Source organism: Triticum dicoccoides, chromosome 3A (genome assembly GCF_002162155.2).
Source record: "Triticum dicoccoides isolate Atlit2015 ecotype Zavitan chromosome 3A, WEW_v2.0, whole genome shotgun sequence".
NCBI classification, from domain to species: domain Eukaryota; kingdom Viridiplantae; phylum Streptophyta; class Magnoliopsida; order Poales; family Poaceae; genus Triticum; species Triticum dicoccoides.
Window position 1 is genome coordinate 406996066 of NC_041384.1, and position 59760 is coordinate 407055825.

The 59760-nt window shown below is 45.7% G+C and overlaps 3 protein-coding genes across 11 annotated transcripts; all 3 read right to left on the bottom strand.

Annotated features, from left to right (window-relative positions):
- Nucleotides 1-5695: 5695 nt before the first annotated feature.
- Nucleotides 5696-9269, bottom strand: LOC119268342. 2 transcript variants are annotated; one of them, XM_037549945.1, is made up of 4 exons: nt 8585-9269; nt 8445-8501; nt 7330-7365; nt 5696-6316 (listed from the first exon to the last, which is right to left on the bottom strand). In XM_037549945.1, the coding sequence occupies exons 1-4, from the start codon at nt 8722-8724 to the stop codon at nt 6295-6297; spliced, it is 255 nt and encodes an 84-aa protein (XP_037405842.1). In that variant the 5' UTR covers nt 8725-9269; the 3' UTR covers nt 5696-6294. The 2 variants fall into 2 exon arrangements, with proteins under 2 accessions (XP_037405842.1, XP_037405841.1); XM_037549944.1 differs by having other exon boundaries at nt 5696-7365.
- Nucleotides 9270-9391: 122 nt separating this feature from the next.
- On the bottom strand, nt 9392-10561 carry LOC119268341. Its single transcript, XM_037549943.1, has one exon. It carries the CDS (start codon nt 10373-10375, stop codon nt 9482-9484), a length of 894 nt encoding a protein of 297 aa, XP_037405840.1. The 5' UTR covers nt 10376-10561; the 3' UTR covers nt 9392-9481.
- An 845-nt stretch (nt 10562-11406) lies between these two features.
- LOC119268344 (transcriptional corepressor LEUNIG-like) lies at nt 11407-26543 on the bottom strand. 8 transcript variants are annotated; one of them, XM_037549954.1, is made up of 18 exons: nt 26219-26543; nt 25104-25201; nt 24881-24990; nt 23133-23522; nt 22914-22999; nt 20622-20709; nt 20446-20521; nt 20244-20293; nt 18793-19092; nt 17962-18132; nt 16913-17143; nt 16730-16844; nt 14528-14637; nt 14301-14450; nt 13994-14158; nt 13776-13895; nt 12147-12353; nt 11407-11798 (listed from the first exon to the last, which is right to left on the bottom strand). In XM_037549954.1, the coding sequence occupies exons 1-18, from the start codon at nt 26248-26250 to the stop codon at nt 11652-11654; spliced, it is 2646 nt and encodes an 881-aa protein (XP_037405851.1). In that variant the 5' UTR covers nt 26251-26543; the 3' UTR covers nt 11407-11651. The 8 variants fall into 8 exon arrangements, with proteins under 8 accessions (XP_037405851.1, XP_037405849.1, XP_037405845.1 ...); XM_037549952.1 differs by having other exon boundaries at nt 17962-18165; XM_037549948.1 differs by having other exon boundaries at nt 17962-18165; nt 20446-20524; nt 22914-23005.
- Between the last annotated feature and the right edge of the window lie 33217 nt (nt 26544-59760).

A 59760-nucleotide genomic window follows, 5' to 3' on the forward strand; every position in this document is an offset into this window, starting at 1 on the left:
CATCGCCGTTTCCATCGCCGGCCGCCGAGGATCTTCACCGTCAATTCGCCACCATCGTCGCTTCCCCGAGCTCGCTGACCCTCCCTGCACGATCCCCGTGAGTCCCTGCTTCGTTTCCCCCTAACCCCAAGCCCGATTACGAGCTCTAGCCGCCCCCTCTACCGGAGCCGAGACGCTCCGCCGCACGGACTCGTCGCCGGCGAAGCCCCGGTGACCAAATGGCCCCGCGCGTGCGTCCGTTGCACTCGCAACGACCCGTGGAGCAACGCTAGCGTGGCAGCTAGCTTGTTTGCAAGCTGCAGCGCTAACCCCGCACCCACCCGAGCTCCGGCCGCCGCCTCGGGCTCCATTCCGGCGAACCCTGGCCACCCCCGCACCTCCCGTTGGCCCCCCTAGATGCGCACGGGCACGGGCTACCTTCTGGTGCCCTTCGCACGTCCAGCCGCCGCCCGTAGCGCAACCCCGGTGAACTTCCGCCGCGTTTCGGGTCGCCGCCGGCCGAACTCCGGTGGCCAGTGATGTGGCGCTGTCATTAGCCACTAATGATGCGCTAACCAACCCCCTAGGCCACTGACAGCGGGCCCCACCCCTGGTCAAACCCCAGTCAGCGCTGGGTTTGACCGGGATTAGCTCCTGTGTCACTGACGTGTGGCCCCCACACGTCAGGTTTGACCGAGCCAGCCCAGTTGACCCTGCTGACGTCACTGTGACATGGGGCTGACGCAATAAGTATTTTCTGGATTTAATATTATTCAGGAAATTTCAGAAAATAGCTAAAACTTCAATAAATCATAGAAAATTAACCGTAACTCCAAATTAAATAATTTATATATGAAAAATTATCAGAAAAATTCAAGGAATCCATCTGTACCATTTTCATGCATGTTAGAACAACTTATAGCTGTTTTTTTGGCACAAATCATATAAAGGGCATTTAAATATCCACATATGGAGTTTGAATTTGAATCTTGGATTCAAACCAACTCCATTTAATCTGGTTTTAGTTGCATTAGCCCAACACACATTCATTTTGCCATGTCATGATCATGCATCATATTGTGCATTGCATTGATTGTGTTCCCTTCTGTGTTGCCGGTATTTGTCCCCTCTCGATAGACGTGATACCGATGATGTGATCGTTGACACTGATGAAGACTCAATGTTATCTTCAGAAGTGCCAGGCAAGCAAAACCCCTTTGTTCATTCCGATACAATCCTACTCTCTCGCTCCTGCTCTCTTTTAATGCATTAGGACAACACCGATTCATCTGTTACTTGCTGCGGTAGCTGAACCCCCTTTATCCTTTGCATGACCTGTCATTGCCACAGTAAATAGATGAAACCCACTAGCATGAGTAGGAGTTGTTTGAGCCCTGATGTGCCTACTCATTCATGTTTGTTTGTCATGCCTGCTACTGCTTAGAGTTGAGTCAGGTCTGATTCATCGGGGATGAATCAGAGGTGTGTGAACATGTCCTACTGTGTGTGAGCTAAGTGTGTGAACACGATTTGGTAAAAGGTGTCGGTGAGAGGCCATGTAGGAGTACATGGTGGGTTGTCTCATTGAAGCCGTCCTCAGGAACTGAGTTCTGTGTTTGTGATCCATGATTCAGCTACTACCATACATTGGGCCCTGAAATATGACCCCGCTCGACTTCTTATTCACCCTTGTCCTCTGTCCAGGAGTTGCAAGTAGTTTCTGGTGTTTGTAGTATGCTGGAGGCCGTGGACAGCGCTGACCGTAGGGGTGGGCTGTGATGCGGTAGGCACGTGGCTGGGTATACCGGGCGCCCGTTTGGTGTCACGGAACCCTGTTCACATCGTTTGGGGCTGTGAGCGAAACTCCGGCCGGATCTCCTCATGGATGGAACCCGAATAGGCGATAAACCTGGACTAGAGACTTGAGTGTTTAGGTAGGTCATGGTCTACACCCACGTCGGCTTTCGCTTGAAGTCTGCCGAGCACATGTCGTGTGCAGACGCTAAGTGGTGGAAACATGTATGAAGAAGTACACCCCTGCAGGGTTAACATCATCTATTCGAATAGCCGTGTCCGCGGTAAAGGACTTCTGGGTTGCTTATATCAGTTCATAGACAAGTGAAAGTGGATACCCTAAAATACGCAAGATAAGCGTGAGTGCTATGGATGGCGTTCTCGTAGGGAGACGGGAGCGGATCCATAGTGGTGTATTGATATGGTGATATGTGGACTCGTGTGCGCCACCTCAAAAGAGTTACTTGCAGTCGTAGTTCAGGATAGCCACCGAGTCAAAGCTGGCTTGCTGCAGTTAAACCCCACCATCCCTTTGTTGATAATGATGCATATGTAGATAGTTCTGATGTAAGTCTTGCTGGGTACATTTGTACTCACGTTTGCCTATTTTATGTTTTGCAGAGAGACTTGAGTCTCACTAGTAGTTCCGCTTGGACTTCGACGTTTAGCTTGTTACCTCAGCTACGATCTTGTGCCTCGGCAGGATTTGGTAGATAGTGAGGCTTCTCAGCCTTTTTCATTTATAGCTGTCTGTACTCAGACATGATAGCTTCCGCTTGTGCTTGATTTGTATGCTCTGAATGTTGGGTCATGAGACCCATGTTTGTAATATCTCGCTCCTCGGAGCCTATTGAATAGATTACTTGAGTCATAGAGTCATGTTGTGATGCCATGTTGTATTTGCACATATCGAGCATATTGTGTGTATGTTATTGAAATGCTTGGTATGTGTGGGATCTGACCATCTAGTTGTTTATCTTTAGTAGCCTCTCTTACGGGGAAATGTCTCCTAGTGTTTCCACCGAGCCATGGTAGCTTGCTACTGCTCCGGAACACTTAGGCTGGCCGGCATGTGTCCTTCTTCGTTCCTGTGTCTGTCCCTTCGGGGAAATGTCACGCGATGAATACCGGAGTCCTGTTAGCCCGCTACAGCCCGGTTCACCGGAGTCCTGCTAGCCCAGTGCTACAGCCTGGATTCACTCGCTGATGACCGACACGTTCGATGCTGGGTCATGGATGCCTGTCCCTGTAAGTCTGTGCCGCTTTGGGTTTACGACTAGCCATGTCAGCCCAGGCTCCTTATCATATGGATGCTAGCGACACTGTCATATACGTGTGCCAAAAGGCGCAAACGGTCCCGGGCAAAGGTAAGGCGACACCCGTAGGAATACCGTGCGTGAGGCCGCAAAGTGATATGAGGTGTTACATGCTAGATCGATGTGGCATCGAGTCGGGGTCCTGACAGTTAGCCAACTCTTTATCCCTTTCTTATTTAGTACATGGGATTGTGTGAAGATTACCCCTCTTGCAACAAAACTATCATGCGGTTATGCCTCTAAGTCGTGCCTCGACATGTGGAAGATATAGCCGCATCGTGGGTGTTACATCAGGTCACTCACTTTTGATAGCAAATGTCTCCCCCTAGGGATCACAATCTTCCTAGTGACACAATTTGGGATCCAAGCATCTTCCCAGATATTGTGTGTGATTGTATGCTTATCATACATGTTCTATAATAGTGAACCGTTCATGATGGGCCGCGCATCATAAACGTAGCACCACAGAATACCGACTGCAATGGCAATGCGAGCACAAACAAGTAGGAGTACTTTATATGCATCTTGGCTCCCTATCCCCGATGGTTTCTGGGTCGTGTGGGAAGGACCCCCCTATCGCTCGCACTCACTTGACGATGGTTTAAAATGCCGTCGTGGAAAGGGGTTAAAAACCATTTGTATAGCACTGACGCGTACCAGTGATGCATTCAGTCTGGAGCCAAAGTCACCTTTGGCACCGGTGGTGGCACCTGCTGGCCCGTCTGTCAGTGTCGCCGGAGGCGACAGGCCCCGGGTTGGGGAAATGGCACGGGTCCTTCGACCGGTACGTGACTTCGGTGGTTCCCATGTGTGTGGCATGCCTACACCTCATGCAGACCCTTCTGGTTGCTGGCACTTCGTCATGAGGCCCTGCCCACCACCTTCCATGTTCCTCCGTTGTCATGCTTTCATCGCGCGGCCTACTCCCCCAAGGTGGTTGCAGGATCGTTTGCTTCTGATGCTTCTTTATAGGGCATCGCGCCCGGGAGTGTAGGGACACAATCTGGTGGACGAGTTGCCTTCAATTCGGGCATATCGCTCATTTCTGTCATGTAGAGCCCTACGACGACTAGACTATGGCACCTTGGGGAGCTACTCCACCTCCTACCCCCACCACATGCATCCACCGATGATGCTACATTGAATGACGTGCCTTTGCAGCATGTGTGCATGGTGAGGGCCGAGTTGCTTCGCATTGAGCTTCGCGACTGCCTTACCCGTGCTAGGAGTGTTTTTGTGAGAGCGGAGGCCGCTCTTGGCAAGCTCTAGGTTGTGCTCGTTGTGCCTTTGCTTCAGGTTGTTTTTGTTTCTACGGATGAAGGGGAAGTATTCCACTATGGAGGTTTCTCCCCACGTGCTAGATCTTACTCGTTGTCGTTGCCTGTGGTGACTTCTGTTTATGAGAGTGCAGTCATCGTGAAGGTCGTAGCTCAAGTGCTACGGATTATGCCTGAGCTGCGGGTGCTATGTGAGAAGCCTACTTGCCTCTATTAATGGTGATTCCTAAGGAGATGGGCTCGCTAAGGGCCCTCACAGTGCCCACGATGCACCCACCATCGTCGTTGGATCCTAGCCAGCTATCGGTGTCTGCGAATGATGGGGCAATTGAGGCATGTGTGTTGGCACCTAATTCTGATGCTCTCTTTACGAAAGAGCTTTGTGATTTGCTCGAGCAAAAGCAAGAAGAATGATGCCAAGAAGGTGTTGGCGGAGCAAAAGGAAGAAAAATGATGCCAAGAAGGTGTTAATGGATGCTTCTTAGTCTTCTAGATTTTCTTCCTGGTTTGGCTTGACTTTCTCTATGTGTTTGTTGGTGTTTGTTGTCTTCAATCAATCAGATGTATTTGATGGTGTTCGTGAGATGTTTTTGTTGAGCATGGGAGTTTGTGAGAGTGTGATCATTGCGTGTTGGGAATAGTTGCTAGTCGGCCGTGTCGGCGTGTAGTTTGCATGTGGGATGTTCACATTGGTTTTCACATGGCTCTTTAATTGGCAATTATTTTCTTCTCAATTAATCAATGAGACAAATCTTTTACTTTCATTTCAAAAACTATTTGAACAGATGCGACTATGGAAAAAAATGACAATAAAATGAACATTTATTTTTGCCTTTGTTTAAGAAAAAAAAGTTAAGTTAGATACGTCTTTTGAGGAAATGAGATCATGCTCTTTTAGGCTGGTCATAATGGGGAGTAACATATACTAGTATCATGCATATGATAATAATGTATGATACTACATCCATAGTATATAGTATCATAAAGTAGTATCATAGATGGTCTCATTTATTGCCATGCATGACACATAGTAGCATAACATTTATTATGTTACGGTATCTACCTATATTACTATGACCTTCTCTCTTCTTTAATTTCCTGCCACATAAGCATGTTTGCGAATCCCAAGTATATGATACTTTCTCCGTCCGGAAAAAGTTGTCCAGCGCTTAGTTCATTTTCAAATTTACAAAAAAAAACCTTTCATCTTCAAATCTCTTGCTAATCAGCCCCCGGTTGCTTCTTCCTCCTTTCTCCGTCCGCCGCCCAAGCCACCGTCGGCACCTGTCGTAGGGTTGAGCGTGTGACGACGGCCACGACCTGCGTCGCCGCTGTGAACCACCGCTGCCCGTGCCCACCTACGCCACCCGAGGCGAGCCGCACCACCGCTGTGAACCAACGCCGCCCGCGCCCACCTGCGCCGCCCGAGGCGAGCTGCGCCGTCCACCTGCTCCTCCGCGGCGACCACCTTGACGGGCGGCGGCTCCACGGCTTAATGGCGCTGCACCGCCGCCATCCTCTCCCGCCGTCACCCCTTCCGCCGCCCAGGGCTGCGCCGCTATCCCCTCCCGCCAGCCAGGGCCTGCGCCGCCGCCAGGACCTGCGCGCGCCTGGGTCTCGAGCGCCTAGACCTAGAGCTCCCGGCGGGCCTGGAATGGAAGCTCATCCTCAACCTCGAGGCCCCTGTCGTCTCCCCCACTCCTCTCCTCGACCTGCTGCTCGTCTGCAAGTTGCTGCTGCTCCCAGGCGGCCCTGCTCGTGCTGCTGCCCGGAGCTACCCTACTTGTGCTGCTGCCGCTGAGAAGAAGCTCCAATTTCTGATCCTTGCATTTGTTCATTAATTTCAAACACAATTGATCATGCTGCCGGTGAGAAGAAGCTCCATTTTCTGATCCCTGCACTTGTTCATTAATTTCAAACACAATTGATCATGCTGCCGGTGAGAGTACTCTGCAGAAATGTTGCAAAAAAGATTCAGTTAACACAGAAGTTAACTGAATGTGTCCCTCAATGTCCAAAGTTCATCAGTTAACTGAATGTTAACAAAAGTTAACTGAATCTTTGGATAATTTCTGAACCTCACCTAGAGTAGAAGCAATTTCTGATCTACTGTTGCTGTCAATTTCCTCAAGATAAAAGAACATTATTCAGGAATTTAATATGTCATCACTTTTTTTTTGAGCTGTCAGAGCACCCACAGGAGGAAAAGCTTTCAAAATGGTGGGCATTCACTTGTAGTTTTTCTTCATGCAGATAGGCCTTCCAACTTTCCAAGATTCTTACTCTGGGTTAATTAATTACACAACATACAGAAGTAGAGTCATGTTGCTGGTCTATTGAGCATAAAAATAAACTATGTATAAAAGCAGGGTTGTTAAGCCTATTCTCTACAAGATTACCTTCGTAGAACTATTACACACGATCGAATGTGAGCACATAAAGTGAACTTTCCAAGATTAAGTTAACTTGTGAGAGATACTACTAGCATCTTCTCTGCATCTTCAGTAAATTGTCATTTGGCAGTTTAAAAAAACTCATAAAGTGGAGTAGGAGCATAAAAAATTCAGGGGAGTATATGTTCAGTACTGTCATGGTCACTACTGTTATGGTCTCTACTGCCATGGTCTCTACTGCCATATTGTACAAAGAAATAAAATAAAATAACAATGCTTGCAAATTTTGCAAGCACTAGTTTGGAAAATGAAAACATACACTCATGTTTCAGTTGACAGTGACAAATTTTGCAAGCACTAACTTGGAAAATCCTACTGCAGTTTACTAAAATTTCCTTGATGTTCATGGAATGTGCTTCCATCAACTAAATTTCCTTGTTTCTAAATTGTAGCATTAAAATGATCATGGTCTAAAATGAGAGAAGGAAAACATCTCTGAAAACATTCCCAAATCCTTCCTGACAGAAAGACAGAGAAAAGACAGCACAATAAGATTACAAAGTGGCTTACATGATGAGCGCAGGGTGAAGGTCTTCACATGCAAACCTGCATCACATAGCTTTTGTTTTCAGTTAACCAAAATAACAAAATGTGGATGTCTTAACAGTTTGCTGTCAATTTTCGACTGAGTTTACTGAACTTGTTAATTTTACTGAGCAAAATCCATCACTAGTGACTGAATTTTTATTTTATTGAATTTATTTGGAATAATGTCAACAGGGATACTACAAGGACTAACAAGAAGTTGCTCCTGTAGAATAAAGATCAGGAGCAAATCTGCTCCTACAGAGAGGAAAACAAAAATAAGCATCAATAATTGGCATGTTCTGGTATTGATCTTAGCTTATTTGAATTAGTTAACATTACGAATTGCATATACTAAAGCAAACTTGTGACTAAATTTTTGTATAGTCACTTTTGACTAACTTTATTTGAGTTTATTTGGAATTATTCTTCTTCTACTCTTACTACTACTGTCAACATTCAATTTTGACCTGGAAACAGGGGGACTAGGTGAAAAAAAATTCTACTGAATTAAATTGATTAAGTTGGAATCTCTCTTTTCTATAGGAGTTAACTGAATTTTGTACTGAACCCAATCTACAGGAGTTGATTGAAATAGTGAATGCATCCATGGATGATGCTACCTAAAACATGTAAGCAGAGATCTACTCCAATTCATGAACAGTAAACTGTCCCAGTGATGCACACAATTGAGCACACAGTAAACTGAATTCATAGACTGAATTTTACTGAACTTGGTAATTTTACTAAGCACACAATTGAAGTGCTTGTGCATTTAATCTCCACTTCTTTTCTTTTGATAGTGAAATTCAATCTGAATTTTGTAAGCAGAGAAGCAATGTAGTGACTGTACTCCAAGTTAAATTCAGGCAATGTGTACACAAAGTAGTGACTTTGTCACCAACTGAACTCAATTATCACCAATACTGTTTATACTGAATTTATACTGTATGTTTATCTACTGTATGTTCACCAATACTGGAAGCATGCAAAGTGCAAGGCTAACTGAATCTATACTGTATGTTCATCTACTGTACTCCATCTCCATGGCTAACTGAAATTTGTCAGTACTGTACTCGTACTCCATATACATGGCTCACCTGCACCAAAAGAAGCAGCATCCATTCCTCTGCAATACTCCATTCCTCCTCCAATCTCTGCACAAACCAATCGCTGCAAAAAATCAGCTCACCTGCTTGCTTCAACAGACAGACATCACCTGTAAATTCAGAAGACAGACTTGCGCTGTGGGCGAGCGGGGAGCAGAAGCAGAAGCGGCAGCGGCGGCGCTGGTGGAGCCAAGAGTGCAGGTCCTCCATCATCAGCCCACCAGCTCGAGGAGCAAGATGAGCTGCTGGAGCAAGTCTTCGTCTTCCCCATGCCCTGGTCGTCTTTCCCATGCCACCGCCGCCGGAGCTCGAGGTCTGGAGGAGGTGCTCGAGGACGAGGAGCGGGCCATCGAGCGCCGCCGCCGGAGCTCGAGGTCTGGAGGGGGTGCTCGAGAACGAGGAGCGGGTCATCGAGCGCCGCCGACGCAGCCGGCAAGGCACGAGCTTTACAGAAAAGGAGATCCTTCCCTCTTGATCTCCTAGTGCGGACGCAGAGAAGCAGCGAGACGAGGGGGAGAAGGCGGCCGACATGCGGCGAGGCGACGGAGCAGGCGGCCAGGCGACGGAGCAGGCGGCCGGCGCGTGGCGAGGCGACGGAGCAGAGAAGCAGACGGAGGGAGGGCTGCGTAGTTTGTCGGGAGAAAGAGGAGGTGATTTTCGCAAAATGTCGTCAGGGACAACTTTTCCCGAACGGAGGGAGTACTAGTTATGTTACCCCACTATGGCCAGCCTTATATAGCTTTGCTACGAGGATCCTGGGCCGACATGTCAGTGGACCAATGGCACCTAGAGTACGTCAAGGGATCTGTGTCCATATGAGTCCTCGGACCCTACCATTGTTAGAAAGAAATCTTTTGCACTTGCATCTCTACCCCTCTTCTTAAACTACTCTACAGTTCAGTTCATAATAAGAGTATACCAAATCCGGTAATGAGTCATGACCGCTAAATCAATACCATAATCATAGCGCAGACTAACACATGATTTTGATTGGTTCATACGTCTCCGTACATGGAATGCGTACGCAGTCAAATGAAGCCGCCGAGGGAGAGGCTGAGGGTGGCCTGAAGGTCGAGCCGCCAGAGGTAGCCACCAGCGTCTAGCCGCCACACGTCGCACGGGGCCACGAGGGAACCTCGGCGAGGGCATGCGTACGGGACGCGCACCCGACAGGTGAAACCGGCACAGGAGCCCCACGCCGGCACGGGGGCGCCATCCTTGGCGGCGAGCACCACCCGCACCTCGGAAGCGGCCGCCGACGGGGCCATGGCTGCGTCTACGTCCTCCCTACCGGACACTGCCCGGTTGAAAGCCACGTTTGTCCACGTGACGCGGCCGCACTGGTCGGACACGAACGTTGGGGCCTCGTCGCCGCCGCAGGCCGCAGCGTACGGCGCCTCGCCGTCGCGCCAGATGCCTGTGACGTCCTCAACCGTCACCCAGGACACCGCTTGCCGCAGCGCCTGCGGCGGCAGGACCAGTCCGGCAACGTGGGCAGGCGCCAGATTCGCCACCGGCGCCGCCCCACCGAACCCCTCCTCTGCCGGCAGCACAGGCATGAGCGGCAGGGGTGGAGGAGGCGACGAGTCGACGGACGTCATCCCCGACGAGGAGGAGGACGGCGAGGACAAAGGCTTGTCCTGCACGTAGTCCAACTTTTGCGTCGTCGGTGCAGCCACCGTGGCCTGCTTCTTGGGCTTCCGTCCCCTCCTCCCGGTACCCCCTGGCCCTGCAACCGCCTTCCGTCTCCCCTTCCCCTTCCCAGCGGGCACGGCCGGCATCGGCGCAGGCGCCATCACCGCCGGCTTTGGCGCGATGGGCCTAAACTTCAGCATGGCCCTTCCCATGTGCCACCCCTGGCCTGCCTGGGCCCCGGCTGCGTACCTCGGCGCCAAGCAGCACCCTCCCTTCCTCTCCATCATACACCAGACGCCTCGGCGGAAGCAGAAGAGAACGGCAGCGACTAGTCTCAGTTACGCTGAGTGCTACTTTCTCGGCGCGGTGCGAGTAGACCACGGCGGCAAGCAGGTTGGTTTTATACAAGGACGCGCAAGGGACACGCGTCAGGGAGCACAGGTGTCGCGAGTGGGAGCGGGATATGATTGGTCTCGCGACACCACCTGGCCCCCGACGGGCAGCGGCAGCACGTGAAAGGCCGCGACCCCATTGGGCGCGCTCGCCATGGCTGCCGTGGCACGCAAACGGATTAAATATCTGCTAGGAGTACCAGACTAGCCAGTAAGAGAAGAGATTTGTACTAGCGCTAGCGCGACGTGTCCCTTGCTTGCTGCCCCATCCGTAGAACGCAAGAGAGCGCAAAAGGCGTGATTCGCTTCGGCCACAAGTACAAGCACGCGCACCTCACTGAGACGTGGGCCCGACCGAGCTATGAGGTCCACATGTCTGTAGGACGAAGTTTGAGGTTTTGCGTGTGTTGTTGCTGCGGGTAAAGGTGGCGGTGGTCGGGTGGGTAGAGTGGGGGTGAGGATTTTGGACCAATGGGAGTGCGTCCAGTGTGCAGCGCTTTATTGGTGGGGAGGGAACACGTAGAGCGGTCAGAGGGACCGTCTGGAAGATCGATGGCTCGTGGCCCCATCGATGCTGCTTTTTCTTAGGGAAAGGCATGGGGCACCAAAACTACTAGCCCCACACAACATGGTCCAAGTCTCTAGACTAGTGAAAGTGAAGTTGTTGTACCGTGCGTGCGTTAGGCATACTCTCCAGTTGATGCATCGGCCTACCCTAGGTCGGCGCAAGCATTGCGACTTCCTACTTGTCAGCAAAATCAAAGCTACCTTGCTCTCGACCCATACGTTGCGGCCTATCACGCAACACTTCGACAGCCTGGCCTATCACGCAACACTTCGACAGCCTTAATTTTTACTCGGTTTTTCTTAATCGATACAGGGCTTCAGGACGGTGACTTCCAAAAGGGCATACATGAGACGGCAAGGGTAGTTCTGTAACTTTTAATCAGCACAAAGTCCTCAATGTAACAGCAGGCAAACAGCCCATTCTATAACGAGTTACAAACATGAGAAGCAGCATACAAGATACAACTAAGACAACCACAAATCGCAAACCTGCCTTTTGTTAGATAGTACCTCCTTGTCATGTGGTTATCTGAACCATCCTGTTCTCTATAAAATCTAGCAACAGAATGTAAAAGTCGACAAACAACAGTCACTATTTTACAAGTCATTTCCAGAGCTTGACAAGCCTGTCATGACTAACTGAGGCAACCTTGCCTGTTGCGCTCGATGCTGCTAGGGCTGCAATTAAACCGTCATGAGCATTGTTCAAGGTCATGGCATTCTTCTCCCTGATGTCCCAAAGTTCCAAGGACTGCACCGCAGAGTATAGCAACACACACTATCAGCATGCTCACAAAATGGAATTTCTTCACTTAAGCTCAAATGCACCCTCATGAACAGTCAAGTTGAAAAAGCATTTCTACTGCGCTAGGTGAAAAAAACAAAATTGATGCTCCAAAAGGACTATTTTTTAAAGCATTTTAGAGTGCTATTTTGTTATTTTTGCCCAGACCTCCACGAATGTGACTTCATCACCAAAATGTGCATGAAGGAAGAAGACTAAGATCAAGCCCAAATTCAATTAATTTTCTATTTATTTTTTTCCTGTTCATAGAGGGGCATTTGGGCTCAGGATTCAAAGGGCACTTTCGAAACTTACCTCATAACAACCAATGACTAGCAAAGAAGGGTGAGCTGGATGGAAAACACATGTTTGAAACTTGTTCCCACTGCAGTTCAACTCATTCACAAATTCACCATCCTGCCCAGAAGTAAATGACCATATTCTGACAGCATCTTCACTAACAGAAGCAAGATAGTCACCCGCAGAGTCCCAACAAACTGACTGAATGTCCTTTGTATGACCCTGCATACATGAACAGAACTTCCCACTCAAAAATCCACCACCACTGGACCACAAGATACTTGCAACTTCTTTTTTGAGATGGAAGAAACATACGACTTAACATAATTAAGGTTCATAAAATCCCTAGAAGAAATACCATTTGAATCATAATCTTTGATGCCTTTGATATATACTCCCTCCGTTCGGACTTGTCGCGGAAATGGATGTATCTAGACGTATTTTAATCCTAGATACATCCATATTCGAGACAAGTAATTCCGAACGGAGGGAGTATAGGAGATGATTATTAGCAAAGAGGAACTTATTCTGGGTGCACTGGTCTGATCATGCAGTGTCTACCTAATGGACACTACCATGCTCCGTTTGTTACCTAGCAGGTCAAATGGAAACTCTTGGACCAAGGAACACAATTCTACAGAAAGGTGTAAACATATTTCGGTTTCGCCAAATCTACTGATTAAAGCCTCCTAGTGCCAAGAGCATATAGTGAACCTTCTTTGTCCACTGCTATCTTAGACAATTGGTATGCTTTTACTACTGCAGAAACTAAAGACATGGCACAGCATAACTTGCACAGTAATGAGTTCTACAACAGCTGATGAAAAACAGCCAGTGCCCAAACAACTGCCGTTTGGGGCACTTTGGGCCAAAGAACCAGCTCCAGCAGATGATGTATCTCTATTTGATGATGCAAAAAATTGTGGGCAGCCCAAAACTTCAGCCCCAAGTGCTGCCCGAAAACCTCTACCGGCTGTCCAATACCAAAACACTGCAGCGGGAACCTAACTGCCACGCTGAAACTTCCCCGTCGCCTGACCATCGCCCGGTTCCGACATATTCTCGCCGCCAGTCCCGCAACGGAGTCCCAGCCCCAGAGCCACCCCACCGCTCATTCTCGTCGGCCAAGATAACCGCCACGACCCCAGCCGCTGCCACCGATTCTGACCATTCCTCCCGCCACCTCCACCACCGGAGATTGTCACCGTCGCTCCACCATTGGCCGCCGAGGTCGATTAGCAGCCGGGCGACCTCCAATCAAGCGGCCAGACCACCGCCAAGCTGCCAGACCCTTTCGAAGCTTTCGGCGCGCCAACGCCGGAGTTGGCCGCTCCCCCCGGCTCCTGGTGCCTCCCGTCTCCTGTCCTAGGCGGCCCGGCGACCATCTCGGCCCCGGCAACCTCCGCCGGTCGAAGTCAAGCTCGGCTCCCGGCAGCCGTCAGCTCCGCCTCCCCACCATTGGATCTCATGTTTCATTTGCTTTCCAATTTTTTGTCATCTGGAAAAGCAACAACAGCCACGATGCCCAAAAACCTTCTCTCTCCTACCCTATAATCGTTTTTTGGAGATGCTCTTATGAGACAGATGTAAATGCGTTCTTAAATGCTCTCAGCAAATTTTGTAGCTGATCTTTTGGTAACAAACCTGTAAAGGGCTTCTACAAGCATGCTGTGTCTCCCCATCAAGTATGTAGATAGCCTTCTCTGATGCAGCTGCTAGATATTTTCCTTTGCGGGGTTGAAATCTCATCTGAGTGGCACCTCCCTGCGAAGATAACAATATGAGAGAAAACCATCAAAAAAATAATTGTTTGAGCAGAAAATTGTGCGGTATGTGAAAATCAGAACTGAATAGACAAATACCTTAAAAACCTTGACACAGGTCAGGCAGCTACCATTGTTAATGCTCCAACTGCGGACTTCCCCATCACTATCACAGGAGCAAATAATATCTTCTTTATTGGGGTGAAAATCAAGTGACATCACAGATGCTGAATGACCCGTGAAAGTACGGAGCGAATAGTCAGTCTGCACAGTCAAATCAGTTAGTCACAACAAACTAAGATTGCAGCAGTTTCTAATGCAATATCTTCATACGACAAATACATTGAAAGGAGGAAACAAATGCTAAGGAGTATACAAAGGAGGAAACAGATGCTAAGGAGTATACATTGTCAGCATCCCAAACCCGTACGGTTTTGTCAAAGGAAGATGTAGCAAGGCGGGACATGCTTGGGCTAAATCGAACATCGGTTATCAAAAATGAATGCTCTTCTAACGAGGATTTAGGCTTCAGGGGATCTGTACACCATAAAAGAACCTGCAGAGGAGCAGGTGTGTGATTGAAGGTTTTCTGACAACGGTAGAATATAGCTACTTCTGCATCAACAGCCACACCTTTTTATCATGACCACCAGTAGCAAGCAATTTGCCATCGGATGAGAAGTGGCAACAAACAACTTTACTTGCACTTGCACGTGCTTTTGCAACCTCAGCAAAGCCAAACCCTGCAACAAACAGATCTTGAGAAGATTGCAGCAGTTGGACGCCTTAAGAATTTATGATACTTCTACTTTTGACACCTTTTTTCCTACTTTTAAACTAATATTGATGAAGCCACGTGGCAAGTAGGAACAGTTTCGAGTTTCTGGTCTGTTTTCTTTTGAGAATCAGACCTCTAATGGGTTTTTGCTACCAGGAGAAGGGAATGGCCATGTCGATGGGGTCTATCTAAATAGAGAGGAACCTACAGGGCTGATTACTCAATCACTCCATTGTGATAACAATCACACCCATATTCTTTATCATTTCTAAATACAGATAACTGTCATCTGCCGGTATAATAAGGAATGGCCCTAACAACAGCCCCTTTAAATACTACGAAACGTTTTAAATCAGACTGGACTGAACGAAGAAGGATCTTTCCACACAAGAGTGGAAGGGATCCTTTATAAATAGATCATAGCTCCAATCAAGCTTGCTCTGTTGTCTAGGATCGTTAGTGCTATAGTGGAGACACTTATCTCAAATAAGAATGGTTGGCGCATTCCCTTTCTGGTGGTAGTCATTGAGGATCTCAAAAACAGGGACCGCAAAAACGTGTCAATGACAACGCTGGGTGAGAAGGCTGAAGAAGAAAAACCGGTAGATTTGAATGTCACTTCCTTTGCTAAGATAGCTAGATTTGAATGTCCATAAAGTATAGGTGCAAGCAAGCAGGAGCTCCCTTACATGGAACAAGGCATAAATTTGATGTCAAGACATTTCTTACGGAGAGGATTTGCATATAGTTCCCTAAAGTGGTATGATCATATCACAGGTCCCTATCCTGCACACCTTTGCATGTTATATCACAATCGCATTTAATTTCAAGATTAGACGACAGCTTGAGGATCTAACTAGTGTGAAGCCTGCGCTTTGCTGCGGACAAGTTTATTTTAAAATGCGTGTATATGAAATTTGAATATATTTTTAAGCATACTCACAAATTTCAATCATTGTTTAAGTGCATAAACAAATGAAAATGTTAAACTTTGGCACAGCTAAGGCAATTTCAGTGGTAGCATCATTCGTGAAGTTACAACCTGAATTTTGTGACGTGTTAATCCAGCAATCGTTCTGCTTCTTTTGATTCTTTCCTAATGTCTTTCCACGAAGAGGTATCATTTCACCAAGAGAAACGCCTCTCCACGAAGGGACATCTTTTCATCAATGGTCGTGTCCCATGAGTAGATATATTTTAAACAAGGGACATCTTCACCAACAAATGTGTCTTTTAATCAAAGGACATGTTGTTCGTAGGCCCCAACCCATAAGATCTAACTGACTTGATTAATTCTCGATATAATCCGACGACTGTTCTTTTTAAAGTGGTGATGTGGCTTAACGCGGATGCTGCATTAGGAGTCAGTTTTAGAATAAAGAGATGCCAAAAATACTCTCCCCCTTCCCATATGGAACCAAGGCCCCATGACTTTATCAATGGTGACATTGTTGAGAAGTAGCCACGGGGCACAACTACTTCTGTGCACCGCACACCTTGGACCTTGATGCCTACCACTTGGGAGGAGGAGGGGGGGAGGGGGAGGGGTCGACGTTAGTATATCTTGTACTTCAGTGGTAGCGAACTAGCAAGATGGTCAACAGTAGCAGGAGATCACATGATCAAGGACATGCAACAGCAAGCAAACCAAAAGAGGGGTGCTTTTAGGAAACAGTAATGTATTATGAAGCTCAGGATTAATAAAGGAATCTAGATTATTAGGAGCCCATATTGTTTATGGGAGGAAAAGGGCCTTAGCATCCAACTATATAAGGATGCCATGTATCTATGTTTGAGGCAAGCAAGAACAAGCAATTTAAACTCTGCCAGTTATTCTCTCGACTCAACCTATGTCTACACAATACCTAGCAGCCACGACATCTGGCTATCTTTAGCACTGTGGTTCTTAGAATAAGGATTGTGGACAATGTACCGAAAATAGGTATGCGATCAGCAATGAGGGCTATTTATCAAGCTACATTACCTCGGTCACAAGTAACAGAATACACAGATTGAGCTTGACAAGGACCAGTTATCAGCAGGACTAAAAAGCATACCTTTACTGGCATCCATGCAGCGTCCCAAGGTATCCCTGGGATCCATGTCATCCTGTGACAGAAAAGATTCAACATTTTCATCCAATCCTTCTTCCAGCAAACGGTCCACATCACCCTGTAATGAAGCATTTTTATTATTATACTGCCAAAAAGAAAGAAAAAATCGATCAAACATATGAATACCAGTGGGTTTGCGGTAGATGTCAAGCTTCCAGTGCCATCAGAGCCAAACATTGCCAAGGGTTTTGCTGAAACACCATTCTGCTGAAGTTGTGGTACTGGCATCGGATCTCCTGGTGTATGAGTGGAAGGTGTCGAGGGTGCAGAACCTGGAGACGGGCCAGCAGTATTTCCAGTTCCTGAACTATTAGCTCTACCCGAGGAAGAGCCAGGCTTCTTTCTTTTCTTCGTTGACTGAACAACAAATAGTATTGTTTGTGTAAATGAACTGAGAACTAGTGTATCGGTCACTTCACTAATCTAAAGCAGTGGGAGGCAAAAATGAAACAACGATTTTTTAAAGTTGACCGGGGAGAGACCGGTAGCCTATAACCAAGAGGTTACCGAAAGTCTCCTATGATCCATTTCAGTTTGCTATGTTTTCTTTACACATTTGCTTGTCGAAGTACTGTATTTCTCTGGTGTTATATGAACACTAATATCATGTTACATCTTTACTAGTCTGAAAGCACCACTTTCCGGACTGATATACTTTTACAGTATTCTTTGCTCTGCACTACATCTTTACTAGTCTGAAAGCACCACTTTCTGGACTGATATAATTTTACCAGTCTGATGAGGTCTAGCTGGTTGGTCATATTTTTGTCACTGCTGGGAAGTAGATCTAAAACCATCAACAACGACAAAAAATGGAAGATCAAGAGTAACAGTAAGGGAAACAAGGAGCAGTAACAGCTCAGTTGATTTAGTGCTATAGATAAATGAACTGTAGTGCAGAGCAAAGAATACAATTGTATGTTTTTATAAACCCTAGAAGATGGATCATGGAGCTAGACACAGTGGTGTAGGCATGGCCAGATCATGTACCACAGCAAACTTAGCTCAGTTATTACTAATATTATATTGTGTGAAAATACATTATTTGGCAGGAAGATTTGAAAGAAAGTTATCAGCACATTCAGAACTTATGTATACTATAAACAGGAGGACTTTAGGTTTAATGATTAATGCAAAATAATCATAAAAGGCATTTGTGTGCTGCAAAAGTTTACTTGATCGGTGGCCCCAAAAGAATTCGGCATGCCCCCATCAACAGGCATATTTCCAGTTCCTGGCTTTTCTTGTTGGAGAAGCTGATTTGAGCTTTGAGACTGCTGACTAGAGACAGCCTGATGGTGCTGCTGTTGGCTATTGCTTTGTTGTTGTAATAGTTGTTGCTGTTGCTGCTGGTGGTGGTGTGCATTAGCAATTTTCTTCTACTAAACAGAAAATTCTACATAAGAACATGGCAGCAGAAAAAAAAAGGCTAGAAGAATAACCCAAAGGCATATCTACAAGTTGAATCATCAAAGACAAATGTAACATAAAATTAGGTCATCTTATATCAAAAGGGAAGCATAACACATATGAGTGGAATAAAACAGACTTGGAAGATAGAGAACCGCAAAATCAATACCATAAAAGTAAAAATCCAGGAGCTAGAAAAAATTATGAACATTATGAGTTGTCTTTGCACTATTAAAATATTGGCCTTACCATGCCAAACACCTTATGGGGAATTAGATGTTTAGGCAATCAGGTAAAATGGCGAATATAAAATAACTCACACTCATTGTTTTGTCATTGCAGAAAATGCCAAAATATGATATCAGGCAACAAAAATACGTTATGAACAGATTGAGATGATGACATTTTGCCATGATGTTCTATCTTCTATGATCAAACCCCCCATCTATCATGGAACAGGAGTTGCCTTACCTCATACAATAAGCACTCGACACGATTAAAAATTAAAGATAAAATTTCACCGAGGAGAAAAATTAAACCTGTTAGTGGAGAAAATACAAGAAAATGAACACTCGGTTAAAAATGAAAAGGTCTACCTTTATTAGCATGTCTATATCACCACCACTTTGACTAGGAGAGCCAATATTTGGAATGATATCTCCACCGCTTGTGGTCTGCCCATCCCGCCCAAGAACTACATTCCTGTTGTTAAACATCATCCTCAATCTTCTGCTGTCAACATCACTAGATGTTGGGGAAGCCATATTTTGCTGCGCCTGCAACGCAAGCTGCTGCTGTTGTTGTGGAGTCAGAAATTGGATCTGTTGTTGCAATTGATGTTGATTCTGCATGAATGACTTCTGCTGTAGAATTCCAGACCGAAGTTGCTCAAGTCCCTGCTGAAATAAACAAAGCAGAATGCATGTCAAAACAAGGTTAAAATTTAGCATCCTTACTAGCAGATGTCAAATCACATATTTGCTATTTGACATTATATTGGAAAAGAAATACTCCCTCCGTTCCATAATGTAGTGCGATATAGATTTTTTGAAAAGTCAAACTTTCCAAGCTTTGACCAAGTTTATAGAGAAACTATTTATATCTACAATACCAAATGTATAAAATATGAAACTACATCGTATGATGAATCTAATGGTATATGTTTGGCATTCTAGATGTAAATGTTTTTCACCACAAACTTGGTCAAAATTTGTGAGGTTTGACTTTCTGAAAAAACTATATGCCCAACATTATAAAACAGAAAATATATATGCCCAACATTATGAAACAGAGGGAGTACAAAACTAGCCTTTGTTCCACAAATTGCTTGCAATGACATTGTCTGTGATTCCACTATATTTTAACTGTACGTAAACCACACAAAATTACTTAAGAGAGGGGTCAGAGAGAGCCATAGACAAGGTCCGGGATATGATAGCATAAAGGTGAGATCCGCTAGGGCAATATCAAATTGTGCAAATCAACAGAAGAAAGAACAGACATGGTCATAATGTACCAGGTAAACACAAAACAGATCAACGCAAATTTAGATGCTTCCCTTGGTCAGTTAAGTACTACAAAAAATACTATGCTATTACCAACTATGGCAAGTGTGTGTCCCATAAAATAATCGTCAGGTTTCATCAACGTAGGGGAATTCAGTCTAAGCTGAATCAATACTGAATAGAAGGACATTAATCATAAGTGGAGTGTACGTAACTACTCCCTCCGTTCGGAATTACTTGTCGCAGAAATGGATGTATCTAGACGTATTTTAGTTCTAGATACACCCATTTCCGAGACAAGTAATTCCGAACGGAGGGAGTAGGATTCAAGTTGGGGCCCTTGCAGTTTTTGACTGGTTACTGTCGTAACTGGAAAAAAATCCGTTTCAATTTTAAAAAAGATTTAGGCCTGAAATTAAATTCAGACACTTTATACAGAAAACCCTTAGGCCTGAAATCTCCCGCAACAAATTTGAACCCTGAATACAACACTGATGAAGAAGCACAAAATAGTAAAATTTTGTCATAAACTAAACCCTTACTGTGAGTGGCCATCCTTTGAGAGTCAAATTATTGGCAGCTTGATTAGATCCTGTTAAGAATGCATCTAAATTAGCCTCACAAAACTGGTCACCCAACTAAGAAAAATACAAAATTGGAAATAAGAATAGTGGGAAAAATGAAAAAATAAATGACGTGAGTAGTGGAGAATAGTAATTCATTGGAGCAGAATAATAATATTACCTTGTAGACCCATGAATGACCCCTCAGGACCAGCAGCTCTAGGTGTCAAAATGGGATTTATCTCTGTCTTGATACTCTGCTAAAAGAACACATAAATAGTTTTTTCTTGTTTTCACAGCTGAGTATAGTTAGGGCTGACAGATAATAGATAAATCAGGAAGACACAAGGGACTAACCTGAGCATGCCCTGGAAGTTGGGGGCTTCTACCCTGAATTTGTTGCATAGTGCCCGACAAACCACCAATGGAACCATGCAAAATTTGCCTATATAGGGGGCAAATGTTAACATATTAAAAAAAATACGGAATAAAATATATCATTTGGTCTGACTAATAAAGAAACAGTATGTGCTTCCATATAGGGATGAAAACGGAACAGAAACGGACGGAACTGGGTGCTACCACATTTTTTTTCGGTTTTTTTTTTTTTGCGGAAGCGGAAACGGATACAGAAACCCCAGAAATGAATATGGAAACAGTTACTAGCGGGAACAAATGCGGAGTGGACACGGCAACAAAAGCAGGTGTTGATTGGAACTTAAACACGCTTTAACCATAAATTGATCAATTGTTAACATGGCTACAAAGTAATATAGGGTGTGTTTGCTTTACAACCAACAACAACCACACCAAAATATTGGCGTGCCCGTATGATTTGGCTAACGTTTGGATTGATGCCAAAACTTTGGCTTGCCCAGCACGCCCTGGGTCTTCCCATGTTATTCTCGCCAATTCGTTGGCGCGCCGTCGGCGCAGAAAACGCTCGCCAAAAAATTGGCGACTTCGGTGCCCTCTCTTTCATACTTCATGAGTACGCTTTGTTCGATTGGCAGGCGTATTATCCGGACAGATAAACGCTAACTGAATCATGCGCCATCGCATAACTACCTGATTATATTGGGTGTTTGCCTCCGTAATTATCTGCGGCACTTTTTTCTGTGTGAGATTCGATCCACGCGCGCCGTGCATGCCCGTCCCGCCTCCGTAATCCAAAGCAGCCCTCACCTCTTACTAATTACAGCAATTTGTTTCCTAATTGTGTTTCCTTTTTTCTTGTTATCCCGGGTATACTTGCGTTTGCAATGTCGTGGAGTTTAGTCCCGTTGGCCCTATTAATACTTTTCGTTTTTTCCTTCTTTTTTTTCTTATTACGGGAAGGCCATGTAGTGTTTTATGTGTCTCACTGTTTTATTAGCTGAAGATTGAAAGTAAACTAGAATCAAACTAAGGACTAACCCAGCACATGTTGCCATGCACTAACCCAGTTGGCTCGATTGGCAGGCGTATTATCCGGACAGATAAACGCTAACTGAATCATGCGCCATCGCATAACTACCTGATTATATTGGGTGTTTGCCTCCGTAATTATCTGCGGCACTTTTTTCTGTGTGAGATTCGATCCACGCGCGCCGTGCATGCCCGTCCCGCCTCCGTAATCCAAAGCAGCCCTCACCTCTTACTAATTACAGCAATTTGTTTCCTAATTGTGTTTCCTTTTTTCTTGTTATCCCGGGTATACTTGCGTTTGCAATGTCGTGGAGTTTAGTCCCGTTGGCCCTATTAATACTTTTCGTTTTTTCCTTCTTTTTTTTCTTATTACGGGAAGGCCATGTAGTGTTTTATGTGTCTCACTGTTTTATTAGCTGAAGATTGAAAGTAAACTAGAATCAAACTAAGGACTAACCCAGCACATGTTGCCATGCACTAACCCAGTTGGCTCCAAACCAAACGAAAGTCTAGCAATTTTGCCAAAAAATTAGCATGTAACAATGGCTATAAACCAAACAACAACACCTTACCAAAATTTTGGTCATGCCCTTGCTTTGGTCATGCCAATATTTTGGTGGGGCTAGCTGAGGCACAAACCAAACACACCCATAATTAGGTTAGTGAATTAGCATAGTATTGTAGTAGTACTGGAAAATTGCGTATAGGGTCTATTTGAGTACGTGTGTGGTAGTAGAAGTTGAGCCATTCTGCTCACTGTGTCATTGTGTGTTGTTTGGTGGCTGAGCTACAAAACAGCCATAGGCCCATAGTAAGAACGGAAATTCTATATTCACGGAAACAGAGAGTTCCGTTTCCATGTCTGTTCCGTCGGAAAATGCCCTTCTGTTTTTGTTTCCGTTTCCGCATAAAAAATTATGTTCCCGTTTCCGTTTTGCAAATTTCCATTTCCAAATTTCCTCTCCTTCTCAGATTTTCCCCCGGAAACTACTTTCATAGGGCGTACGCATCTACACTCCATACACATTGAAAACCTTACAATTGATGCACGTCCAGGATTATTAACATCTAGGCTCTAAGGAGAAGGCAGCAAGGATAGCCAGCCACACCAGCAAGTCTAAGTGTGGCATCTAAATGATGATTTTGTAACTTTTAACAAGAATGCTAAAATGTCATCAGCTACTTCTGTATGCAGAACATTTTTTGTTAAAGCACTTAATAATTTACAAGTTCAGCGAGTACCCTGAGGATTGTCCACTTGCAGCTGCTTTCAGCAGTGATGTTTCATTCGGATCAAGTAGTTGCCCAGCATTTTCTCCATACCTTTGCTGCAACTGAAAGTTTCAATGTCATAACGAGTAATAAGAAATGAACTTATTTTTCTTTTGAGGAAAACATAAATGAAAACCTTTTAGAGTCAACTAAAAGAATTTAGAACAATGGATGTAACTACAGTGATACCTTCATAGATGTGTCTTCCAAAGAGTCTCTCTGGGAAGGCAACTTTAACCTCTCCTCATACATTTTGGTCGCCATAACATTTGCGGTACTTTGGTTTTGTCGCATTAAAGGATTGTTTCCAGAAAGTCCACTTGAAGTACCATTAAGAAGATAAGAATCATCTCTACGCTGCTGCTGCTGCTGCTGTTGCTGCTGCTGCTGTTGCTGCTGCTGCTGCTGCTGTTGCTGCTGTTGGTGCTGCTGATGTTGGTGCTGCTGCTGCTGATGTTGCTGCTGCTGCTGTTGTGCGGCTCTTTGTAACAACATTTGTTGCATTTGTATATGCTGTGGTTGCTGCTGCCGCTGTTGAGGTAACTGCTGTTGTTGGTCCCGGGCTTTCATGAGCTGCGTCTGAAAAGAGAGCAGCACATTCTAGCTGAGTTAGAACTACCAATCCAGGACAAAAGATGCCTCAGAATCACAGCTATTGATGCAGCACAAATAAAATTGTGATTTTCTAATGCAATTAATTAGATCAATATGCAACAAAGTGGCCTTGACAAGCGAAAACATAGAAAACAACATTGTATTATTAATATGTAAAATAAAACATATGTGACGACGGCGGAATTTCCCAGCTATAGTGGATGTAACACATGTAACAAGAAGTTTAAGAACTAAGAACTTGTTTAGTTCGTCAGAAGTAATGGGAAGGTAAACGTGGTTGAAAAACAGTATCACACTGTTAATGTAAATGGAATGGAATGGAAGAAAGTTCAATCTTGTTTGGTTAGCATGAAATATGACGTTAACTAATTGCAAAGCTAGGTCTGTCTTCTTTAACCTGTAGGATGCAACTAGGAAGAACATCCACAAATGGAATTCAAACCACCAAACAACGAAGGATACAAATTGGTATTTTCAATCATTTACGTCCAGCACCAATTTACAAAAAATTCAATGATTAGAAGGGATTTCATCTGCGGAAAAAAAACAAAAATAGAACATGGGAGAAGAACAAAAATTGAATCAGCCCTCATAAGACATAGCAGATTAGAAAAAAATCGATCTAGAGCGCATCAATCAAAACCCAAAAGATCTCCTGAGTGGCAGCCCAGCCACGATTTCACGTCTCCCCCATGCCTCGACCAAAACTCTGGCGTCGCTAAGATCCAATTGCATGAGATGGGGGTCATGGAGAATGAATCAGGTCTGGCAGTTTGATGGAAGGGAAGAATGATGCGACCGGTTTGTGGCGACGTTGGCACCCTGTAGCCAGGGGAGATCGTGGAGAATACATCGTGGTCTCCTGGGGATAAACTCGTATGGGAGATTTTCCTTTTTTTCTTACAGGAGCTCAGATGCGATTAAACCGGATCTCGGGCGGAAACAGAATTCCACTAGGCCGGGAGCTGATACTGCGGCAACTGATTATGACCCAATCAAAACAAACACCGGTGTAAATGGATCACCTCCTAAGTGTTATTTAAAAGCAATAGAAAATGAACAAAACGAATTTTAGTAAACAAAAAGGGCCTCACAGGCCTTGCAGTAAAATTGGTTACTGACTCACGAACCAAACACTTCCTAAGTGTCATTTAGCTGTAACAGCAAACAAATTGTAGTGAACCAAAGGACCTCGCAGGCCCTGCAGACTAAAATTAGTGACATTTCACATCAGATTACAGGTCACATAGGATTTTTAGTTCATTTTAAGTTTCTTCAGTAGATCCCTCATAATAAGGATAATCAAATGCATAACTGTTTACCTCAATATATGACGCTGCAACATCTGAATGCTTCTCGTTTGTTCTTGCTATGAATATATCCCAAAAAACTGACCACCACTCAAAAAGAAACCCACCAGGTGCATCAATTGCTGCATGGAAACACAGCCTAAAAAGTGAGCAATAGTTTTCATGAACAAATGTTTAAAGGGAAAGGTTGCAAAAACCAGGACATAAGTAGTTAAACTTGCTGAGAAGCACATACCAACTGGATCTGAAGAAACCTTCCCTTCTGATTGGAAGGCCTTTGCAGTTGCCTGCAAATTTCTCTTCATAAAATAGTCGTATATGTAAACATCGAGCCTGTTTCAGCAAGCAGTTAAACATTAGTCCTTAGGGTGAAGGTTAAATGCACTAAGACATACTCCCTCTGTCCGGAATTACTTGTAGCAGAAATGGATGAAAACAGATGTATCTAGAACTAAAATACGTCTACATACATCCATTACTCCGACAAGTATTTCTGGACAGAGGGAATACAATTCTTCAACTACAAGTACAATACCATTCAAAAGACCCGCAACCAGTATGGTGAATAACCAGCTTGGGCATAAAACATTAAGACTTGAATGGCACATTTATGCTGCATCAATGTATATTCATTTTGTTTCTTCAACTTTTATTTTAACACTAGCACATCGTCACCTAGAGTGATCCTATGCACGACAAATGCTTAGGTTTGCTAGTGAACGTTTCCGTGAAACACTGAAAAATCATGAAAAGTATTAGTAGGTCTAGTTCCCAGAAGCAGAATGAGATATTTCACCTCCTTCCTCATACAAGAAATGTTGAAACTCAGATGTGAGTTCAAATCTAGTCATTGATGTGTAAGGAATCAACTTATTCGCTGGTACTTCCCTCCATACTATCTTCCTGAAGAAGATTACCGCAGCCCATGAACCAAATCGAACTCCCTTGTCTTATATCCATAATGGATAGGTCAACTATTACTACTGGTATTTCAAATCTGATGGACAAGTTATCCTGCTGTTCTCAAATCTCCAAATCAGTTCTCTGATATTTGAGAGATCATCACGACAGATTATCACTGAAGAGCTATATAGTCAAAACAGTGGGTCCTTCAACTGGTAAAACAAAGCTCAAACCAAACCCGCAAAAAAAAAACTCCTGAAACCCTAGCGGCCAAACGCGCCACCACCGCACCACGGGTCTCCTCTCGTCTACTTCAGTTCAAACTTCGTAGCCCCTCCCGTGATTTTTGCTCAAATAATCGCCACCCAGATTAAGCAACAACAACGTCGCCCAGCCAAAACATGCCTCGAATAACAGAATGAATACGAAAAGAAACAAAATCCTCACATCTTGTCAGCCTCCCAGTTCGTCTGCGACATGGCCACCGCAGCTCGCCGACCGGCCTCCCTTCCCCCGAAGCGCCGCCCACGAGAAAAGTTAGCTCTGGCTACGCCTGGGCCGCCGCGGCCACCGACGTCTACGCAGCCGCTGGGCAGCGGGTGGACGGGCGAGTTGCTCGAGACGAGGAGAGGCGGAAGGGAGGAACCCGAGGCGAAACCCTAGAGGCAGCTTTGGGAGGGAAGGTGAGGCGAGGCGGCGGCGAGAGATGTGAGAACAGATTGGAGTTTGCAGTTGCAGAGGCGCGAGGAGGGTGTGCAGGGGAGAACTGGAGAGGAAGGGGAGAAGAAAAGAGAAGGTATAGAAACGCAACGGGACCCACGGATTTCCCACCTTCTTTTTCTATAAAATAAATATAATTGTAATGTATAAATTTTAAGATGGCTTACCACATATGCCATGTGATGTTTGTATTGCTATGTATATATAATTCTTTTTCAAATGACCCAGGGATGCTTGGGGGACTAGAACACGGCAATGCTTAATGGACCATGCCTGTTTAGAAATTGGACAATGATCTTGGTGGAATATGACGGTTTCATGAACCCTAGATCGGTGTCTTTGGGGAGAAAATGTTGTATGGCAAGAGTATTAAAGTTGCCAGATAATTATTTGAATGAAGCGGTGATCAAGGAAACGTGTAGAAAGATGGGAAAGATCCTGAAAGTGCAAAATCAGCTTCAGACAAGTTATGTTGGACCCTTTGTTCATGTGAAAGTAAATCTGGATGTAAATAAAAAATTGGAAAGATTTGTTTCGACTACTAGGGCTAGGAAAAAGGACTAGTACCAAGTAAAATAGGAGAAGCTACCAATTTTTTGCAACCAGTATGGACTTATAGGTCATTGATATAAGGGATGTGGAACAGGGATAATGCGTTCTGTCCAAGTTTGAATAAGGGGAATTTATTCTAGCTGGTGAACGAAGAAATCGGGATGGTGGTCGTGGTTCTGGAAGGGGTAATAGAAGAGGAAGGAGAGGTGCTCCTTTTGGCAGGGGTTTTTGGAAGAGGAGGTGTTCTAGATCGGAATCGGAGTAGTAACGGAGAAGAGGATATAACCTATGATGGTCAAGGTAGCTGGAGATGGAATGCAGAATTTGGATACAAAGAACCTCAAAATCTTTTGACGGGACATGGGAAAAAAGAATGACCATCATGAGGATATTAACATGACTGGTATGGTTCCTTCAGCAAAGAAAAGGTTGGCTATGAACTCTAACTCGAGGGTCAGAGAATCACAAAGCTTGGCTGGAGCTATAATCCTAGTGGATGTGTCATCAAAGGTCGCAAAAAAGTGGACTTATTTGGTGGGAATATGGATCGGAGTCCGCTTCAACTCCTCAAAAGGTGCAAAAGAAAAGAAACAAAAGGGGTATGATGGTCTGGCTCTTGATAGTATGGTTTCAAATATCAATGCTCCAGGATCGGTGATACCACGTGAAGGGGAGGTGAGGGAGAAAAAGAAAAAAAAGACCTTATATCGGCGGCCTTTGGGATGGCAGTTGCTCGGGAACAATGAAATTCCTAAGCTATAGTTGTCGGAGGCTTTCGAGGAACCCGGTTGTAAGTGCATTGTTGGATATTAAATGGCTACAAGGCCCAGATATTGTGTTCTTGCCTGAAACTCATTTGGATGATTAAGCTACGGAAGTGATCGAAGACGTATGAAGATAGATCATAAGGAAGTGGTGTGTAGTGATGGCAGGAGTGGCAACTTGCTCTTGCTTTAGAATAATGAGGCTATGGTTACCCTTCGATAGAAAACAAACTTTCTATAGATGTGTATGTTGGAATAAGGGTAGGTCGGTGAATGTAGCTCCCACTTGCACAGGGTCCGATGGGTCGGAATAATGTTTGGCGGATGATAGGTTTGCATGGAGAGACAAAATGGGAAAACAAACATGAAGCATGGGCTTGTCTTAGAGATCTACATGTAGTCAATAATCTTCCTTGGTTGGTAATTGGTGATATGAATGAATTTGTATTTACTTTGGAGAAAGGAGGAGGAAACCCGTGTCTACATCAATACATGCAAGCTTTTATGGTGGCGATAGCAGATTGAGAACTATTAGATTTTGAGTACACTTGATACAAGTTCACATGGCATAGAGATCTTATTAAGGGAGCGACTAGATCGAACACTAGTTAATGAGGAGTGGATGAATAAATTCCCAGAAGCAGCTCTCTCCCACTTGAGCTATGTAAACTCGGATAATAGGCCCTTACTTATGAATACAAAAGCCCAAATAGCCCAAGAAGGATGCAAACCAAGGGTATTGAGGTTCAAGGCTAAATGGCCAAAGGAAACCCGGTTCAAGAAAATGGTCCAAGGGCTTGGGGTAGCAAGAAATAGAGTTCAAAGCAATAATTTGGCAGGCAATTTGGTTGTGGTTCACAAACAGTTACATCAGTGAGACATAAGGGTCATGAGAAGCACAAAAAGCAGATTAAGAGGAGCTTGGCGAAGATTAGAAGTTGTCGTGACGGCCACTAAATGATTCATATCTTGCAAAGCAAAGAGGGGCGGTAGAGGAGATTGAGAAACTATTGCAGTAGGAGGAGATGTACCATCTCCAAAGAAGTTGTGTGGACTGGATGAAGTTTGGTGACAAGAATACTTCTTTTTCCATCAATTTGTCACAACAAGAAAATAGAGAGAAAAAAGGCTTAGGATAATCTGGGTAACTTGCATGAAGGTAATGCATATTTGAACCCACTTGTTTCAGAGCTGCTAAAATTGATGAGATAAATCATGCATTATTGGACAAAGTGGTGCCATGAGTGAATGAACATATGAATGGGTCTTTGTCAAAACCTTTGGCTGAAGAGTTAAGAAAAGCCTTATTTTCTATATGAGACGTGGAAGCTCTGTGGGTTGATGGTTTGCATGTTATATTTATCAAAAAATGTTGGCACATCCTAGGTGATTCAATCACAGGAGAGGTTCTTGATGCTGTGAATAATAAATTGATTCCTATGGGGTGGAACATATAGTTATTGAGCTCATTCCAGAAGTTGTGAATCCAGAATGTATCACACAATATAGGCCAATCAGCCTATGTACAGTCCTTTACAAAGATAATTTCAAAGATGATCACCCTTAGATTGAAGCATGTCCTTAATGATATAGTTTCCCATGTGCAAAGTGTTTTTGTTACAGGCAAGTTAATTACTAATAGTATCGTGTTAGCCTATGAATATATCCATACATTAAAGCATAACAAGTCGGGGAAATAGTACAATGAAACTAGACATGCATAAGGCGTGTGATAGAGTTGAATGCGGGTTCCTAGAAAAAATTATGTTGGGATTGGGTTTTCATGATGACTTTGCTGGTATGATCATGGCATGTAATACTTTGGTAAAGTATAAAGTTCGCTTCAATGACCAAGAACACAAACGATTTCATGCCTAAAAGCGGGCTCCGGCAGGGGGACCCCTTATCACCTTATTTATTTTATCTGCGCACAGGAGATTTTTCAAGTTTATTGGCTCATAGAGGGAAGGTCGGTAGGATTGTGAGAGTTAAGGTGTGCACAAATGCATCATCGGCATCACACTTACTTTTTGTTGATGATTCGTTAATTCTTGTGAAGGATGACTCGAATAATGTAACCTAATTGAGACAAATTTTTTATGGATACTATGCAAACTCGAGACAATTGGTAAGCGAAGCAAAGTGTAGCATATTTTTTTAGTCTAGATATGAAGGTGAAAGACAGAGATTTCTTCATAATTGAATATTATTGTTAGAATAAATCCGAGGCATACCGTTGATCATCCGAGGACCAAGCAATCACACGAGCGCGACACCGAGATTTGTTAATGAGGTTCACCGATATGGCTACATCCCGGGGCTTGACTACGGGCGCTCCTCCCCGTGACACCGCTACAATACCGCACCCGGTCGTCCTGGACACCGGCACATGCCGCCGGCTTCCCCTGCGTTCCAGTGCCATTATGTTGGCATATATTACATCGTGTGTCTACCCCCGCTATATATGAGAGGCTTAGGATACAGGTGTCCTATTAGGACACGACTCCACATCCTATGTAAATACAATACAACTCATAGTCCAACTGTAACCTACTTGTATATTATATTCGACACAACTCTAACAAACTCCACCTTGGCGAATATTCTCCACCATCTTGAATTTGTCAATGCGTCAAACTTCCATGTACATTGGACTTGAGCTTATCCCATGAGTACCGCTGCTACTCCAAAGACTCCATAAGACTCCACCTGCAACTTGTAGTCCCTTCTTTTCTTGAGTATAGTCAACACTCGAGCAAAATCAAGTTCCACATTACTCTAGTTTGCGCTCCCAACTTCCAGAGTATCAGTCCAACGTCATCACACATTGATCACTAGCCTGCGTGAAAGTGAACAACTCACATATTGGGAGTCACACATAAGAGTTACCTGAACTCAACCTCATCGCTCCTTTCTTGACCGTCTGTCTGAAACTTGAAGGAATTTCACCATTGCTTGTAATCATCCCGAGTCAAACTCGCAGTTGTCTCATCACATGTATGACCACCAGAGCCCTGGCCCGTCTCCATGCCCTATGCATACCGCACGCCTCGCCGCTATTACCGCCTCGAGCCTCCGTTGTCCCGGTCGAGTCTCAAGGGTCGCGAACCCACACCACTCAACCTCCACTGCAGAGTACCACCGATCATCGCCGGGCGGTGACGAGTTTCATGCTTTGAAAGGACATGCGGTGCCCCCATGTGTGGTTTTGGTAGTTGATGACATTCTCCCTGGACTAATGGTTGCATTGAGTTATATTTGAAGAATTTGTCCATAGGCATTTCTTGAAGTCCATGTGTTGGTTTCAAGGAGTTTATGTGTTGACCAAGGTGCTATTAAGGAATTATCCAAAGATTGGTCATGTGAGTGTTGAGCTTATTGCAAGCATGTCTTGAAGAAGAAGATTGTGTGATCATTCATGTTTACCTTCATGACATCATCCAAACGAAGAGAGTTGGAAATATTCAAGGTTGATCAAGACTGTCAAGAGTGAATCAAGTTGATCAACTCACAAAGCGTAAAAGATGTACCGAGAGGGATCAAGTGATCCCATGGTATAGTAAGCATTGTCCATTGCACTTTGTGTACTAACCCATGGTCTATGTGAGAGTTCTATGTGGGGTTAGGTACGTGTCCATGGGCTTGCGTCAAGAGGAAGACATCATACAACCCATGGAAAAGATGACATCAAGTGGTGATCGTCATCAAGATTGCCATGTGCAAGTTCAGGTGGAGCACCACGAAGAGATCAAGTTATTGAAGCTTGCCATCCACTGTGGTGTCAATGGACTTGTGAAGATGTGCCTAAGAGTGGCTCACCCATAGTGGAGTAAGGGGGAGCAATCATCTAGTCTTCATCGAGCCAACGCAATCAAGAAAGGTGGTCCAACTTGAGGGATTCAAGATCGTCATCATCTAGCTCAAGTGGACCATGTGCAAGGCAAAGGTTTGCCCTTGATAGGCTTTCTATTTTACCGGTCTCGTGGTGGTAGTTGGGAGACCGGATTATAGGATCGTTTGTCGTACTATCAAGGGGGGCTCTCAAGTTGGTCGCTTGATCGTATCGTTAGTAGAGAGCTCAAACCATTGCATCCTTGCATCATGCTTCTTGGTTCTTGTTTGGTTCTCTTTGTGAGTCTTAGAGCTTATGGTCATCTTGATGACAAGCTTGAGTTCATCGAAAACGGAGTTTGCATGCGTCTTCTATGATGTTTTCGGTGTTGGAGGTTTTACCAGTCTTATACGAGGAAGGGTTCTCACCATTTTCTTTTGGGCCTTTTCTCATTTGCTCCTTATTGGTATTTCTATCAAGATTGTGTTAGCCCTTGTCGCTAGCTTTCCAACAAACTTGGTTTCATCGAATCCGGAGTCCGTTTGCAAAAGTTGTTGTAGTTTTGGTGTTCTGAAAAGGCCGCAGCGGTACTACGGCGAATTGGAGTGGATGTAATTTTTTACTACCACTCCAGAGCGGTAATACCGCGGCTCCTACGGCGGTAGTAACGCTCCGGACCAAAAACTCGTCCCAAGTCCAGCGGTGGTAGGCACGGATGTAATTTTTTAGTACCGCTTGCAAGCAGTAGTACCGCTACCCCTAATGGTAGTACCGTGATGTCAAGCGGTACTACCGCTCCAACGGTTCTTCTGGCTTTTTTGCCTCCTCGCTGTTGCGTTTCAAAGGGCTACTACCGCCCTAGCGGTAGTACCGCTCGTTGGAGCGGTAGTACCGCTCGGTGCGGGCTGTGAGCATAACAGTTGGATTTTTCCCCACCTATAAAAGGGGGTCTTCTTCTCCATTGAACCTAATCCTTTGAGCTCGTGTTCTTCCCCCATTGTTGACCTTCTTCGAGCTTGCTAACTCTCAATCCCTCCATGGATTCTTGCTAGTTTTTGAGGGAAAAGAAAGAGGAGATCTAGATCCACATTTCCACCAATCACTTTCTCCTCTATGTGAGGGGAACCCCTTGGATCTAGATCTTGGAGTTCTTGGTGCTCTCTTTCTTGTTCTTCCTCTCATTTTCCTCCCTAGCATTAGTTTCTTCGATGGGATTTGAGAGAGAAGGACTTGGGCACTCCGTGTGCCCTTGCCATTGCATTTGGTGCATCGGTTTGAGTTCTTCACGTGATACGTGGAAGTTACAAGTTGAGAAGCTTATTACTCTTGGGTGCTTGGTACCCTTGAGCTTGTTCCTCTTGGGTGCTTGGGCGCCCTAGACGGTTGTTGGTGTTCGGAGCTCAATCATTGTGGTGCAAAGCTCCGGGCAAGCGTTGGGGTCTCCAATTAGGTTGTGGAGATCGCCCCGAGCAATTTGACGGGTACCGGTGACCGCCCCCAAGGGTTGCCAAAGTGTACGGGTTTGGTGACCGCCCCCAAGGGTTGCCATTTGTACGGGTTCGGTGACCACCCTCAAGGGTCCCTTAGTGGAATCACGGCATCTTGCATTGTGCGAGGGCGTGAGGAGATTACGGTGGCCCTAGTGGCTTCTTGGGGAGCATTGTGCCTCCACACCGCTCCAAACGGAGATTAGCATCCGCAAGGGTGTGAACTTCGGGATACATCGTCGTCTCCGCGTGCACTTTACTTTGTGATAGCCATTTTGTTCTTCGTCATATATCTTGCTATCTCATAGTTGCTTATCTTGCTTAGCATTAGTTGTTAGTGTACATAGGTGAGCCTGGTTGATTTAGGTTTTGTGCTTGACAAATTAACCGCTAGGTTTATTCCATATTTGTTCAAGCCTAAACCGTAATTATTTTAAAACGCCTATTCACCCCCCCTCTAGGCGACATCCACGATCTTTCAATTGGTATCAGAGCCTCGTCTCTATTTATTAGGCTTAACCACCTAGAGAGTAAATATGTCGACTAGGGGATTAGGATTCTCTGACACTCTTAGTTTCGATGGCACAAATTTTGATGTTTGGGTAATTCGCATGCTTAATCTCTTAAGGGTCATGGACCCAAATTTAGAGCGAATTGTAGATATGGGGTTTTCTCCTCCAAAGGATCCCCTAAGATTATCTTTAGAGGATGAGAAAAACTCTTATCTCAATGCTCAAGCTTCTAATGTGCTTTTCGATGCTTTGAGCAATGTAGTTATATTTCAACTCATGTCGTTCCGGGATGCTCATGAGTTGTGGACAAAGCTTCAAGATAAATATGGCGTGTCCAAGTTTTGTGGGGATGATTGTTCTCCCTCCACCTCCGGCCGTGTTGTGTTCTCAACTTCTTCTACTTCACCTACGTGTGGTTTGCCACAAGGTAATGACATGGTGAGTAGTGGTGTTCGTTGCAATGATGATAGTGGGCTCATTGTTGATAATCCTTCATCACTTTCTTATTGCAATGCTTCATCTTTGGACTTTAGCACTTCGAGCACTCCAAATGTTTCACATGCTTGTGTTGATAGTTCTTGCATATCATGTAGAAATTGCTTGACTAAATCTCATGATGATATGCTTGCTATATCTTGTTGCCATGATGAAAATGCATGTATTTCCTCGAGTTGTTGTGCTAACAATGTAGAGGAAACCCAACACTCCATGGAACAAGATGTGGTCTTGGATGGTGCTTCAAGGGATCCTAAATCATCATCTATTGCATTTTGCCTTATGGCCTAGGCTTCAAAGGTATCTACCACTTTGAATCCCAATATATCTTGTGATGATATTGATGATGTCAAGAGTGATGATGATGTTGATTATGATGAAGAGAATGATGATGTTGTCTCCTTAAAAATTAAGGGGGAAATAATTTTTAAAGCTCTTCTTAAGAATAAAATTGCTTGTTCCAACTTCATGGAAATCATGTCTATTGCTACTGAGGGCAAGAAATGTATTGATGAGTTGGAATCTCGTCTTGAGGAGCATGAGGTCACCATTGTTAAAATGGAAGGTCATGAGCGTGATTACGCTAATGAGATTGCGGACCTCTCTCAAGCTCTTGAACTTGAACAAACCACCAAGGAATCTCTTGAGGAGACTTTTGCTCTAGAATTATCTAGAGTGAGGAAATCTCGTGATAGAGCTCTTGTGGTGGCCACTGATTTTGAAACTAACAATGCTAAGCTTGAAGTTTCTCGTGCTAGACTCCTTGAGGATTTTGAGCACCTCAAAAATGGCTCGAGGGTCATTGAGGGTGAGCTTATCAAACTCACTGAGTCTCATGCTCAACTTGAAGCTTCTTATTTAAAAGAGCTTTCCAAGTTGTCCTCTCCTCTTGTTATTAGTGATGATGCTTGTGCTACTAACTCTATTACTTGTGAAGCATCCATTTTGAAGGAGAATGTTGAGCTACGGGCTCAACTTGAGTTGCTATCTAGCAATTATGGGAAATTGGAAAAAAAAGTCATGAAAAGCTCTCAAGCTCTCATGATGATCTTCTAGTATCCCATAATGTGCTAAAGATAGCTCATGAGGCCATGATTACTAAGGTAACATCTAGTGAGCCTCATGTGGATACTAGCACTACTTCTAGTCAAAATGCTATGTTGCCATGTGCTAGTCCTTGTAATTCATCTACTCACAATGTTGGTACATCTTGTGATGAATTGCTTTCCTTTCCTTGTTGCTCTAACAATGAAGCTTATACTTCCTCTAGTACTTGTGTTGAGACTAACCATGTAGAGGAAATCAAAGAGCTCAAGGCCCAAGTCACTTCTTTGAAGAAAGACTTGGAAAAGAGTCATGAAGGGAAAAGGGAAATTCACACTCAACAATATCTTGAGTGTGCAAAAATCCCCCAATGACAAAGGTGGACTTGGATTCAACTCCAAGAAGAAGAAGTCCAAGATAAACAAAAAGAAGGGCCAAGAACAAGTCAAGAATTCAGCCAAGATTGTTTGCTTCAAGTGCAAAGTAGAAGGGCATCATGTTAGATCTTGCCCATTGAAGAAGAAGGCCATTAGTGTCAAGCAACAAGGGAAGCGGACACAAGTTCGATCTCATGCTCAACCACAAGTTGAAGAAAGTCCTCTTCCCAAGAATCCTCAAGCTAATGCTTCTCAAGTTGAGAAATCAAGTGAGAAGAAAGTGAAGAGTAGACGTTGCTACTTATGTCATGAGAAAGGTCACCTCGCCTCTTCATGCACTAGTGGTAACTTATCCACCCCAATTATTATTGATGATATCTATTCTCTTGGGAAGGATAAGGTTGGCAATGTGTTTGCCAAAGTTGTTGGTACTCAAAGTGGTGTCAAGAAGAGAACCATTTGGGTAGCCAAGCCTATTGTGACTAACCTCTTAGGACCCAACTTGGTTGGGGACCAAAAAGCTCACACTTGATCAATAGGTGTTGTTGGAGGGCATTGGAGACTTGGCTACTTTATGAAGAATTAAGGGGACTTCATCATTCTAATTGTCTCAAGCCAAGTTATTCGAATTATATCAAGTTTCTATCTTATATCCAATGTTTCTTCATGCGGTAACTCGTGCTTAAAGTGTTTACATTGATAGTTACTTACCCCTTTGCATGTTTGGTTTTGTGCCTTGCATGTGTTTGTATATGTTGTGCTTCCAACTTGATTATCTTGAGCAATCAAGTATGTGTGTGTTGGTTTGCACATCATGTACGTGTGTGTCATGCATTGAGCCTTTTGCATCTTGTTCTTTTCTTAGTTGGCTCTTGTGAGAGATTAATGGAATATCCCATTATGGGGGAGTGATGTGCTTTGTGCACCTCACAATCCTATATATGTGTGTACACGAGTAATACCATCTAGTATTGATATTTCAAGATTATCTAGTCGTTATGTGGTATGTCTTCTCATGATAAATTCAAATTCTATATTGTCCATTAATTATCTCGTGTTGGATAGTTATTTTGCCTCTTGTTTATCTTTAATTGGTATCATATTATGGGGGAGTAATATGCTATGTGTATATTACTAGCCTATAAAATGTGTACATTTGAGATATTGTCACCTAGAATTGATATTGTAAATTATCTTGTTCCTAGGTGGCATGTTAGCTCTACAAGTTGCAATTTTATTTTTGTTTGGTGTGAAGATGATGTCGGATATCCTTGTTATCTACCACTGGGAATTATTTCCAAATACTTCTTGTCTTTTGACAATTGGTACTCACTTATGTGTGGTAGAAATTATTGATCATCTTTACATTGGCCTTTGCTTTTATTTGCTTTATATCTTGCCTAGGATTGTGTCAACTCCCATTGTATTCCATATCACTTGTGGATCTTGTTAATTTCTTGACCTTGTCTAGTGTTTTCTAGATATAGTGAAAGTGGTGATCCCACCTCGTGCATTTTGTATTCAAATGCAAATTCTCTACAATGCACTAGTCTTGGGGGAGCTATCATATTCTCTATAAAACACTCATCTTGTGATCCTTATCAAGTGTGTGTTTGTGGAAGGCAAGCTGTTTCTTTTTGGTGCTTTGTGCCATCATGAAACTTTGTAGAGGGCTTGGTTTGTTTGGAACCATTCTCTCTTTTGGGAGTTTGACATCTTTCTTTTTGAGTGTATCAATGGATATCTCATTCCTTGATGTATCTTTTATGGATATCCTCCAAGTGATGATTTATTCATTTGGTATCTTTTCTTCGCTTGGTATTTCTTTGTCTTTTGGTCTCGGTTCTTGAAAGTCTTGAGCATGCATATTTACTTCTTGTAGTTTCTTTGGCATGTTTTCTTTCTTTGACACAATATATAGGGGGAACTCCACCAAGTCTCAAATTGGATGAGATGTGCATGAAATTCATGTTCATATCTATATGCACATATTTATGTGGAGTTTGTCCTATGTGTTGTTGGTTCTCTAACTCTTTGGTCCCAATGAGTTTGGGTACCATTTTGTTTGTGTTGTTGTTGTAGGAACAAGTGGAGATGCATTGGATGCTCGGCTCACTCACAAAGAAGGTGTTGTCACCATGTGCTTATTGGAGTCAAGCTAGGATGATCAATGAACTACTTTGTACCTTCAATTGGTATCTACTACATCCTTCCAATGTTATCTCGGTAACAAGTATCTTCATATACTTCATGCACACATTTCTTGCATCAACCTTGTGTAGGTTGTATCATGGCATGTTATCCATTCTTTCTTGTGATACTTGTTTCCTTTCTCAAAGCATCCCAACAATGATGTCTTGTTGCTAGTTGTGATGTCTTTGATGTTCGTGTGGTTGGAATGCATTTATATACAATAAGACCATATCTAGCCATGTGCTATGCTCTCAAGCAAATATCTTATTGGTATATGTATGACTTCCTTTTGGATATCTTGTTCCTTCGTGTTGTAACTATTTCGGGTGTACATCCTTCTTTGTAGATACATACATATATATATATATATCATGATTTCGTCTACCTAGAATCTTATACACTTGAGAGAAGTTGCATATCTAGATGATATCCTTTCTTTCACGTCCACCTTGTCTTTCTTATGTTATTTCTTTGGTGGCTTCGTGAAAGCTTTTGCCTTGAGTGCGTGTCTTCTATCGTTGCATCTTGATGCGCTCTTGTGTGGTGAAGATTATTTTCCTTGTGCTTATCTTTACGAGGTTTTTGCCATCTTAATTGGCATCCTTCATCTTCTATCTTCACCGCGGGTTGTCACAAGCATAGGTTCTCTATATGCTTATTAGTAAGCTTGTGAACCCATTTGCTAGTTGTGTGTGGGAATGATAGGCCTTGCACCATGTGCCTCATTCTTTGAAGACTTTATTGATGCTTAATGCTCTTCTGTACATTAGTCTTCTCAAGTGCATTGCCTTGACTCACACAAATCTTTTTGGTTGAGCCCACTCTTAAGTTGCCTCTCTTACTTGTTGCTCAACCATGTGTTTGTTGCAAGTACTAGGATTAGTTTCCTATATGCTCTCTTGCACTTGTTGTTAATTTCTATTGATTTTGGGGGAGCTATGATCCTATTTTGTGCACTTTGTATCCAAATACAAAAATTCTTGATGTGCACAAATCATGGGGATCTTCTCTAGTTTGTTTAGAACACTGCTCCACTCTTATCATAATATCCTTTATTCATGTGGCTCGTAGGGTCATTGGCCTAGTTGGTTCAATTGGTATCTTTTGATAGTTTGCTTCAATTGGTATCTTTTGATTGCTTGATTGCTTGTTTCTCTCTTTGATTATGTCTTTGTGGCATATCTTCCTTTTGCAATCTTTGGGCCTCAATATAGTTTGTCTTCCTCCAAGTATTTACCGTTGGATATGTGTATTGCATTCCACTCTCTTGTTGAGAAATACACAATTTATGGAGGAACACATTTTATATTGGCCTTCTAAGCTTTTAGCCCATTTTGGCAATCGATGCCAATGGGGGAGAAGTTTTAGAGAGTTTTGTGGAGAAGTTTAGAGAGTTGTCTCTTCTGGCTTTGGTTTGTTCCTAAGCATACGCATCTCCTACGCATGCATTATTGGTTGTTGTATAGCATGGTGATGCATAATTCTTTATATAAACTCTCTTCAAAGTGATTGTCATCAATTACCAAAATGGGGGAGATTGAAAGGACATGCGGTGCCCCCATGTGTGGTTTTGGTAGTTGATGACATTCTCTATGGACTAATGGTTGCATTGAGTTATATTTGAAGGATTTGTCCATAGGCATTTCTTGAAGTCCATGTGTTGGTTTCAAGGAGTTTATGTGTTGACCAAGGTGCTATTAAGGAATTATCCAAAGATTGGTCATGTGAGTGTTGAGCTTATTGCAAGCATGTCTTGAAGAAGAAGATTGTGTGATCATTCATGTTTACCTTCATGACATCATCCAAACGAAGAGAGTTGGAAATATTCAAGGTTGATCAAGACTGTCAAGAGTGAATCAAGTTGATCAACTCACAAAGCGTAAAAGATGTACCGAGGGATCAAGTGATCCCATGGTATAGTAAGCATTGTCGATTGCACTTTGTGTACTAACCCATGGTCTATGTGAGAGTTCTATGTGGGGTTAGGTACGTGTCCATGGGCTTGCGTCAAGAGGAAGATATCATACAACCCATGGAAAGGATGACATCAAGTGGTGATCGTCATCAAGATTGCCGTGTGCAAGTTCAGGTGGAGCACCACGAAGAGATCAAGTTATTGAAGCTTGCCATCCATTGTGGTGTCAATGGACTTGTGAAGATGTGCCGAAGAGTGGCTCACCCATAGTGAAGTATGGGGGAGCAATCATCTAGTCTTCATCGAGCCAACGCAATCAAGAAAGGTGGTCCAACTTGAGGGAGTCAAGATCGTCATCATCTAGCTCAAGTGGACCATGTGCAAGGCAAAGGTTTGCCCTTGATAGGCTTTCTATTTTACCGGTCTCGTGGTGGTAGTTGGGAGACCGGATTATAGGATCGTTTGCCGTACTATCAACGGGGGCTCTCAAGTTGGTCGCTTGATCGTATCGTTAGTAGAGAGCTCAAACCATTCATCCTTGCATCATGTTTCTTGGTTCTTGTTTGGTTCTCTTTGTGAGTCTTAGAGCTTATGGTCATATTGATGACAAGCTTGAGTTCATCGAAAACGGAGTTTGCATGCGTCTTCTATGATGTTTTCGGTGTTGGAGGTTTTACCGGTCTTATACGAGGAAGGGTTGTCACCATTTTCTTTTGGGCCTTTTCTCATTTGCTCCTTATTGGTATTTCTATCAAGATTGTGTTAGCCCTTGTCGCTAGCTTTCCAACAAACTTGGTTTCATCGAATTCGGAGTCCGTTTGCAGAAGTTGTTGTAGTTTTGGTGTTCTGAAAAGGCCGCAGCGGTACTACGGCGAATTGGAGTGGATGTAATTTTTTACTACCACTCCAGAGCGGTAATACCGCGGCTCCTACAGCGGTAGTAACGCTCCGGACCAAAAACTCGTCCCAAGTCCAGCGGTGGTAGGCACGGATGTAATTTTTTAGTACCGCTCGCAAGCAGTAGTACCGCTACCCTTAGCAGTAGTACCGCTGCCCCTAGCGGTAGTACCGTGATGTCAAGCGTTACTACCCCTCCGACGGTTCTTCTGGCTTCTTTGCCTCCTCGCTGTTGCGTTTCAAAGGGCTACTACCGCCCTAGCGGTAGTACCGCTCGTTGGAGCGGTAGTACCGCTCGGTGCGGGCTGTGAGCATAACGGTTGGATTTTTCCCCACCTATAAAAGGGGGTCTTCTTCCCCATTGAACTTAATCCTTTGAGCTCGTGTTCTTCCCCCATTGTTGACCTTCTTCGAGCTTGCTAACTCTCAATCCCTCCATGGATTCTTGCTAGTTTTTGAGGGAAAAGAAAGAGGAGATCTAGATCCACATTTCCACCAATCACTTTCTCCTCTATGTGAGGGGAACCCCTTGGATCTAGATCTTGGAGTTCTTGGTGCTCTCTTTCTTGTTCTTCCTCTCATTTTCCTCCCTAGCATTAGTTGCTTCAGTGGGATTTGAGAGAGAAGGACTTGGGCACTCCGTGTGCCCTTGCCATTGCATTTGGTGCATCGGTTTGAGTTCTCCACGTGATACGTGGAAGTTACAAGTTGAGAAGCTTATTACTCTTGGGTGCTTGGTACCCTTGAGCTTGTTCCTCTTGGGTGCTTGGGCGCCCTAGACGGTTGTTGGTGTTCGGAGCTCAATCATTATGGTGCAAAGCTCCGGGCAAGCGTTGGGGTCTCCAATTAGGTTGTGGAGATCGCCCCGAGCAATTTGACGGGTACCGGTGACCCCCCCCAAGGGTTGCCAAAGTGTATGGGTTCGGTGACCGCCCCCAAGGGTTGCCATTTGTACGGGTTCGGTGACCGCCCTCAAGGGTCCCTTAGTGGAATCACGGCATCTTGCATTATGCGAGGGCGTGAGGAGATTACGGTGACCCTAGTGGCTTCTTGGGGAGCATTGTGCCTCCACACCGCTCCAAATGGAGATTAGCATCCGCAAGGGTGTGAACTTCCGGATACATCATCGTTTCCGCGTGCCTCGGTTATCTCTTACCTGAGCCCTTTACTTGAGCACTTTACTTTGTGATAGCCATTTTGTTCTTCGTCATATATCTTGCTATCTCATAGTTGCTTATCTTGCTTAGCATTAGTTGTTAGTGCACATAGGTGAGCCTAGTTGATTTAGGTTTTGTGCTTGACAAATTAACCGCTAGGTTTAAACCGCATTTGTTCAAGTCTAAACCGTAATTATTTTAAAACGCCTATTCACCCCCCTCTAGGCGACATCCACGATCTTTCACGCTTCCATCAGACCACTGGACTCCAGTCCGAACTGCATGTCACTCGCTTTTCCCGCTGAATAAGCTTCGACTCTCTGAGCTCTTACGCCGTAGCCCCTCAATCAACACCGAATGAAGTCTTCCAGACTCCAGCTCCACCTTCAACATGACTCCATGGTAGATGACCAGTCCATCCACGCACCCCATCAACTTCAAACTCCGTGTATACACCACCTTGAATCAACCCCGCGCCATAGTCTTGTCGAAGCTGCACAAGCCTCGGGCTTGTGCCACGTGTTTCCATGCCTCAGAAGTCGGTCACCAGCAGCATCACGCACCTATGTCACCGTCGCCGATTTCACCATCGTCTTCTGTGTCAACTGACTTGCGTCGATCCGTCATTCTGCCTAGTCCGACCCAGCCGAACATGTCCAACTGCAATCATGCTTCACCCTGCATCAGGACCGCTTGCACATCTGTGCATGTCTTGGACGCCCTGTGTTTGCACGATCATGTATGACACGCTCCAGACTCTTAAATCTTCTACAAATTCCCATCCATCACATGATACTTCCATCTTAGCACCTTGACATCATGCAACGCCTTCAAGCATCCTTGTTGTGCCAACAAATCTTTCACTCCGGTCTGCCATAACCCAAGGTTTTTAGTTTCGCGAACTTCTCCACCTCAAACCTGATACTCGTTGGCACCATGGTTCTTCGTATGACTAACCGTGAAAAATTATCCGAGCTTCTTTCTGTGATCCCCAAATACATGTGTGCCACTACAAATCGAAAAGAGTTGCTTTGGTCTTCACGTGATTGCTCCCTGGCACCAATTCCAATGTTGGCTTGCTTTGCCAAAGCTTTTGCTATTCTAATGATGCATATCGCTTGATGGATTTTTCGCTCAAAAATCATCTGCTGCCTTGCGTCGTACATGAGGACTCGGTCCTCTTCTTTTTTTCAACAAATCCTCACGATGCCACGGCTTCTGGCTGAGCCCTCTATACAGCTCGGTGCCACCATCGAACGAGTCAGCCGCACGCGCCGTCCTACCCACACAGGAATAAATCCTGCGACAAGGGCCTACAAGCACGCCGCGTCTCGGCGCGTGCACTTCCAGCCTGGTCCGTCTCGCATAGAGCACCTACCTCCGGATCAATCCGATCGACCGAATTGATCTGTACGCAGCCGCCGTCGCCGCCCTTGATCGCTACTGCCGCAAAATCGTCAGCCGATCTATCACCTCGTCTGTGGAACCCGTGGCATGATCGCCCTGCTGTTCCGACAGCTGCTCCTGTGATTTTCTCGACAATTTCTTCCAGCTCTTCCTCTAGATCAAGCATCCAAAACTCTGAACAACCTAGCTCATGATACTACTTATTAGAATAAATCTGAGGCATACCGTTGATCATCTGAGGACCAAGCAATCACACGAGCACGACACCGAGATTTGTTAACGAGGTTCACCAATATGGCTGCAGCCCCGGGGCTTGACTACGGGCGCTCCTCCCCGTGATACCGCTACAATATCGCACCCGGTCGTCCTGGACACCGGCACATGCCGCCGGCTTCCCCTGCGTTCCGGTGCTATTATGTTGGCATATATTACATCGTGTGTCTACCCCCGCTATATATGAGAGGCCTAGGATACAAGTGTCCTATTAGGACACGACTCCACATCCTATGTAAACACAATACAACTCATAGTCCAACTGTAACCTACCTTGTACATTATATTCGACACAACTCTAACAAATATGCAAGAATCCTTATCATATAAATACATTGGTTTACTACAAATGGTTGGTGCAGATAGATCTAATAGCTTCATACATTTGCTTGAAAGGGTGGTGGCTAGATTAAAAGCATGGAAGGAAAAATGTTAGCAATGGGAGGAAGAAATCTTGCTAAAAGCGGTCATTCAATCAATTCCGGTGTTTACTATGGCCGTGTTCAAGATTCCATAGAAAGTAATAAGGCTAACACATATGATATGTCTGCCTTTTGGTGGGGAGAAAAATACAAATTGCATGTGTTGGTTCGCATGGTGATGCATGTGTATTTCTAAGCCGAAGGGGCTATGGGGTTATGTGATCTCACTATAAGAAAAAGACACATTCGTGATGTTATGCCCCAAACGAAAATATTTTCTGTCATGGAAGTGACACTTCCATGATGATAATTGTGACAAAAACATGTGTCATCTGGATGTGGTGGGCACCTACTTATATGACAAAAAATATGATAGAAAATGGGTTATTGTCTTGGGCGGGACGAAGGGCGCATCACATGATGTTCTTTGGGCCTTCCATGATGTAAAAAATTTGTAGTAGAAGTGAGGGTGAGATTTTTCGAGGATTTATCGCTATACGGTGGGTTGTCGTGCCGCGGCGATGCAAGGGTGGTTTTTGCGCACGCATGTGCGTGCCTGCACTTACTAAACCTAAGCGAGCCCTTCTCTTACTAAACACGAGTGAGCCCTTTGCATTGTTGAACCTGAGGGATCCCTTCGCTTACTAAAACCCAAGCGATCCCTTCGTGCAACTGAACCTGAGTGATCCCTTCGTGCTACTGAACCCGAGCGATACTTCTCACCACTGAACCTGAGCAAGCCCTTTGCACTACTAAACCCAAGCGAGCCCTTCGCAGTATTGAACTCGAGCAGCCCCTCGCACTACCGACGAGTGAATTATGGGACACTCGAGTCATTGCGATCATGCGTAGTAGTGTACGAGGCCCTAGTTGATCGTGCACGCGATACGTGGAGTCGAGACTAGCCGGCTGGTTGTTGAATCGAGCCCCTTGCATGATACGTAGAGTTGACCTAGCCGGTTGGCTCGATGTCCAGTCCCCGCTGTTGCCACACGCGCGTATGCCCCAGCACATCCTATCGGGGTGGGATGACCACGACCCCGTGGCTGTGTTGGACGAACATGACCCCGAGGAGGTTGTTTCGTGGTGTGCCATACCCTAGCCGGTTGGGGGTGGATAAACAAGACCCTATTGTAGCTATAGATGGTTAGCGTTGGACGAACAAGATTCCGTTTCATGGTACACCACAACCCAGTCGATTGGGGGTGGATGAACTAGACCCCGTTGCGACCGTAGGCGGTTAGCGCTGGATGAACATGACCCTTCGAAGTCATTCCACGGGACGCCACGCCCTAGCCGGTGGGGTGGATGAACATGAATCCGTTTTGGCTGTCCCACCCCAGCCCACTGGTGATCATTGAACAACACCCCATTGTTGCATACCCCAACCATCCAACGCAGTCGTCTATTGCCTCTCGATGTACACGAACCCTAGCCGTATGCGCGAGTACGCGTTCGAGACCCTGGTCGCATGTACGTATGTGACCATATTTTTTGCAGCATGGTTGTACATATGTGTACACGACTAGACGAGATTGCGTGTCTTGCTACGTGCGGGGCCAAATTTGCCAGTATGACACGTTTTGGTCATTACTCCACGGTACATCTTTGGAAAGAGACCTCGGTATGTACGTGCACGTTTCAGACAACGCTACACACGCTACAACCTGATGGGTCCAGCTGTCAGGGGGAATCATTTCTTGCGCGTAATAAGGAGGCACCTGCTTGTGTGTGGCCATGGACCTAGTGGGTCCCTACTGTCAGCCTTTCCACATATAGTCCTTTTTCGATGGTTGTTGTTTGTTGGCCACGTTGACAACCATACACCAAGTGCACCAGGCGGTGGACAACTACGAGGCCTTGGACAGAAATGACATGGAGCCAGGTAAGACGCGACAGTCGAATCCCATGTGGAAGGGAGTAAGAGGGTTGACTCGTTCGGGTACGGCGTGGGGCTTCCTTCGCCGAAGAATAACAAGTGTGGACGGTTGAATGGATGGCATGGCCTAGCCAGAGGAGGGGTGGCACTTGGCGGTGAGGCATGCGATGCAACACCGCTAGCTGTTGGAGACAGGAGCAGGTGGTTCTGCTGACGATGGAGGGAGAGGGCGAGAGATTGAAGAACGACGTCAGTCGTTGGATTTACATCCAACAGCTACAGATGCCAGGCTCATTTTTTGAGTATGTTGAGAATGCATTGCGTAGGCTTCAACCTCGTGGGCTCAAAATGCCAGCTTCTAAATCTGTGGCAGACATTATGCTCATTATGTTTTTTTAAGAATTAACAAACCATTTACATTTTTTAAATACACCCATTTGTTGGGCTAGGTGAAATAAGAATGTAGCGGACATGCAACCCATTTATTTTTTCTTAGAATTTACAACCCATTTGCTTTTTCTGAAATACGTGCATTTGTTGGGCTTCATGAAGAGATAATGTTGGACTGGACAAAGCAATTGTTACAAAAAAATAAAACCGAGATGGGCATTTCGTTTGTTGACCATGTTGTTCCATGTCGAGCACACTGAGGCTCACGTTTGTTGACCACTTGAGCCACGTCATGCCAAGTGCACCAAGGCAGTGGACGATGACAATGTCGGTGCCAAATCCAGCATATCTTGAGGTAGGGGTCCTGAGCTAGGCATCTTGGAACGATGGCAACATGGACATAGGATTTTGCCCAGGTTCGGGCTCTCTCAAAGAGATAATACCTTACGCCATGTTTTCAATTGTATTGATATGGGGTATATTACAGAGTAAATGTATCTACCACGAGATTGTTGTATGAGATTCTAATGAATATGAGATCATCTATTGACTAGCATAGCCTCGGTTTATATAATGCACCGGAGGCCTAGGGTTTAGAAGAGTCCCTGTTTGTGCGCCAAGTATTGTGGAATCTCCCTTGTATGCGCCAAGTGGCATGTTAATAAACCTCCATGGGGGTCCCTGGCCCGGACGTCTTGGCCGGGAGACAACATGGTGAGTACCCCTAATCCAGGACACCATCAGTAGCCCATGAACCGGCCTTCAAGTTGGGGACGCTCCTCGGTTCTTCCCAACTATTCTTCGTCTTCTATCGTCGGTCTTGAAAGCTGGTTCAACGAATCTTCTTATTTTTGATCTCGAGGATCATCGAGGTGTATCCGAATAGTTCACATGTCAGGCATCCGATGAGACCCTTTAAGTTATCGACCTTTATCAATGCCTTGTTATTGCCACACCTCGGGTTTGAAGTTTTCCCGAGCGGCGGTGTCCTCTTGCAGCCGAGCTCCAGCGTCAGACTACATGTGAGGTGTCTTTTTTGCAACCAAGATCCAACGTCGGTCGGCATCCGAGATGACATAGATTACCCCAGTCTTGAAAAAGTTGAAGGAGTTCATCCGAGCTTCATGCCGAAAAATTCCCGAGTTGAGCCGGCCACTCGGATCCGAGATTTATGCCGAACTATTTTCCAAGGTGGTGCACCACCTTAGTCTTGGGCTGATTTTTTTAGATTGGTGCAATTTATTCTCTGCAAAGATGTATAACCAGTATTCCTCAAGGTGCGTGCCAACCTAAAATCCGAGATGCACCTAAAAGAGAAGATAAAGCCGTTGGTCCCAGTAGCCCCTGAGAGTTAGGTTGATATGCAAAATCGGCATGAGGATCAAGTCCTTGCTTGGCAGCATACTTAGGAACAGAAACACAGTGCGTAGTAGCTCCTGACACTCAGGTTGGGTGCGGCAGACCAACCTAAGGATCATAATCTTCTCGGAAACTATTTTGCACTTTGATTTTTTTGCATTGAATTGCAATGCAGTAGCCCCCAAGACTTGGGTTGGGAAATATGGCCGACCCTAGGATCGTATCTTCCTGATGCTTAATTGCATTTATTCAGAAAAAGCACAAGCTCAATAGCCCTCGAGCCTTAGTTTGGGCACAAGTGGTCGAATTAAGGGTTGATTTATTTGACTAACTATTTTATTTCCTTGATGTAGGCATCTCGGCAAGAGAACAAAAATCTCTTGAAGGAGCTGGAGCTAGCCTTGTCGAGTACCAAAACAAAGTGGCGGACATCAAGGAATTCACCCGTGAGGCGCACGGTAAGTTTTATTCTTGACCACTATGACCAGAGGTATGTTTAAATGGCTAATTTCTATACTACTTACTAGTAGCGGAGACCATTGGTCAACTTAAAAAGGATCTGGAGCAGGCTCGAGAAGCCGCCCATTATGTCGAAGCATAGGAGGTTGTGGGTTGTCGGACCCATGCTTGGAAGATCGATGAATTTAATCAGCTCAAGGCGGAGAAGGATCAAGAGACACTGGGTATTGAAATGTTTAAGTATCCGTTGGCTGCCTCTGATGACCCACAAGTATAGGGATCTATCGTGGTCCTTCCGATAAGTAAGAGTGTCAAACCCAACGAGGAGCAGAAGGAAATGACAAGCGGTTTTCAGCAAGGTATTCTCTTCAAGCACTAAAATTATCGGTAACAGATAGTTGTGTGATAAGATAATTCGTAACGGGTAGCAAATAACAAAAGTAACTAAGGTGCAACAAGGTGGCCCAATCCTTTTTGTAGCAAAGTACAAGCCTAGACAAACTCCTATATAAAGCAAAGCGCTCCTGAGGACACATGGGAATTATTGTCAAGTTAGTTTTCATCATATGCTCATATGATTCGCGTTTGTTACTTTGATAATTTGATATGTGGGTGGACCGGTGCTTAGGTGCTGTCCTTACTTGGACAAGTCTCCCATTTATGATTAACCCCTCCCACAAGCATCCGCAACTACGAAAGAAGAATTAAGATAAATCTAGCCATGGCATGAAACATGTGGATCCAAATCAGCCCCTTACGAAGCAACGCATAAACTAGGGTTTAAGCTTCTGTCACTCTAGCGACCCATCATCTACTTATTACTTCCCAATGCCTTCCCCCTAGGACCAAATCATGGTGAAGTGTCATGTAGTAGACGTTCACATAACACCACTAGAGGAGAGACAACATACATCTCATCAAAATATCGAACGAATACCAAATTCACATGATTACTTATAACAAGACTTCTCCCATGTCCTCAGGAACAAATGTAACTACTCACAAAGCATATTCATGTCCATAATCAGAGGGGTATTAAATAGCATTAAGGATATGAACATATGATCTTCCACCAAATAAACCAACTAGCATCAACTACAAGGAGTAATCAACACCTACTAGCAAACCACAGGTACCAATCTGAGGTTTTGAGACAAAGATCGGATACAAGAGATGAACTAGGGTTTGATAGGAGATGGTGCTGGTGAAGATGTTGATGGAGATTGACCCCCTCTCGATGAGTGGATCGTTGGTGATGACGATGGCTTCGATTTCCCCCTCTGGGAGGGAAGTTTCCTCGGCAGAACAGCTCCGCCGGAGCCCTAGATTGGTTCTGCCCAAGTTCCGCCTCTAGACGGTGGCGTTTCGTCCCGAAAGCTCTCTCTTGATTTTTTTTCCAGGTCAAATCCCTCCATATAGCAAAAGATGAGCATCGGAGGCCTGCTAGGGGGCCCACAAGCCACAGGGGCGCGCCTAGGGGGTAGGGCGCGCCCCCAGGCTTGTAGCCTCCTGGTAGGCCCCCTCTGGTATTTTCTTCGCCCCATATTTTTTTATATATTCCAAAATAATTCTCTGTAAATTTTTAGGACTTTTGGAGTTGTGCAGAATAGGTCTCTTAGATTTGCTCCTTTCCAGTCCAGAATTCCAGCTACCGGTATTCTCCCTCTTTGTGGAAACCTTGTAAAATAAGAGAGAAAAGGCATAAGTATTGTACCATAATGTGTAATAACAGCCCATAATGCAATAAATATCAATTTAAAAGCATGATGCAAAATGGACATACCAACTCCCCCAAGCTTAGACCTCGCTTGTCCTCAAGCGAAAGCCAAATCGATAAATATCTCCACATGTTTAGAGGTAGAGGTGTCGATAAAATAAAATACGGACATGGGGGCATCATGATTATCTTTAGAACAACAACATATATTGTCATATAATTTCTTATGCCAAAGTAATAATTCATTCACATGGTAAAGTATGAATCACAAAACTTTATCGAAACCAACAAACTATGATCTCAGTCATTGAAGCAATTGCAATTTATCATAATGTCGGAAAATTCAATGTAAGAGCTTTATGGCAAGTTCACATACTCAATTATCTTTTATTCTTTCATAATTGCTAACACTCACGTGATACTAATGAGTTCAAAGTCTAAATCGGACACAGAGAAAGATAGGGGCTTATAGTTTCACCTCCCAACCTTTTACCTCAAGGGTAATGTCAACAATAATACTTTATGATAACCTACATCCGAGTGGATATATATATTTGGATCTTTTCCCAACATATAGTGCGTGCCAAAAAGAAAAGGTGTAAAAAGGAAAGTGAAGATCACCATGACTCTTGTATAAGAGTAGAAGGTAAAAATAAAAGATAGGCCCTTTGTAGAGGGAAGCAGAGGTTGTCATGCGCTTTTATGGTTGGATGCACAAAATCTTAATGCAAAAGAACGTCACTTTATATTGCCGCTTGTGATAGAGAACTTTATTATGCAGTCCGTCGCTTTTATTTCTTCCATATCACAAGTTCGTATAAAGCTTATTTTCTGCACACTAAAATATCATACATATTTAGAGAGCAATTTTTATTTCCTGCACCGATGACAACTTACTTGAAGGATATTACTCAATCCATAGGTAGGTACGGTGGACTCTCATGGCAAAACTGGTTTAAGGGATGTTTGGATGCACAAGTAGTATCTCTACTTGGTACAAAAGATTTGGCTAGCACAAGAAGATGTCGTTCATCACTCCATGTGGTATGTACTATTTTGTCTGCATGCCATTCGGATTAAAGAGTGCCGGGGCCTACTTTTGCAAGGGCAGTCCAGATTGGTTTTGAGCCACAGCTGCACAAAAACATAAAGGCTTATATGGATGACATTGTGGTCAAGACCAAGGATAGAGCCACCCTTATTCAGGATTTGAAGGAGACATTTGCTAATCTGCGCAAGATCAATTTGAAGCTCAAATCAAAAAAGTGTGTATTTGGTGTTCCCTCCGGCAAGCTGCTTGGGTTCTTCGTATCCCATCACGGGATCGATGTAACACCCCGGATGTAACTTACCTTAATTATACTCCAACTCTTGCCATTTTCGGCTCTGAGTTATGATATTCCATTGGTTGGGTTTTGTCTTCGTTTTGCTTTTTGTCCATGTCATGCATTGCATATCATGTCATCATGTGCATCTCATTTGCATACGTGTTCGTCTCATGCATCCGAGCATTTTCCCCGTTGTCCGTTTTGCGATCCGACACTCCTACGTCCTCCGATGCCCCCTTTTGCCTCTTTTCATGTGCGGGTGTTAAACGTCCTCGAAATGTACCAAGATTTGCCAAGCGGCCTTGGTACGCCACCGGTAGACCGCCTGTCAAGTTCCGTGCCATTTGGAGTCCATTTGATACACCAACGGTTAACCGAGGAACCGTAAAGGCCTCGTGTGTGTTGCAGCCCAACACCACTCCAAAGTGGCCCAAAACCCATCCAAACCTCCTCCATCCTCTTGGCCGTTCGATCACGACCGCGTGGCCGAAAACCGCACTCCATTTGGACTCTCCTAGCTCCCTCTACCTATAAATAGACCTCCCCCTCTGAAATTCGGGCGAAACCCTACCCTAATCCTTCCCCGCCACCACCGGACATGTCCGCCGTCTGCCGGACGTCTTTGCGCCGCCGCCCGCAGCTAATGGGCGCGTGACACCTGTCACCACCGTGCCTTCCCGCCGCCAGGTCCGAGGCCAGCCCGCCCGAGCCGCGACCGGGCCCGAGCGCCCGAGCCCCCCGCCGCCTTCGCTCGTCCGCCGCCCGGTGCGCGTCACCGCTGGCCACCGCCCCGCCATCGCCGAGCTCGCCGCCGTCCAGATCCGCCCCGCCGCCCGTGCGAGCTCCGGCCGCGCCTTCTCGCCGAGCTCACCGGCGACCAACTCCGGCGACCCGCGAGCCATCCTACCAGCGCCGGATCCGGCCTCCCCGGCCCTGGTCCGGCGAGCTCCACGCCGGCCACCGCCTTCTTCCCAAGCTCCGACCACTGATGAAGCTATGTACCTAGGGTAGGGTCATGGATCTGTCCAACATACCCTCCCCAAGGACATCTCTACAAAGAATCAGAAGCAGTTGGAGAAAAACCATCATCCACTCGACCGTGAAGATGTGCTCACTCGACCACCTTGAAGACACTCGACCACCAGAAGATGAGAAACTCTCCAGTCTGCAACGGTCAAGACTTAAACCATAGCTTTATGGGCATTTATAACACTTTACTGTAGACGTTACCAGTAACGCCTTTCCTTTATGAGCATTGAACCCTGTGTAACAAAGGGGAGCTGGGGTCCTGGCGCACTCTATATAAGCCACCCCCCTCCTCTGGGACAAGGGTTCACACTTTCTGTAATTCACACACATATATTCAGTCAACTGCCTCTGGGCTCCGAGACGTAGGGCTGTTACTTCCTCCGAGAAGGGCCTGAACTCGTAAACTCATGTGTACAACTCCTCCATAGCTAGGATCTTGCCTCTACATTCCTACCCCCCTATTCTACTGTCAGTCTTAGAACCACGACAGTTGGCGCCCATCGTGGGGCAGGTGTCTTAGCGACTTATTGGAGAAGTTGCAATTTTTCTGATCCCCATCATCATGGTTCTAGGCGGAGGTTTGGCTGAGGGCCGCGAGATCCATCTCGACGCGCTCGTGTTTGTCGCCGACGACTCCGCTTGGCTTCAGGGGGCACCACTCGACGCCGATGTGCTCCCCGCCCGCGGGGCGACGCACTTTCACGCGTGCGTCCTCCTGCGGCAACCGTCGACCTAGTACCAGTCGACTCCAGCAGCTTCCCCCCTCCTTGCGACCCGCCGGAGCAAGCGCACCGGTCGGTCAAGGCTTCAACGGTGGATGAAGCATGTGGTGGCCCGCCAGTCGGCCACCCCTAAAGTCACGACGATCGAGCCCGACGAGTCTCTCCACGGCCTGTTCGATCTGTTGACTGGCTCCGTAGAGACCGCATCTGAGTGCGGCAACAGTGACTCGGCAGTGGAAGTCCTGATGGTCAATGGACCACGCAGCCCTCCTGGCTTCAATCGTGAAGACGGAGGTGATGGGAACGGCGATCCGTGGCACGTTCACAAGGAGTACCGCCCCGAGCCTCTCTCCTCGCAGCAGAGGGAAGAACTTCGTCGCTGGAACATGGATGCCCTGCATACTCCTATAGTTGGAGAAACACCCGAGGCCCAGGCCCTGGAGCAGGCGCGCTTGGCCAATCTGGCTGAGCGCACTCGGCTGGAGAACCTTCAGCGCGCACTCAACGATCGCGCTCGTCAACGTGCTCCTGAGTCCAGTCGACGCCAACCTTTTCCACCTCCGACTCAGGTATACCGAACACTGATCCAGAATCTAGCAGCTGCTGGCCGGATAGCAGAGTCGATTCAACCTTTCCAATCAGAAGCTGGCCGAGGTCTGGTGCAGATCAGAGCCTTGCTCTGGGCAGCGGGAGAGGAGAATACGGTTGTGTCTCAGTTGCGGAATAGGATCCATAGCAGATTCGTGGTCGTAGATACAGTTCAGTCGGCCCATAGCCCGAGATCACCCCCGAGGCGTGAGGGATGTGGAGATCGGCGTGATCAGTATAGAAACCAGGAGTAGTATGATCGTCGAGCCGATCATGATGATCTCCGCCGAGTGCCCACGCCTCCTCCAAGGAGTGGGTCATACGTGCCTCGGCCACATGAAGACAGACGCCCTCACAGTGTCGGAAGAGGTATTCCAGTCGACCCTAGGGAGCCAGGCTTTGATGCGAGATCTATTGTCGTGCAGGGCTTGGTCGACAGAAACAGAGCTCACCGAGATGGCCATGACAGAGATCCACAAACTAGCAACATGGTGCATATCTCTGGTCCAGAGTGCTTCAGCAGAGCTATCAGAGCTGCGGTGATTCCCCCCAACTTCAGGTTGGCGACTCGAGTCAGTAAGTTCAGCGGAGAGTCCAAGCCTGACACTTGGCTTGAAGACTACTGAGTGGCTGTCCAGATTGGTGGCGGCAATGATGAAGTGGCCATGAAACACCTTCCTCTGATGTTGGAGGGCTCGGCTATAGCATGGCTGAATCAATTGGCGCCTGGCAGCATCTATACTTGGGAAGATCTCGCCCAAGTGTTTGTCAGAACGTTTGAGGGTACTTGCAAACGGCCAGCAGGTTTGACAGAATTACAGTGTTGCGTCCAGAAAGCGAATGAAACTTTGAGGGATTATATCCAGAGATGGATCACCCTACACCACACGTTAGAAGATGTGTCTGATCATCAGGCAATTTGTGCTTTCAAGGAAGGCGTAAGGTACCGGGAGTTGAATCTGAAATTCGGTCAGATAGGAAACATGACTCTGACTCAGATGATGGAAATTGCCACCAAGTATGCCAATGGTGAAGAGGAAGAGCGACTCCGGAGTGGCAAGCACAAAGCAGTCGCCCACGAAGCCGGAGGAGGAAACTCCAGTCGGAAACAGACGCGCAAGGCCGAACCAGCTGCTCCGGGTGAAGCCTTGGCTGTGGTTCAAGGAAAGTTCATGGGGAAGCCCAAAGGGCCGTGGAACCCCAAGAAAGTAAAAGATCAAGATGGAAATGATGTGTTGGATCTGCCATGCCATATCCACACCAAAAAAGACGAAGAAGGTAATTTCATTTACCCGAAGCACACCACTCGGCAGTGTCGGCTCCTGATCCAGCAGTTCCGAGAGAAACAACCCAAGGAAAAGGAGAAGGAGGCAGACAAGGTTGAAGGTGCAGGAGAGGATGATGATGGTTATCCCCACGTGAATTCCACTCTGATGATTTTTGTTGATGCTGTGAGCAAAAGTCGATTGAAAGTCATCAACACGGAAGTGAACATGGTCACTCCGGTGACACCCAGTTACTTGAAATGGTCACAGACTGCCATTACATTCGACCAGTCTGATCATCCAGCGCACATCGCCACCCCTGGGAGGCAAGCACTGGTGGTCGACCCGGTGGTCGAAGGCACTCGACTGACAAAGGTCCTGATGGACGATGGCAGTGGCCTGAACATTCTGTATGCAGAAACGTTGAAAGGAATGGGCATTCCGATGTTGAGACTCGGCGAAAGCCATATGAGTTTCCATGGGGTCATTCCAGGCAAGAAGGCTGCATCCCTCGGTCAGGTTGCACTCGACGTGGTTTTCGGTGATTCCAAAAATTACCGCAAAGAAAAGTTGATGTTTGAAGTTGTGGATTTTCAGAGTGCGTATCATGCAATTCTAGGCAGTCTAGCTTATGCATGATTTATGGCTCGACCGTGTTACGTGTACCTCAAACTGAAGGTGCCTGGTCCCAGAGGAGTGATCACTATCTCTGGTAATCGGAAGAAGGCAGAAGAGTGCTTCCAGAAGGGCTCAAAGATCGTCGATGCCCAGATGGCCGTGGTAGAATTGCAAGAATACCAGAAAAATGCAGACCCGAGTGACTTGCTATGAGCCAAGAAGCCAGCTACAGATTCAGCATTCCAGTCGTCTAGCGAGACGAAGTCGATTCACATTCAACTGATGGATCCCAATGCAGCTCCGACTCACATTTCAACCACACTCGACTCCAAATAGGAAGAAGCGCTCATCCAGTTCCTCCGTGAGAACTGGGACATCTTTGCATGGAAGCCTTCTGACATGCCGGGTGTTCCCAGGGGACTGGCTGAGCATCGTTTGTGAGTCGACCCGAAGGTGAAACCAGTCAAAGAGCATCTTCGACGGTCCGCCATCCAGAAAAGAAAAGCAATCGGTGAAGAGGTGGCTCGGCTTTTGGCTACTGAGTTTATCCAAGAGATTTACCAATCCGAGTGGTTAGCCAATGTTGTCATGGTCCCAAAGAAAGATGACTCACTTCGCATGTGTATTGATTTCAAGCATATCAATCGGGCCTGCCCGAAAGATCACTTCCCTCTCCCTCGCATCGATCAGATAGCCGATTCGACTGCAGGGTGCGAGCGTTTGTCCTTTTTGGACGCCTACTCCGGGTACCACCAGATCCGTCTGTACGGACCCGACGAAATAAAGACAGCTTTTATCACCCCGTTTGGGTGCTTCTGTTATGTTGCAATGCCATTCGGCTTGAAGAACGCCGGAGCCACATTTATGCGGATGATTCAGAAGTGCTTGCTCACTCAGATCAGTCGGAATGTGGAAGCATACATGGATGACATTGTGGTCAAGTCACGTAAAGGTTCTGACCTACTGTCTGACCTTGCTGAAACCTTTGCCAACCTCAAAAGGTATGATATCAAGCTCAATCCATCAAAGTGCACGTTTGGAGTTCCAGGCGGCAAGTTACTCAGTTTTCTTGTTTCCGAACGAGGAATCGATGCTAACCCAGAGAAGGTAGGCGCTATACTCCGAATGAAACGCCCTGTGCGTGTGCATGATGTCCAGAAGCTTACTGGTTGCTTGGCCGCCCTAAGTCGATTCATTTCTCACCTCGGTGAAAAGGCACTGCCTCTTTACCGACTAATGAAGAAATCAGATAAGTTCGAGTGGACCCCAGAAGCTGATACAACATTTGCAGAGCTAAAATCCCTGCTTTCCACCCAGCCGGTGCTTGCTGCTCCAATCAGCAAAGAGCCTCTACTGCTTTATATAGCAGCCACTGGACAAGTCGTCAGTACAGTACTTACGGTCGAGCGGGAAGAAGAAGGAAAAGTGTACAAAGTTCAACGCCCAGTTTATTATATTTCTGAAGTCCTGACCCCATCAAAGCAGAGATATCCTCACTATCAGAAGCTTATCTATGGGATTTACATGACCACAAAGAAGGTTGCACACTACTTCTCAGATCACTCTGTTACAGTCGTCAGCGATGCTCCATTGTCAGAGATTCTGCACAACAGGGATGCAACTGGTCGAGTGGCAAAATGGCCGATTGAACTCCTTCCCTTAGATATCAAGTTTGAGGCAAAGAAAGCTATCAAGTCCCAAGCAATAGCAGATTTCCTCGCCGAGTGGATCGAACAGCAACTGTCGACTCAAGTTCACTCTGAGCACTGGACCATGTTCTTTGACGAATCCAAGATGTTGAACGGTTCTGGTGCTGGAGTAGTTCTGGTATCCCCCTGAGGAGACAGGCTCAAATATGTCCTCCAAATTCACTTTGATTCCTCCAACAATGAAGCAGAATATGAAGCACTCCTGTATGGGTTGCGCATGGCCATCTCACTCGGCGTCCGTCGCCTCATGGTCTATGGCGACTCAGATTTGGTAGTTAATCAAGTGATGAAGGAGTGGGACGTCAGAAGTCCAGCCATGACTGGTAACTACAACGCGGTGAGAAAGCTTGAGAAGAAGTTCGAGGGGTTAGAACTCCACCACATCCCCCAATTGAAAAATCAAGCAGCCGATGACTTGGCAAAGATAGGTTCCAAGAGAGAAGCCATTCCCAGCAATGTGTTTTTGGAGCATATTCACATGCCGACAGTTCAGGAAGATCCTTTCACTGAAGAGCCCCCACAACCTAAGAGTGCCACGGATCCGACTGAAGTCAAGGTCCCAACTGTGGTCGACCTGATCATGGAGGTTCTGGCCATTACTCCCGACTGGACGGTGCCCTACATTGCGTACATCCTCAGGAAAGAGCTCCCAGAGGATGAAGAAGAGGCTTGACAGATCGTTCGTCGATCCAAGGCCTTTACTGTGATAAGAGGGCAGCTGTTCAGGGAAAGCGTGACTGGAGTCGGACAGAAATGCATAACACCAGAAGAAGGTCGAATGATCCTCAATGACATCCACTCGGGGACCTGTGGTCACCATGCGTCCTCTCTGGCCATCGTGGCTAAAGCATACCGAGCTGGATTCTATTGGCCACGAGCAAATGAAATGGCGAAAGATATAGTCGACAGATGTGAAGGCTGCCAATTTTACTCCGATATGTCTCACAAGCCAGCGTTAGCCCTGAAGACCACCCCCCTCGTCTGGCCTTTCGCTGTTTGGGGACTGGATATGGTTGGACCGCTGAGAACCGGCAAAAGCGGCTTCACTCACATGCTCGTTGCAGTCGACAAATTTACCAAATGGATCAAAGCTAAACCTATCAAGAACCTTGATGCTAGCACCGCTGTCAGTTTTATCAGAGAATTGACATTCAGATATGGAGTCTCACACAGCATCATCACGGACAACGGATCGAACTTCGATTCTGATGAGTTCAGAGCTTTCTGCGCCTCTCAGGGCACTCGAGTCGACTATGCTTCTGTCGCTCACCCGCAGTCGAACGGACAAGCAGAAAGAGCCAATGGCCTAATTCTCAAAGGACTGAAACCCCGACTGATGCGTGATCTCAAACACGCAGTAGGTGCTTGGGTTGATGAACTTCCGTCAGTTCTGTGGGGTTTAAGGACAACTCCTAATCGGTCGATTGGACGAACTCCTTTCTTCTTAGTCTATGGAGCCGAAGCTGTTCTGCCAAGTGACCTGCTCCACAATGCACCCCGAGTTGAGCTCTTCTCCGAAGCAGAAGCAGAGCAGGCCCGGCAAGATTCAGTCGATCTCTTAGAGGAGGAAAGAGAGATGGCCTTGATTCGCTCGACCATTTATCAGCAAGACTTACGTAGATTCCATGCCAGAAATGTGAGGGGCCGGGCCTTCCAAGAAGGAGACCTGGTTCTTCGAGTGGATCAGCAGAAACCACACAAGCTTGCCCCAACTTGGGAGGGCCCCTTCATCATCACCAAAGTTCTCCACAATGGAGCATACCATCTTTACAGTGTTGAGCATCAGAAAGACGAGCCACGGGCTTGGAACGCGGAGCTGCTCCGTCCCTTTATACTTAAGCACTCGTTCGAATAAAATGTAATAAGAAACACCTTTTGTAATTTTTTTATCAAAGACAAGAGCTTGCGGTTCTCTCATTCGATTGTGTTGTTCTTATTTACTTCCGAAATCCCCCAGTGGGTGGGCTTAGTCGCGAATCCGTTTCGCCTAAGTTCGAAAGAAAATCCTACCGAGTGGAGAGCAATCCTCCCACTCGAGGGCTTAGCTGCAGTCCAACACTCGCCTAAGATCTCTCACTAAGAGACTTAGCTGCAGTCCGGTACTCGCCTAAGTTTGAAAGAAAATCCTACCAAGTGGAGAGCAATCCTCCCACTCGGGGGCTTAGCTGCAGTCCAGCACTCGCCTAAGTTCTCTCACTAAGAGACTTAGCTGCAGTTCGGTAGTCGCCTAAGGTTGAAAAATCCTACCGAGTGGAGAGCAATCCTCCCACTCGGGGGCTTAGCTGCAGTCCAGCACTCGCCTAGGTTTTCCCACTCGGGGGCTTAGCTGCAGTCCAGCACTCGCCTAAGTTTGAAAAAATCCTACCGAGTGGAGAGCAATCCTCCCACTCAGGGGCTTAGCTGCAGTCCAACACTCGCCTAAGTTCTCTCACTAAGAGACTTAGCTGCAGTCCGGTGTTGGGGAACGTAGCAGAATTTTAAAATTTTCTACGCATCACCAAGATCAATCTATGGAGTCATCTAGCAACGAGGGAGAGAGGAGTGCATCTACATGCCCTTGTAGATCGCGTGCGGAAGCGTTCAAGAGAACGGGGTTGATGGAGTCGTACTCGACGTGATCCAAATCACCGATGACCTAGTGCCGAACGGACGGCACCTCCGCGTTCAACACACGTACGGTTGGGAAGACGTCTCCTCCAACTTGATCCACCAAGGGGGAAGGAGAGGTTGATGAAGATCCAGCAGCACGACGGCATGGTGGTGGATGCAGTAGGATCCCGGCAGGGCTTCGCCAAGTGCAAGCGGGGAGGAGAGGTGTTACGGAGGGAGAGGGAGGCGCCAAGAGCAAGGGTGCGGCTGCCCTCCCTCCCCCTCTTTAT

Coding starts and splice junctions, on each gene's coding strand:
- LOC119268342 (XM_037549944.1), bottom strand. CDS start 8,984: ATGTCGGCCGCCTTCTCCCCCTCGTCTCGCTGCTTCTCTGCGTCCGCA. Junction 8,502..8,584: donor CCCGCTCGCCCACAGCGCAA/GTCTGTCTTCTG, acceptor TGGTTTGTGCAG/AGATTGGAGGAGGAATGGAG. Junction 7,366..8,444: donor TGCTGCTTCTTTTGGTGCAG/GTGAGCCATGTA, acceptor TATGTGATGCAG/GTTTGCATGTGAAGACCTTC.
- LOC119268344 (XM_037549946.1), bottom strand. CDS start 26,250: ATGTCGCAGACGAACTGGGAGGCTGACAAGAT. Junction 16,845..16,912: donor CATCTACCGCAAACCCACTG/GTATTCATATGT, acceptor GCTTCATTACAG/GGTGATGTGGACCGTTTGCT. Junction 14,638..16,729: donor CTGCATGGATGCCAGTAAAG/GTATGCTTTTTA, acceptor TGTTTGTTGCAG/GGTTTGGCTTTGCTGAGGTT.
- LOC119268341 (XM_037549943.1), bottom strand. CDS start 10,375: ATGATGGAGAGGAAGGGAGGGTGCTGCTTGGCGCCGAGGTACGCAGCC.